The 72,089-nt window shown below is 44.4% G+C and overlaps 1 pseudogene; it reads left to right on the forward strand.

Annotated features, from left to right (window-relative positions):
• Positions 1-1,338: 1,338 nt before the first annotated feature.
• On the forward strand, positions 1,339-53,642 carry LOC147736406 (uncharacterized; annotated as a pseudogene).
• The last annotated feature ends 18,447 nt before the right edge of the window (positions 53,643-72,089 follow it).

Below are 72,089 nucleotides of genomic sequence, written 5' to 3' on the forward strand. Positions count from 1 at the left end.
GAAGGGGCCCCAGATGCTTGTGCGTCCCTTCTGTAATACTGATAGCGCTGGATCACATGTAACGCCAGCGCTATCATGTGAGGGCATTCCCTCATTTGCATGGAGGGTATGGCCCATGAAAATGAGGAATAACTTTGTCTCTGCGCTGGCGCCGTATTATGAAAACATGTGCAGAGGCAAACATGCTCTTTGGAGGCTCACTGAGAGTGCACCCCAGAAAGGTGGTGCACTTTTAGTGTGCCTTCTAATAAATGTAAATGTAAATGTAGACGTATTTGTAAAGCGCACTGATACCCCGGCAAGCAGTGTGTCCTGGCGCTGTACTCATACCGCTAGGGAACCCGTCCTGGCTTTTCCCCATGAAATGTCCACTCCTGGGCATCCCCGGGGTGCAACCAGGCATCCCCAGCGCTGTAGGGGGCCGTTGTGGAGGCTAAGCAAGCTATTGCCCAGAGTTGCAGCGTGGGACTCATGCTCAGAGTAGGCACCGAGGCGAGAAATCAGGTCCGAGGAATTATGAGCCCAAGAACCGCCAATATCAGCCGAGATCAGCCGAGGTGGGATTTGAACCCTGGTCCCGACCAGACCTCTGTACCAGGGACTGCCGCTCTAAGCAGTGAGCCACACTCCTCCATAATAACAGTCCTGTGGAGGGGACAAAGGGGTTCCTATGGTAGCCGGCAGGATTGTTTTGCAAGGGTGCATGCGTTGGCACTTGGTGTTTGGTAAGGGTGCCTGCGTGGGCACTTGGGGCCCGATTCACAGAATGAACATAAGACTCAATCCTAAACTTACTACTATTTTGGTATTCACAGAATGCACTTACTACTTTTGGCATTCACAGTATGAACTTACTACTTTTGGTATTAACAGAAGTTAGGATTTTGTCTTAAGTCTGTCTTAAGTTTGTCTTAAGTGTGTCTTAAGCCAAACTTAAGACAAAATCCTAACTTCTGTGAATACCAAAAGTAGTAAGTTCATTCTGTGAATGCCAAAAGTAGTAAGTAGTACGATTAGGATTGAGTCTTAAGTTCATTCTGTGAATCGGGCCCTTGACAATTCAGTCAAGTTAAACTAAATGCAAATTACATTACACAAGTATAATTTTCTACCCTGCACACTACACATACAGGAATTATAAGTTCTCTAATACATACAAAAGCCTACTTAAATGTTTACACTACATTTTGATGCTAATATGACTCGAATAAATGTATCTTAATAATCGTGAAACACTGCAAATGATAAGAATACCTGTGAGTGTGTTTAAACCATGAGTATTGTGCACCCATACAATTTACAGTGCTATAAGCGCACTATCAAGGCTATGGACATCCCATGTACTCGGCCTACACACCGTACAACTATAGGTATCTGAACCCTAAAAACAAGATGGGTGTCTGGAGGCAGCTGGGTTATCTTGCCTGCTATGCTGTTACTGGGAAGTTCTTCGACATCTACCGGAGTGCAAAGCTTAAGGCCATCTTGCCTCAGTTGACCCCAACCTGACCCTGCTCATGGCTAACACCCGGGATGTTGGGTGCAAGTGAACCCCCGGCAGGACACCTCAGTGCAGTGCTCACTGGGGCCCGCACCCTGTCCTGTCGGAGGCAGAGCATGCGGAGACAGGCTCTGCAAGAGCCTGATAGACTCCGGTCTCCTCGCCCCCCCAAGACCATGCTCTTCCCCCGGTCCATCGCACTGTGCTTGCCCGTCTCTTCCTGCAGATGAACCACTTTCACAGAGGAAGAGGACGCAGAGGCCAAGGGTGGCGGAGCGGGGAACCCCGAGAGGGGGAGAGTTCTGGAGAGTCGCCCTCATAGGGAAAGGGTAGCCCCACGGAGGGAAACCGCATAGAGACCAGAAAGCTGACGGGGATGCAGCCGCATAGCCCGGGCAGCAAGAAACCACTGCCTCCCCCGACAAGGGCAGACTGCGTTTCCAGGTGAGGAGCTCCATAATATAAATAGTGCTACTTAAGAACACGTACTGTGTAACAAGAGAAGTAAAAGGGCCAATAGCTATGAGAGGTGACAAATGACGACTTAGCCGTCATAAGGAGGGACTAACAAGCCTCAAAATTAATCAGAAGGATGAAGACACAAGCCAATAGGCGAAGATTGGGCGGAGCTTCCACAAAGCTTCACTCCGTAGTGTATACTGCATGCCTCGCAAAGCGAGCCTCGCATGCGCGCTGCCACTATAGACTCGACATAAAAATAAATTGAAAAATAAATATAATAAAACATTGTGGTGTTTAGTTAGCACTTTAAATGAGGCACATGACTCCCACGCGTACCGGTTAACTTGGTGTCCCTTCTTAAGGACAGAATTGGCAGAAATTCCAGCTTTGTTAATCAAATCCTCTACTAGCCCACCTGGCTGCAGTGCGGCGCCCTTCCTACATTCTTTAACGTTTCTGACAAGCAACAGTTGAAGGGCATAGAAGTGTGACCGTGAGGTGGCACAGATCCTGACGGACATTTCCCAATCCTTTCCACTCCCTTCCTGTGTGTTGTGTTGTAATGTTGGCAGAAGCACACTTCATGCTGTTAATGGTGCTTTCTGGAAGGCATGGAGACTTTTTTTTTACTTATGTAAGTTGTCTGCTCAACCCTGTTATGCACACACAAGTGCATCTCAAACCCTGTTATATACAAACAAGTGCTGCTGAAGAAGACTACGGGGCATATTATCAAGACAGGAGATAGAATTATTGCCGCTTTATCGGCAGAAACTTGTGTGCCGGCTTATGAAAAGATTTTGCAATTTTTGGAAGACCTTTCCAAACCCAAAGGTCCGCATTCTCGAAGTAATGAAATTAAAATAATCACAACCGGAAGAATGCGAAATGTCACCTGGCCAGGCGCGTTCTGCTCCAGGTCGTGTGTGTCAGCCGGGGCACTCACACAGACATTTAATAACTTGTCAGCTGCACCCGAGTATTTCACAGGTCTTTAAGACCATTTACGTGTTAATGAAGCTGTGTTGTTTTATTCGCCCCTGCATCTCCACTCTGCTTATTGCTGGAAGAATTAGCCCGCCTCCGCGAAATGTTTATTTTTTATCCTACCAACGTCAACTAACTTAGACTTCGATATCCGAGTTCACTCATCTCTCTTGAAATTCAAGGTTAGTTGGTGAAATGGACTGTGTTACCACCTTATTTTTCATGCTGTATTTTTTTATCCCTAGTTTGCTTCCTTATTGCCTGCCTACTGTGTAATGCAATTTCCGTCAGTTTTTTTAGAGGGTGTATGTAAAGCGCTCTGATTCCTACGGGTCAAGCTAGCGCTATATAAAACGGTATACACCTGTTACAATGCAACTTTTACAACTACCTACTGTTACAACGCAACTTTTACAACGCATACCATTACAACGCATTGCGCTGGGGGGCGCTCTAGGATAGGGAATAAGTATAATTTACTATCCAACACCTTCCCTAGTGTCCACGGGGACTGGAGTTAGAATAGTAAATTATACTTACCACTATCCAGCACCTCAAAGCACTATGCGTTGTAATGGTATGCGTTGTAATGGTCGCATTGTAACAGTCGGTAGTCGTAATGGTATGCGTTGTAACATGGTACATCCATATAAAACTTTTAAAATAAAATCAGCCCCCCCCTCCCATGCAAACAAACCAAACCCCCCACCCCTCCGCCACCCTCCCTGAAATGGGGCTCTAGTTGCGCCGCTGCCAGTGGCTATCTATAGCTATGATTAAGTATTGATCCATCCCGGACAACTCCTAGAAGTACCTGCCGAATTACGAGGAGCTTTCCCGCGATCTGTAAGAAGCTCTTCTGTGCGACATTGAAATGTTTGGCTGCATTAATATATGGATTAAAAAATTGTAAAGTGTGTAATCGAGATGAAATTGTGTGTCTTTTCAGAACTCATAATTGGATGTGTGCAGAAAAATGGTTGAGTTTCCAAAATATATTTAAAGCTGGTATCTGAGCGTTAAATCATGAGACATTGGGGAGAATTAAAAATTTGCAAACATTCGTGACAAGAATTTTCAATTCTATTAAGGACACGGAGGCGAGGATTATGATTTCTCGATTTCTTTACTACAAACAGCAGCCAATAGGAATACAGTAAAGAAACGAAAAACTACAACTCCCATGAGCACCTACATAACCATAGAGAGCATATTCCTAAATAAAGAACCATAGAGGGCAAGACTTCCTCTTTCCTTGTCCAGTAAAATAAAACAAGTCAATGAAAAGTCAATTCACGTGAAACCGAAGAACAGCCTGAAGGAAACATCCGAAGGCAACAGAAGAACGACCAGCAGTCGACAATCCAAGACAACCAAGGAACAGGAGACTGGAGCAGGTAGGACTCCACAGGTCCAGCATCCAAAAGACCGACATCAGGTCAGGAGAAGACTTGAGGAGCTCACTTCTGGTCAGAGCCTAAAAGAAAAGCATAGCCGTAATATGCCATCTAAGTACCATAAGACAATATACAAAGGGTAGGGAAATTAGTGCTAGAAAACATGTCACAAAGCCATAGCAATGAGAAATACATGATACAGGCAGTAAAGTACATTTGGGTGGGATAATCCTCGCCTCCGTGTCCTTAATAGAATTGAAAATTCTTGTCACAAATGTTTGCAAATTTTTAATTCTATGGCAGGACAGGAGGCTCAGATTATGCTTGTTCAAAGCTGGTTCACCACCACAGAAGCAATATCTACAATAGGTTTGAAATAATACGTTTTAAACATAGTATCGGAAGACCAATCAGCGGCCTTCATAATGTCTGTCAAACTTACACCAACAGTAAAAGCCTTAGAGGCCATGGCACCCCGAGCAGAATGAGCTCCGAAAATGGAGACATCAATTCCAGCTTCAGACATAAGCCAACGTACCCAACGGGCTAGGGTAGCCGGCGCCACAGGCCTAAAAGGTTTCTGCAAAGCAATCAGCAACTGTCCAGACAAATCTTGTTGAAAAGGAGCAGTACTTACCTCATAATCCTTTATGCATTGCACCACACATAACTGTGGATTTTGAGGAAAAGCTGGATATGACACAGAAGACATATTACTCTTGGTGCGCAGGGAAATTGTAAAAGTGACCCCGTCCGGGGAAAACGAACGCCCTGCGAGGTCTAATGCTCGCACATCTGAAATGCGTTTACAAGAGACCAAACAAAGGAGCATCGTCAATTTCACAGAAAGTTGCTTACGAGACAAGGAAGGGTTGGGAGGCCAAGCCTCCAGAAAACGTAAGACAATGGAAACATCCCAAAGTGCTACATATTTCGGGCAAGGCGGTTTAATCAGCCGAATGCCTCGAAGCAACTTAGAAATCAAGGGATGTTCCCCAATAGGCTTCCCGTCAACCAAATCGTGGCCCGCAGGAACAGCGGAACGAAAGGAATTGACTGTCCTGTAAGCAGAACCAGAGGAAGCAATGGAGGCAAGAAAATTAACCGCTAAAGCGACATCCGCTGAAGTGGGATCCAAGTTCCGTTCAGAACACCCACCACTCCATCGACGCCAAGCTGATGCATAACGCTTGTGCGTGTTGGGGGCCAGAGCTTCACCGATAAATCTTTTAGCGTCTCCAGATAAGCCAGGGACTTCCCAGCATTCCCCGAAATGCGCCACGCAACCAGCCGGAGCTGACCTGACAGAACCAGAGGATGCGGGTGGAGTAGAGGATCTAACAATAAGTTCCACTTCTGTGGAAGGAGAAACGGCGTTGAGCAACTCATCTCCAGAAGATACGGAAACCATGCCTGAGCCCTCCAAAGAGGAGCTATCAGAATGACCTCCGACTGGAAGTGCTTTGTTCGAGCCAGGACTCGCGGAACCATCGCGAATGGGGGAAACGCATAGCAAAGATGAGGGGGCCGAGTCAGGAGAAAGGCATCCGTGGCCAGAGCCTCTGGATCCGGACGCCAGCTGTAAAACCTGGGCAACTGGGCATTGAGGCGAGAGGCGAAAAGATCGATCCAAGGCCGACCCCAGAGGCGAGACAGATGGCGAAACACCCGGGGATGAATCCGCCAATCGCTGAAATCCAGCAGATGGCGAGAGTTCCAATCGGCCACCTGATTCTGGCGACCTGGGAGATACTCTGCAATAAGAGTGATCTTCCTCTGCAGGCAGAAATGCCAGAAGTCCTTCGCAATCTCGGCCAAGAGCTTCGACCTCGTACCCCCTAGTTTGTTCACATACCTCACCGCGGAGATGTTGTCCATGCGGAGCAGAATGCAACAGCTGGTGGCCTGAGGAGCAAGGCTGCGGATCACAAACGATCCCGCCAGGAGCTCCAGACAGTTGATGTGAAGACTCAGTTCGTCTTGAGACCACCGGCCGCCCGTCGTCGCAGACCCGCACCGGGCTCCCCAACCCCAAAGACTTGCATCCGATTCCAGCACCACATCCGGAGTCGAGCCGAACAGGGCTGTCCCGTTCCAAGCCTCCATGTGGTCGAGCCACCACATCATTTCCGACTTCGCGTCCGGTGATAGAGGAACAAGATCGGAATACCAAAGGCCTTTCTGCAAATGCCTGATCTTGAGTCGTTGCAGAGCCCGATAATGCAAGGGACCCGGAAAGATCGCCTGAATGGACGAAGCCAACAGTCCGACCATCCGAGCGACCGACCGTAATGACACACTCTGTTCGGACAACAGTAAGGTCAATTCCCTCTTGATAGACCTGATTTTCTGGGAAAGCAAGAGCAGTTGAAAAGAGACCGAGTCGACCAGGAAACCCAGGAACTCGATCGTTTGAGAGGGATGTAACAGAGATTTTTGAGGATTCACGAGAAATCCTGGAGACTGCAAAAGCTCGATCGTCCACGTTAAGTGGGTTCGCAATTGGACAGGACATTGAGCCATCAACAAGATGTCGTCGAGATACACTATGAGACGCACCCCGCGTGCCCTCAGAGATTCCATGACTGGTCTCAGAAGCTTCGTGAAGCACCACGGAGCGGAAGAAAGACCGAACGGGAGAACCGTGTACTCGAACCACGTTCCCATCCACTGGAATTGAAGGAAATGGCGATGAGGGGGAAAGATGGGAACGGACAAGTAAGCGTCCTTCAGATCCAGGCGAACCATCCAATCGCCTCGTCGAAGGAGATCCCTGAGAAGATGGATGCCTTCCATCTTGAAGTGGCGATAAACCACTCCTTTCTTGAATTCCTTGAGGTTGAGCACTGGGCGAGCACCTCCCCCCTTCTTCTGCACTAGGAAGACATTGCTGACGAACCCCTGAGGATGCAGGGAAGTCCGTCCAATTGCCCCTTTGAGTAGAAGGGATTCGACTTCTGTGGATATCACGTCCTGATCTAGTTGGGAAAAAACAAGGGAAGAAGGGACGCGAGTTTGAAGGGGAGGATGATAAAACTCGATGTGATAGCCTTGCACCGTCTGCAAAATCCATGCATCGCTGGAGATTGCGCGCCAATTGTGAAGGAAAAACTGCACCCTGCCCCCCAGAACCACACTTTCGTAAGAAATCAGGCTCACCTGTAGAGGAGAAATCCTGGTGACCTCCTTGGTTTCCACCATAGCCTCCTTTGTTGCCTTGACCTCGACCTTTTCTGGAGGGGTAGAAGGTAGATTTGTTTCCAGAATAGGAAGACTGTTGATGTCCACCTCCCTGCTGGGACTGCTGGCCACGCTGCTGTCCAGAACCACGGCCAAACGAACGTCCCTTGGAACGTCCGGCCCTGCCAAAATCCGGGCGGAATGCCCTGCCTAGTGAGGATTGCGCCTTTTCCAGGCCGCTGAAGGTGGCCACAAACTTCGTCAATTCTTTTAGAAAAGGTTGACCAAAAAGGAGACCCTGGGCAAGGGGCCCGACTCAGATGTTGCGAGCTCAGCCAATCTGGGGTCCATCTTCAACAAGATGGAGCGCCGACGCTCGGTGGACAGAGCGCAATTCGCATTCCCCAGTTGACAAATAGCCCGTTGGGCCCAGCCAATAAGTTCATCGGGATTGATGCCAGACGCCGACCCCTGAGCCTGGTAGCCTATATCCAAAATTTTGGTAAGGGGGCCAAGCAGATCCAGCAATTTATCCTGGCATAGGCGCCAAGACCGGTCAATGCCTTTTTTGGGATCCTTGGTGAATTTCTTTAGGTAGGTTAAGATAGTGGGGTCCACCTCCAGGGTGTCCGCTAGCTTATCCGCCAACTCCGGGCGGGAACACTCAAAACAGAGACGAGATCGCACCTCCTGGTCAAAAGGTTCACGGATGTGTGCCTGTATATAGTCTGCAACCTCAGGTGCGGGGAGCCAAGACTTCGAATTAGGGTGAATGATATCAGTGGGTTTGAAGGTGAGGACAGGCGGATGAGAAGAAGCGTCCACAAAATGCTCCTTTCTGGACTTTTTAGCAGGGGGGGGCCAGAGGGATCGGAGGAAGAGAAGGAGGAATCATCAGTGGCTGGAGGAGGCAGATGAGACTGTTTGGAAACAGTGGGGGCAGACAAAGACTTGGCCAACCTAACAAAATCAGACTTATGCGGGTTTTTGGGTGACTTAGAGGATTTGTTACCAGAGGTAGAAGGCACCCAACCCTGCTGCTGAGCGTAATCAGTCAAATGACGCTTCAATGGCCCAATAGCACGGACCAGCGCAGTATTGACTGAATGTTGCACCCCCTGGTCAAGGGCGTCAACTAAATCGTATTCAAAAGAGTCCTCAGGCTCTTCATCATAACAATAATCCTCAGCATCCTCATAGCCAGCCATGATTAATGGAAGCCAAGCTCAAACTAGGAAAGAATATTGAGGTAACAATAAGAACAATAACAATAATGCCCACAGTAGAAGAAAAACAAAGGTCAAATGTCAAATCTAGAACAAAAATGACCCAGTCCGGGGGAGTGACCACCCCAAGCAAGCCAGACAGGCAGAGTACCACTCAGCCCAAACAGATGCAGTAAAACGTGGAGGGACAGGCTTGCCACAGACAGCCACTCTAGGCACCGCCTCTAAAGATTATACAGCCCAATTCTATAAATATTGCAGAGAAAGGGCGTCACTGGGGACTCTCCGGTAGGCAAGTGGGCCGAGGCTGAGGAAAAACGCCGCCTCTCAGCATGTCAGGGCTCCTCTAAGAACACGGAGCGTAAACAATGCAAACGCGCATGCGCGTCAGCCGAGCCTATTCTCCAGATGTGGAGCAACGCGCGACCGAAGTGCGCGAGCTCCTGAGTCCCCGTCCCACTCCACTGACAGAGCAACGCAGGCACAAAGCGCCCGAGTAGTGAGGAGAGGCGACCACGCGCTCACCATCCGCGAAAACGCCGCAGCAAAATGCCCGCAAACCGGAGGCAGAATCAAACAGGAAGGCACTACACAGCAGCGCAAATGAAAACAGCAGCGCCAATATGAGCAATGAAAGCGTCGGAAGACGGCAAGTAGCGGCGCAAATATACAATGCAAGAAAACACAGTAAACATGCAAAAGTATATCAAAGGTAGAAAGGGACTTAACTGGCAGCGAAACAGCAAAGAAAGAGGAAGTCTTGCCCTCTATGGTTCTTTATATAGGAATATGCTCTCTATGGTTATGTAGGTGCTCATGGGAGTTGTAGTTTTTCGTTTCTTTACTGTATTCCTATTGGCTGCTGTTTGTAGTAAAGAAATCGAGAAAGCATAATCTTAGCCTCCTGTCCTGCCATAGAATTACTAGGACTATAATCACCTTGGTGCCAAGAGTATTGCACCCACAGCTGTCATGTATCACCCATATAAGAGGCAGTACAGATGCATGAGGCCTTCTTCACATTACAGAAGACAACCCTGCCTGATGCGCTGAGGCGATCGCTGTGGGTATGCTCGTGCGAAGGGTCCACTATAGCAACCGCTCTGACGTCATCACTATTACCACACTAGGGGCCTCATTTATGAAAAGTGACGCATAGCTGCGTGAAAACAGCGATGCGTCACTTTTCACTGCACCCTCCTTGCGAGACCAATGATGCGTCATATTTATAGTATGACTCATCATGGCGCAAGGAGTTACAGATACGTCAGTATTTCTTACGTATCTGTATGGCGCAAAAGTGACGCATTGTTGGAGTGTGTCACAAAAGTGACGCAACTCCAGCCTACGTCAGTCTTACGCCTGCTGTGAGGCAGGCGTAAGAAATTGATGCATTTGTGTCCTAGAAGTGGCGCAGGGAAATCTTATAGATTTCACTGCGTCACTTCTATGACCCCGTCTTGCGTTAGAACCCCCTGCATACATTATACCTGGCGTAGGTATAATGTAGCGCAGGGGTTTACAAAGTGACGCATCTACCTAGATGCGTCATTTTATAAATATGGTGCAACAAGGCACATTTTTTACCCTGCTGGTGCGTCACAAAAAGTTACGCACCGGCGGCGTAAAGGTGACGCACAGCCTCATAAATGAGGCCCCAAAAGTATTAGTAGCTCAGTGTGCTTACAGGAAATGTTAGAGGCACCTGGTCCATCCACTCTCTGCCTCATGCAAACAAGCAGATCCTGTGGTGTCCAGCTTGTCCTCGCTGCCCCAGGGCGTCTCAAATGTCAGTTCTAAACAAAGAAAACAAAGTCCACCAACTGGTGGCATCTCCCAGGAGAACAATTGTTTTGTTTAAGCTGCACAGATACACATATAAACACCAAAAGAAAACAAGCAGTGGCAAAGCCAGTAGTTCTCACCTGTATAATGTGAGGGCCAAGGTAATGGCTTTGTCAATGTCAGTAAAGAATTGTTTAAAAGAAAAGAGAAAAGCAAAATATTGGAGAAAAGGAAAACACATATGTGATGATATCTCAAAAGTTGTGTTTTTCAGTCAGAAACTGCACAGAATGAAAAAAGAATCAGGAAGTGTCAAAATGTAAAAGGAAATATTTATTGTCCCTTCAAATCTGCTTCTCATCCATAAATCCTAAACATATTCCAATCAGTGGTTTTACAAACAAATAAGAGGGGTGAGAAGCAACACGGTGCAGAGGGTGGGGGTTTACGAGTGGAAGCAGGATAAGAGGGAGAGAGTTAATAAACACATGCTCTCTCATGGAGAGCTGAATGAGGAAGAAACAAGTAGCTCTCTTACGTGAGCAGTGGAAGGATACAAGTCAGTCACTCAAAAGGATGGTAAAGAGGGTATGGTCTAAGGGAGGGAAACACAAGAAATGGAAAGCAAGTCATCAAATAAAAAGCAAGCAAATGAGAGTGACAATAAAGTCACCCAGCTGTAAGCAATGGACCGGCTGTAAGACAACTGTAAGCTCCCAATAGATCTTTCCAAGCACACAGCTTGTGGTGTCTGGTAGGCTTGACCTAAAAATTAAAGGTTTTTCGTTTTGTGTGGAAGAGCTTTAAAGTGATAGCTCAGTGGGTTTTACATCCCCTGCAGTGCATGTAAGAATGAGAACTACAGAAGGACCAAATCTGCCTTTAATTTATGAAGTGGGTGAAAGGTGATAAGGGCTCACTACATGAAATACCACATGTATTGTTCCTTTTCCCCCTATATCCTAGAGCTTTCAGGAGACACGAGAAAGTGTGACTCAAAAACACGACATAAATGCTTCATGAAGTGATAGTGCAGCTTTTTCACAATAACACTTAGGGGCATATTTACAAGGACCTTTTGTCATACTTGCACCACACAACGTGGTATGTGCATGACGCAAAGTCCAAGTCCTATTTATGAAGCCACGCAAAGCCAGTTTGTAGGGCTTTGTGTGGCTTCACAAATAAGGAATAATGCTACATAGGGCAAATTGCTGCAACATCTTCCTCCGTGCAAGGGGGCGTTCCATGGGTGTTGTGGTGGATGTTCCCAGATGTCGGGATGTGATGCTACAGAAATAGTAAAACCTTTTTTTAAATGGAGAATTAATGATATCACAAAAAAAGCAGCTCAGTGACATCCAGACCCAAGCCACAGAGTGTGTCTCTGGAATATAACAATGCCCAGACCTTAGTGTCATCGCTTGTGCTGGTCCACAGCTAGCAGCATTGGGCCTCATTTATGAAAAGTGGCGCATCGCTGCGTGAGAACAGCGTTGCGTCACTTTTCATTGAGCCCTCCTTGCGACACCAATGATGCGTCATATTTACAGTATGACGCATCATTGTGCAAGGAGTTACAGATACGTCAGTATTTCTGACGTATCTGTATGGCGCAAAAGTGACGCATTGCTGGAGTGTGTCACAAAAGTGACGCAACTCCAGCAATGTGTTCTTTTAAATGGGGCAAGCCCCATGTGAAAGGGCCTGCGTCAGTCTTACGCCTGCTGTGAGGCAGGCGTAAGAAATTGACGCAATGGTGTCCTAGAAGTGACGCAGTGAAATCTTATAGATTTCACTGCGTCACTTCTATGACCTTTTCTTGCGTCAGAACGCCCCCCTGCATACATTATACCTGGCGCAGGTATAATGTAGCGCAAAGGTTTACAAAGTGACGCATCTACCTAGATGCGTCACTTTGTAAATATGGTGCAACAAGGCACATTTTTTAAGCTGCTGGTGCGTCACAAAAAGTGACGCACCGGCGGTGTAAAAGTGACGCATGGCCTCATAAATGAGGCCCATTATACTTAATACACAGCGCAGATTCAGAATCTGAACAAACACGTGCAGCAGCACAATTCAACACCCGACATAGCGCTTCACACTGGTTCTGCATCAAGGCGCATTCCTGATTGTGAGCCCAACTAAAGAGAGAGATCTCGCAAATGGACTTAGCTGCTTTGTTTCCAAAATGGTGACAGCATGAGACAGGAGAAAAACATACTTTTATTTTTCATGCACTTCTTGGCCAACCTTTCATCACAACCCCAATTCACTTCACGTCTCTAATCTAAAACATACAAAACTGAGAGAAGGGCAGATTGTCCATGAAATGGGCTCCATAAGCGAGACTTTATGCACTGTGCAGCAATGTATTTATTGCAATTTATTCAGCTTATAATAAATACTAGCAGCCCGTCCGACTTTGTCCGGGTATGAATTGCTGCCGGCCAGTAGTATATTGTTTTGTAGGATTTTATTTTGATAGCATTTCTTATCTGTGACAGGCCTGTGAAACGCTCCGATTCACAGTGCACTCCTGATGCACTTAAGAGTGCGCCTTCAGTAGTGTTTGAACTCGAGTGTCCCTACTTTATTTTTCCTTGCAATATTATATAGCGCGAACTCGACAACATGACATGAGCACAATTTACATTACAGAAGAACACATTCATTTGTGGTAGGCACGGGGAGACAAAGCGATTTGCCTGGAATCACAGGATGTTGAGCTGATGCCCAGATTCGAACGTAGCTCCCGAGCTCTAAAGTTCGCAAATCTAGAACTTGTGGCGGGAGGTGTGTTTAAAAGTGTATGTCGGTGCTGGCCATCAATCAACCTGTGCATTTTTCAAATGGGTGGTGAAAATATATGAGTATGTTGCCGGAGATGTGGGCAGCCGTGCCACCAATGTACTTACCGGGGGAGGGTAAACACCCATTATTCTGCAACTTTCTTTCCGCATACCATCACTCCGCATACTTTCCTTACGAAAGTACCATGACTCCGCAATGCCATTATAACGCATGGCATTACATTTTATATGCTTACTAGCAGCCCGTCCCGACCTTGTCCGGGAGCAACAGGCAGCTTTCCCGACCCCCGGCCGCCCCGACATGGGTCGGGGAAGCTGCCTGTTGCTCCCGGACAAAGTCGGGATGGGCTGGGCAGTGGGTTGTTTAAAAGACATAAATGTCAATTATACCATCATTCCACACCAAATTACCTGCCGTTTAAGGGCGGAATGCGCAGAAAAATCACCGTTCCTTGCCATCTTTCAAAACAAACATAGTGCGCTCCGAATTTCCAGGGGGGGCGGGGGGGGTCGTCCCTAGCCACATTTTGCAGTGCTTTAGGCGGCAGTGTTCAGCCAACAGAGTGTGCGTCTCCCGCCCGGCCCGTCCCCCGCCTGCCCCGACCCCCGCTGCCTCTTAAACATGTTAAAACTACCCCTCCCGCCCGACATTGTCCATGAGCCCGTCCCCCGTCTGCCCCGACCCCCACTGCCTTACCTCAGCTACTGCTCCTCATTCCACCGCTCCTCGCAGTTCATCACTGCTCCTCCCCCGCGCCATGTCCGCCGCTCCTGGACGCCGCGCTCCTGACGTCAGACGCAGGTCGCGGCCGGCGCTACTTCGATGGGACTACTTTTTTTTAAATGTTAATTTTTTCAAATCTAACTTATTTTTTAACGTTATATCGCCTATGTCCATCTGCACACCCTGAGGATTAGAACAATGTATTGGGTGTGTGGATTGGCGCTGTGGTTCCCGAGTTTACCTTGCCAAAAGGTGAGAGTTCTCTTTTTATAATAGTAGTATAGATACCACGCATACATTTACAACGAAATTCGTTGTAAATGCATGAATGGTAAAAGCATGTTTTTTTTTAATGTTTGGATAAGGTAAGTATGGGTATAGGGGTATAGGTTTTGTGGTACTGAGGTATATGTTTTGGGGTGTTTGGGTATTTTAAGGGTTCAGATATAGTTTTGGGTTATGGGGTACGGGGTAGTTTTAGGGTCTAGGGATAGGTATGAGCTTTGGGGTACAGGGGTATTTTTAGGGTTCAGAGCTAGGTTTCGGTTTTGGGGTATAGGGGTATTTTTAGGGCTCAGGGGTAGGTTTGGGTTTTGGGGTACAGGGGTATTTTGAGGGTTCAGGGGTAGGTTTGGGTTTTGTGTTACAGGGGTATATTTAGGGTTCTGGGCTAGGTTTGGGTTTTGGGATACAGCGTTATTTTTAGGGTTCAGGGCTAGGTTTGGGTTTTGGGGTACAGGGGTATTTTTAGGGTTCAGGGGTAGGTTTGGTTTTTGGGGTTCAGGGGTATTTTAAGGGTTCAGGGCTAGGTTTGGGTTTTGGGGTACAGGGGTATTTTAGGGTTCAGGGGTAGGTTTGGGTTTTGGGGTATAGTGGTATTTTTAGGGTTCAGAGCTAGGTTTGTGTTTTGGGGTACAGGGGTATTTTTAGGGTTCAGGGGTAGATTTGGGTTTTGAGGTACAGGGGTATTTTTAGGGTTCAGGGGTAGGTTTGGGTTTTGGGGTACAGGGGTATTTTTAGGGTTCAGGGGTAGGTTTGGGTTTTGAGGTACAGGGGTATTTATAGGGTTCAGGGCTAGGTTTGGGTTTTGGGGTACAGGGGTATTTTTAGGGTTTAGGGATAGGTTTGGGTTTTGGGGTACAGGGTATATTCATAGGGTTAAGATGGGTTAGTGTTAAAGGGTGTTGGGGTATTTTAAGGAGTAAGGGTGGGTTATGATTATGAGGTGCAGGGGTATTTAAACGGAGCAGGGTGGGATTAGCACACGATATACTGCGGGGCTGCTTAGATCTGTGCTGTATCGCTCCCCAACCTTGAGGGCTCTCTTGGTGACCTTTATCTGCATCTGCACCACTCCAACCATTTACCCCTCCTCTACTGAAGCTGCAGGGCAAAGCAGCGCCCCGCTGTTCGGTCCAGATGCACAACTCTCCAGGCCCAGGCTTTTGCACTCTCCACACGTTCAATGACTCAAGTCCTGAAGAGTGCTGTGGAGCCCACGGCAAGCCCAAGGGGTGTCCCCGGGAGTCCACACTTCTCCCAGCGGCGGCCTCTTTCCTCCTTACCGGCTCCATGACTTCTCCCCGGGTAGGTCGGTCAGGAACTCAGTGGCTCAGTTTGGTGGGTGCATGGCGGGTCCAGCCACTGCACGAATCATGGTCTCCAGGCCGATTTCGGCAGAAAATTCACTCCTAAAGCTACTGGGTGTTCAGGGGATCAAAGGCATGTCTTATAGATATAGATGGGGCTGGATCATGTAGTGGATATCAGGGTTTAGATTAGTGAGCTCAGCAGAGCTTAGTAGGCTCGCCGGTCCTTTGACGCTGTCACCCACCACACACTCTTCGCAAGAATATGGGACATCAGAGTTCAGGGAGCAGCCCTCGAATAAATAGCCTCTTTCCTCACAGAGAGAACCCAGCAAGTAAGACTGCCTCCTTATTCATTGAAACACAAGGAAGTCATATGCGGAGTCCCACTTTGATCATCACTAAGCCACATCTTATTCGACATATACACAACACCGCTCGCTAAAGTCATACGATCACATGGAATTAACACCATCCCTTTCCGACACGCAGCTTATCCTATCCCTCTCAGACAACACCACTTCAACCAAAACCAACTTCAACAACTCAATGGCCAGCATGGCTTACCGTATGAGACGAAACTACCTGAAGCACAACAGAGGTGCTGAAATGAAGGAACAAGAACTCTCCCTTGGACTTCTCCTGGTGGCCATCGGAACTGAGCCCCCCACTAACATCCAGGACCGTGCAGGAAACCTGGGAATCTTCCTAGATGAACAAGTCCCCATGTCATCACAGGTCCATGCAGTATCATCCTCCTGTTTCTTTGTCCTACGTATGGTATGTAAGATCTCCAAATAACTCTCCCACGCACCGCCACACAAGCTCTCATCACAAGCAGATGGAATTATGGCAATCCACTCTACCTCTTCCACAGATTCAGACCAGCCAGAATTCCACTGCCAGACTCATTCTTGGCCTTCCAAAATGTGCCCGCATCACACCACACCTCATAGAGCTCCACTGGCTCCCAGTACCCAAAGGCTGCCACTTCAAACTCCAGACATGGGTTCAAGGTCCTGCATAACACCAGTCCCACACATCTCAACCACCACCTGAGCTTCCACCAATCTACCAGACCACTCTGATCTGCAGCATTCTCCCTAGCACACATTCCCTGAAGCAGAACTGGAGGATGCTCCTTCTCATACATTGCAGCCAAGTCCTGGAACGACCTCCCGCATCACACCAGGGTCTCTTCCTCACTCTTCAAGTTCCGGAAGAAGTTTAAGACCTGATTCTTCTGGTCTACACCGTGGAATCCCCAGAATCAGGCTGTTCAGCCTGACCCCTGAGTAAGGCTCCCAACCCCTGCACCTGCTCAGCACCTGGATACTCTCACCGGTGATGTGTGTGGTTTACAAATCCTCATAAAATGACGTCATAACATAACCCTGTAGCAGGGTTTCCGTTCTCCCACAGAACTGTGCACAGAGATCTAGAACCTGGGTGAGTTAGGGTGACCCACAACTCACCTTTGTTTCAGAAATCCCCTTACCAAGCTAACTACAGTGTCTCATCGGTAGTAATAACTTACCAATGACTTAGACAATCCAGAACATGAACTTAGAGTACCTCAGGTATCGTGGAACACATGAACACTCTTTCGTTATATTATCATTCCAAACCGAAACTGGGAGGCAAAGAATACACGTGCAAGTTTGAAATGTTTATTTTTCAATGCAGCATTCTCAAACGCAGTATCTTGTATAATATCAACATACATATTATAAAAATCAGAGTCAGCAGCATAGTCACTAATCCATAGTAAGCAAAAGGTGATAGCATGTTATGATGCAAAAATCTATAGAATTCTGTATCACCTATATTTCGCGCACCCTAATTAGCATATTATATTATATCTAAGAAGGCCTCATCTGGGTTCTTAGCAGGGCGGACCCATACCTCTAATTCTCAGTAGGAGGAGATCACATCAACAGCTACCAGCTCTCTGCATGCTCAGCATCAAGTGTGTTGATTCATTCCCTGTAACTGTATCTTAAACTCAAGTAGAGCCCAATGTTGGCAGCAACATTATTTGTGTTATGTCTAACGTGGTGCGAGGATCAGGCCTTCAGCAACCTTGTGTTAGGTTATTCTTAGAGTGTGCAGTTCTCGGTGTACAGACAGTTGTACCAAGTGTACCAAGCACGACTGATACTAGAGCAAATAACATATTATTCTCAAATAAATCACATCTTTCGTCTGGGTTGAAAGCTACAATAACAATTAGGTGTCGTGTGCAAACTCAAGATGGAAGAAAATATTGCGTTTAAACATTTAATAAGCACATGCTAACTTAACACAATATATAGAAACGTAGTAACCATATGACACCCCCCCAATGATCCGAGGACGGTTTAAAAACGCTAAAACACAAGCCATTACCATCTGAAAGGTAAAACATGAAAGCAGAGTTCAATGATATTGAGCCAAGCTAAATGTATACAAATGTATGTAAAATTTAAAAACAAAAATATGTATGAATGCCTATAGTGGCCACACAAAATTTAAAAGAGGAACTTAAGGCCTACTCTCAGTTCATAGGCCCAGAACATATAAAAATCGAATGTTCGTATTGAAGCAAAGGCACCATTCAGAATTACTAAAAAGTCACGTGCCATAATAATGAAAGTCTTCAAAGTCACTCATGGGTTGAATGAATATGCAAAATAGGTAGCTACAGCTTCCAACATGAAATCACTGTCATCATCCGAAAACAGTTCAGCCATCCAATTAAGCAATGGGAAAGAACATACGTGCTCCTCCAACACCGATTCCTCTAGCAACATCCGAGGACAACTCAGTGGGTTCTCGAGAACGCTATGTGCCAGAAAGTCATGCGCCGCTGCGAATATGTCCCACTGACCCATTAGTCCATGCATCGCTGCCACAGCCATAACCCTTTCGCCAGAACAGACCAACTCGTGAGCCACTACGGGGTTCATCAGCTGATCAAAGTCGACGTCAGGTGAAGTCGGTAAGCAGAGACACAAATCAATGGCCCAGTCGAAATCACAGCTCAGGCAATGAAACACGGGCTGGACACATGTGAAATAGGAAAATCTGAACGATAATCCAAAAGCCGTGCTTAAAGTCGCAAGCGGCAAGGAGCCATAGTAATCAAGCATTCGGTTGCGAAACTGCATCAGTAGGGGCTGAGCGTTTCCTTGCGCAGGATGGGCATCCATGTTTTATAAAGTATAATATCACCAGAACGCCTGCAGCCAAAGCCAGCAAAACAGGAAATCCACCAAACAGGCTTGCGAATATAGAATGAAAGAACGCAGGGATAATACCAAATACTTTTTCAAATGTAGTCACAAGACCACTGCTAACCAATTTAAAAAAATGAGCCAGGCCTACTGTGGAGGAGGCATTGAAGATTTGATGAACCAGCTCGCAGAAATGAAACAGCAAATCAGTACTTAAAAGGGCTTGCACCTCTGTGCGTGTGTTTGCTATGTGAAGGGCATAAGTTTCGCGGGCAGAGCTCAGGGCCACCTGCTTTTGAGACAAAAGGGCTCTTATACGGCTTAAACCATTGAACTCAGCTCTCAAGGTTGATATTCTTGGCCAAATTAAAACATCTGAATTCCCATGCGTGGGTGGATATAACACATTTTTGCAGCAAACCACCCTCTCTGAAACGGTAACCACATAAGCGATACCGGCCTGTAACCCACAACAAAGTTCGTTATTCAAAAGTAAATAACTACCGTTGGACAATAAAGTGAACGTGGGAACTATTGCAGGAACTGGTGTCCCTTTCAAAACACAGGCCAAATTAGGTTTGTCCTGATTACAAGAACCATGCAACTGGATGTGTCTGCATATTAGTGAACGGTCAGGCGACTGTGTACATTCTTCACCATTCAAATTCACTTCATTTCCCTCTTTTAGGCATCTGTAAGTGTATGGTAAAGACCATCTCTCATGTAGGAAAGCACTGCCTAACGGTTCATATCGCCCAATGGCTATATATTTCATACAATTTGTAAATTTATACAAAGCAAAAGGTAAGGTGATAACACCATGGATAAGCCATGTAGCAGCAGTCACCTCAGCCACAGAAAAGGGCAAAGATTCTAATTTTTCAATATGTAACATAGAAAATGTTGCATCTCTCATTGATAGCATGCGCTGTTTTTCAGTCAAATTAAATGGGGCAAATAGTGATGAAACGTTCATAAAATTCCAAGGCACTCGACCAGACTTAAGAGTCTGTAGTGTCCAAGCAAACTGCATCACAGAACGCAATTGATTTTGACCATGATATAACACGGACACTTCATCATGTACAATGTCTACAACAGAAGACACAATATTGTTCAACGTGTAAATTCGGGAAGAAAGCGTGTTAATACTGTTATCGACAACTGCAAGCACCTTTTCTAAATTTGCTTGATCAATAGCTCTCAGGCGTCTAGCAGCCTCAATTTGTGAAACTTTCCAAATTTCATTGTAAATCGCATACAGCCATCGTTTAGATCTACCTTTAGCTGGGCCTTTTATAAAATCGTTCAAATCCACATTATCATTTAATAAAGACAGATGTAGTTTAACTGCAGCTAATGTGGAATGTTGTAACCAATTCTGACACATCTTCCCCACAGAATAAATCGTGACAGTATAGTCTCCTTCAAAACGGGGATCGGGTCTGATTTCTGTGAACCCCTTAGCCAAACTCAGAAAACGGCGTTGGCAAGAATCAGCACTCTTCTGCCATACCAGCCAACCCTTGGAATCCAAACCGGAAATGTTAAAGGATGAATTGTGCAAAAGAGCTTGTAACTCATGAATGGACAAATCAGTAAAATTACCCCAACCTGAATATTCCTCTAAATTTGGGATGGTCGGTGTATTTAATTTTTTAGAAGTAGCCAATCCAAAGCATGTTGTTTGGAAAATGAATGAATTTAAAAACAACATGTGATTCGGGATGAGACATGCACGGTGCAGAGCCTCAGTGCCTTGTACCTGCCAATCTCTGGTACCCCAAACCGATTTAAGGTCAATTGTTCCCTTCCAAAACTCGTAGCCATCTACAGCCAACCTGCCTAGAAAGGACTTCGAATACAGCAATTTTGTATCGGTAAGTCTAACTTTGGACATGGACTTTTGTGTCATTTTAAAATAAAATGACTCGGGATTAGATTGATTAAAGTCTGTGAAATAAGTGTATGTTTTCAGAAACGTATTGGAGCTGCTACCTAATGGAGTAGGGCAATGTTCCCATTGTGTATAATTTACAGCAACCCTCCTGGAATTTGTCTTATGTAAAAAATGATTACCATAATGTTGAAAACAAAACAAAGCACCATAATTAGTAGAATCTGAATACAGATCCTCAGCATCGAAGGCAGCATAATACTTCAAATCAGAAAATAATGCTTCTACGGCCTGAATATCCCAATCATTAGAACGTATATTTTGTTTAATCACATCTCCCATGTTTACTCTAAGCACATTTGGAACATTAATCACTTCAGTGGGCCCATGTATCTGAAACCTAACCGCATCCCACACAATCCCATCAAGGACAGGCCAAGCAGTAATGTTGACTGTATTTAAGTTTCGTTTCAGTCTGTGCGCTGAATGTGAAGAGGAAAGAGGGGCCAATGTTCCATTTAGGTACCGAATTCCTGTTCTTTCTTTAACGTAGTGACCATCAATCAGACGGAAAAAATAAAACACAAAACCAATTGACATAAAAAGGTAAAATGAAAATAGGATCAACCAAATGTATGCCCATGGGGGAATCAAAAAATGTTTTTTAAATAACTTGGCATATTTTGCAACAGTTGAGGGTTTCTTTGAAATTTCTGAATCAGAGTCAAAAGAGAATCTGGATTGGTCTGCCAAACGGGTCTGTAAATCAGGCATCGATAAATCAGCAGGATAAGTGTAATTCAGCTCATCAATGTTAGTAACAGGAACAGTATTTAATAAAGGCCTGGATATGGGAGGCATCTCGAGGGACACCTCCTGTTCTGCACCAGATGTTATTGCTAGCACAGAGTGCCTCACCATGGAAGGACAGGATACAGCCGGTGTCATGCTATGAAGAATCGGCCACCCTGTGTGTCTTGACATTGTCAATAGAAATAAATCTGTTTTCCTTACGACCTGGAAGTGGTGGTAAAATGACTGTTCTCGTGCCCTTCACTCCAAGAACTCGAACCGGTGCACGATATGAGGGACCAAACTCTTTCTTGTTATCGATCTTCTCTCGAACCAGTTCTCCAACTTGGGGTAGCCAGCCAACTACCTGGACCTGCAGCGCATCATCCGATGTGGAGGGCAAATGTTCCTTTGCAAGATTGTCTCTGGTCTTTTGTAGATTCTGTAAAACATTGCAATGTTCATCTACGTCAAAGGCCGTGGTCTGGGCCTTGCAGTCCAGCCCATCGAGGTCAGGGACATACATCTTGATACCAAAGAGCATTTCGTATGGGGTCCGCCCACCCAGAGACCTTCTAGGGAGATTATTAAGCGCACGCTGCACGCCTATGAGGTGGGCTAACCAGTTTCTGCCAGTGCCTATAACTCGAGCTGTCAAAGATTGCTTTAAGTCGCGGTTCATTCGTTCAACTACACTATTACCCTCAGGTCTGTAGGGACTCGAAAATTTGACTTGGACCCCCATCGAAACCATAGCATCCTTATACGCCTTAGAGGCAAAAGCCGGACCCTGATCCGAATGGAAGGTACCACAGGCAAAAATTCCCACAAAGACTCGCAAATCCTTAATGACAGTACGTGAATCAGCGCTCCGATGTGGCCATACCCACACAAAGCGTGTGCATGAATCTACTGCTACTAAGATGTACTTGTATGCAGTATCAGAAGAAAATGGACCGCAGTGATCCAAATAAATGCATCCAAGCGGTTTATTCGAGATGTACAACTGTGTCTGAGGTGGACGCGCAGCAGTTGAAGGTTTAATCTGCTGGCAAATGTCACATTGCAGAACATAATCGCACGTCTGTTTGTACAGTCCCCGCCACCAGAATCTTTGTTGTAGCTGAGTTACAGTGGCTGAGATGCCCGCATGCGCAGACGCCACACCTTCATGAGCCGCTGCAATCAAAGCAGCCCTGCGATCCGAGTTGGGAACTAGACGTTCGCCAACATCAGGGATTTTCACATAAGGAACCTTATCGGGACTTAAGTGATATGTGTATTTAGAAGAGAACCCCGCAGGATATTTACTTCCCTTCCCTGTTGCAGCAACTGCTGCCAAGATGTCATCATCTATTTTGCTTTTGGACCTCGTGACCGCTGCAACTAAGTATTTTGATACCGCTGACTTCGCTGCTTCATCAGCAAGCGAATTGCCAACAGCGTGGACCCCCACGCGCTGATGACCGAGAGTATGAATCACAAACACGAGTGGCAACTTCTCTTTAAGTTCCGCCACTCGGACCCAGATCATTTTATGTTTTATTGTGCTACCTTTGGAATCACGAAATTCATTCTGAATCCAAAAGAACAAGTGTTCATTGTAAGAATGGACACAGTAGTAAGAGTCACTTACGATCAAAGTCGTCACACTAGGATCTGCGTACTCCAATGCAAGCATCAGAGCACGAAGCTCTGCTAATTGTGCGGTGCAGTCCCCAAGCGTCTGCGTGTGCACGACGCTGGACTTGAACTTATCGTTCACCATGGCACCAACCACAATGGCGCAAGTGGAAACGTAGGCATGTTTAGAGCCATGCGCAACCTGCGCCGAACCATCAGTGTAAATGATGCAATTGCTAATGGAGCAGGATGAACAAATTCATACTGTAAATACTCCTGCGACCATAAAGTGGCGTCAAAAACAAACGTGACATCCTGGGACGTCAAGGACGCAGCCCATTGAATCCACCGAGGGTGCAAAGCTTTGGAATTAGGTACACTGGCTTTCGTAACCGCCTCTAAGGCAGGACACGGGGTAACAACCAACATGCGCTTTCCTTGCGACAGGGCACGTTCCTTAAGAATTGCCATCTGCACAGCCGTTAAAACTTTCTCCACAGTAGAAAAACGTAATTCAGCCGAAGTGTACAAGTGTGACTTGTAAGCAATAGGTACTGTATCTCCTTCATTAAAAGTCAGGTACGTGAAACCCACCGCCCCAGGGATAATTCTTATCACCAGGTTGGTTTGGTTATCACGAGTCTGTAAGTATTCAGAAGCGAGCAAATCAGCCTGCAAAGACTGCAGAATGGCTGAATGCTCAGGCAGCCAGCATGATTTGGAAAAAGATGGTTGTATCAAAGCATACAAAGGCTTGATACGCTGGGCATATTCCGGAATGTAAGTTCTTCCGAAATTCAAAAAGCCCAGAAGAGATTGTAATTTTTTCAGTGTTGTTGGAGAACGCAACTGTGCGCATTTCTCCAGGAAATGGGGTGCTAAACCCTTCCCTTCGTTGTTAAGCTCGTAACCCAGAAACAACACTGTGTACTCTGCAATGTGCGACTTTGCAAAGTTAAACTTGTAACCTATGTCAGCAAAGTTACAAATTATGCTATTTACTCGACACAGATGCTCCCAAAGATCGTCGTCTGTGAGATAAATGTCCTCTACATACGAACAAGCAACTGGGTCGAATCTCTCCAGCAGAGAGACAATGCGTGCGGAGAATACTCCAGGACTGTTCTTGTAGCCTGTGGTAAATAAATATTTACCGTCGGAATTTCTATGCAGTAAAGTTCAATAAAATAACTCAATCGAAAATAAAGAGACAAAGTCTGTGGCAGCTGAGTTATAAGGGGTTTTATTCCATAAAATGGAATGGTTCGAACCAGGATATCATGTTCCTTTCACCATAAAGGATCAGGAAGGGATAGAGCATACTTTATTGACAGAGTACAACTTTTATAGTTAATGCACATAATGGTGAGGAATACAGAAGGCGTAACAGCTGAGAGAAACGAGATAAGAACACATGTGCGTAGCAATACGTAATCAGAAGGCGTGCACTAGGGCGTACACAGAGGTGTGTGCTAGAAACGTCACATGAAAGGGTCACAAGTGGGTGGATACATGGTGGAATCTTGCAGTGTCAGCAGAAATCTGTAGCAAGGATGCGCGCGCAGCAGCATGACGTGTAACTGACGTGAGGCTGGAGGGTGCAGGGGACTTGACATTTAGCACTAGAGGAAAGAGACCGAAGTCTGGCATGTCAGATCAACTCGTTCCTAAATCATATCTGATATCTTGTGTTTGGGGAACTATATTATCTAGAAGGAAAGGTCTCTCGGGCAGAGGCTACTCTATACTGACTATTAATGCGTGCATATGTGACTACGTGTCTGTGGTAATGCGAGGGGCCATGGGCCTACCATGGCAACAGGAGCAATGAATTACTTGCATGGAGACAGAGAGGCCAGGCCCTTTGCTCTGCAGCCGGGGAAATGTTTATCTATTCTGCTAGACTGGAATGTGTTTTCGAGGAGCTGAACTCGGCTATACTGATAACTTGAAGGCAAAATACTGTCTTTGGCAGGCAAGCAGGCCGAGCCGGGCACCGCTCGCCGCGCAAGGAGTAGGACAGAGGTCAGGGAGGCATCCCACGTTGCAGCTTTTCAGGAGGCAGAGAACAGAAAGGGCTCGATGGCAGAAATCAGGGCCTAGCTCTGCAGGGCTAGGAAAAACGTGGAAGTGCACCATGAAAAGACGTTGGCAAGGCATACTTAGGAACTGAATTATCGATCCATTCATGGTGGATCTGAAAGAGGACATGTTAACGTTGGACGCAAATGTATTTGCGTCTTCATAGTAGGTCGAGGAGGGAAGTTACATGCACTTTAAGCTCGTACATGGAGACGGTGGGGTTCACGTTAGGGGACACAATTGACTATAAAAATTTATATTACCTCATTCCCTCCTTGTCCCCTACGGACCCTTCATGATACATCAATCCTCATTAGTCCATCTATTTGTTCATATAACATCATTTGCTCTTCCTTTTTCAGGCGGGATCTAGAACGTGGACTTGGATGAGGAAAACAGGATGTGGCGCACAAGCCGCAAATCGCCGGCCCACATTGTATACATAGGCAACAACTGAATACTATGAGAAGGGCTATTCCGAGGAAGGATAGGACTTTCCAACCCCAGGCTGACAACACGCTCCAGAACCAACCAGACCAAGTCCAGGTACCTGGATTCTGATGTATCTGACTTGCAATCTTATGGAGACGTGTTATGGCTTTATATACTGACGGTGCATTATTTGGAATGAAAACACAGCAGCTCGATCCGAGGACTTTACAGGCCCCGCCCCTAGGATGACGTCAAGGACGAGACGATTTTGAAGAACAACAAGTCTCATAGCAGACTGTTCCTCGGTCAAGTTACCTAGGGCGGAAGTAGTTTCATTCACTACTGCTTCGAGGGTTCTGGTTAAGTGACGTATAGATTTACTATTAAAGACAGCACCTAAATAGGGAAAGAAACCTTTATTGAAATCTGTGTATCGTTCCCATGCCGTTTCAGTATAGTCGACAAGCGGGAGATCTCTTTTGGGTCTATGAACTAGATGGGAGTTTCTATGATAATCAGGTGGAGCTAGAAAAACAGGTGGCAGAAGGAATGCAATGTAACATGTCCCATCCCAATCTAGTGGCAAACGTATATAGGCTGTATGACCACAAATGAAATAGGAATGGCGGGTAGCTTTGAATGTAGACTCGCCTTTATCACTGAATTCGATCACAGTAGTACATTTACTATGACCTAGAGGTACTGAACCATTCTTCCTGACACATAATTCGCCTTTGACGGGTAATACTGACATAGAGGGTAAGTCTGGTCCTGTATCAGACTGAACATTTAGAATCATGAGGTTGAGTGTATAATTACCTAATCCATATACTTCATTTTCTAGATCGGTCCCTGTCCTTTGTGGAAGACCCTCCTTGTTAGGGTAACATGCTTTATGCAGAACTGTGTTCAGATTTCCCCATACCCAACTGCCTTTGTAAACTATGGACTCAGAGTCTAAAGAATTTATTAAACTAAACCAGGCACCACAGGAACCATTATGTGTGAACGGATACGGGAAGAGGGGCAAGACTCCCTTGTATTTCTGATAGGGAGGAAGTCGGCCACATATCCAACAATTGGTAGCATTGCTGGTCTGATGAGAATGATGTAACATACTGATAAAAGTATTGTTGCGCAGCGCAAGTCGGTAAGCTAACTCATGCGGGGGTAGTTCACTGAAGGTATGCTCGACAGTGCTGTTTGGAAAGAAATGTGCATGTATGGAAAGAGGGAAATACATGTGTAGCAGAATACTTGCAGCAATAATCGTAAGACTCAGAAAAAACATAATCAATAATGTCACAATACAGTGACTACGAAGAGATTTACAATATTCTCGTTTCTTGAGCTGTTTCTGTCTATCTCTCTCTCTATTGGGGTCTAACGGGTACATGTCAGAAACTGTCTAACCGATTCACCTAGGGGAGGACTTAAACAATTAAACTGTCTGACTTGCTAGACCTCAGCTTTAAACGATATTCCTGTTGAGGAGTTTTCTCTACCAGGGGAAGTTTAGAGTCACTGGAATCTGGGCAGTCCTTAGAGGGGGAGGAAGAGTCAGTCTCTGGCGGCGATCCGTAAAGTTTTTTAACATGACTCATATGGACCCATCCCTTGCGGCCCTCCAACTTCACTGCCGTCCTCGTGGTCAATAAGACGAGCTTCGGCTCCTGCCAGCGGGGCTCCAGCGGGCTTCTCCTGTCGAAATGTCGTACAAAAACGAAGTCCCCCGGTGTAATCTCGTGTGGCTTCACCTCGGTATTGTCGGGAAAGGCTGCAGCTACCTGTGAACGACAAGATTGTAGTGCAGACATCAAGGAGGCAAGGTAATCTGTCAACATGTTACTATCAACATCTGTAATTTTACGAGGCAGAGGCGTCCCCCACATATTCGGTGGCCTACCAAAGACCACCTCGTACGGGGATAGCCCTGTTCTAGAGTGTGCAACCATTCTCATGTAAAACAATGCAACTGGCAAGGCGACTATCCAGTCTACCCCTTTCTTGGAACAGATTTTAGCAAGACGTGTTTTCAATGTCTGATTGTGGCGTTCCACGAGACCTGCTGCCTCGGGATGTCGGACGCAGTGGAATTTCCACTGATATCCTAGCAGGAGTGAAACCTGCTTCATTAATTCGGACGAGAATGGTTGGCCGTTATCTGAGTACACGACACGAGGCAAACCGTACCGGACACGAGGCAAACCGTACCATGGGAAGAATTCACGAACCAGCTGCTTGGCAGTGGTCGGAGCAGTGTAATCTGGGACTGGATATGCTTCTGTCCAACGGGAAAGTGCACAAACAACTACGAGGACATATTTGAATCCTCGACATCGTTCCATCTGGATATAATCCATCTGGAGGACTTCAAAAGGGTAATCGGGAGGATTGAATCCACCTGGCTCTACGGGAATGCTTTTACCTGGATTGAACTGACAACAGATCATGCAAGTATGCACTTTCTGTTTTGCTGCTGCTCGTAAATGTTTGTTGTACCAGAGATTCTGTAAACTGTCTAACATGGCTTTTTCTCCCAGATGTGCTGGACTGTGTGCAGTGTTAATCATAACTTGGACCAGAGAGTCGGGGAGAAACCATGTGGCTTTTCCCTTCGTCATCCATCCCTGATCTGTCTGGATCCCTCCTAGTTCAGTCCATTTCTTTATTTCGTCTGGAGTAGCATGTGTCTGTATGTCAAGTACATCTAGTGCGGGATCCTTAACTGTCATGCAATGTGTCGGTGTCGGAACTATTGTCTTTGTCATGTCAGCTGCATGTGTATGAGTCAGAGCTGTGTGTTTCGCGGTTTGATCTGCCAGGTCGTTACCCTGGGAAATGGTATCTGTAACCTTAGTATGTGCCTTGCACTTCATGATAGCTATGGCTGATGGCAAATGTATTGCTTCCAATAATTCCTGAATGAGGGGACCATGTTGGATTTTGGCTCCGTGAGAGGTCAAGAAACCTCTTTCCTGCCAGAGTACACCGAAGTCGTGTACGACTCCAAATGCATAACGTGAATCTGTGTATATGTTAACATTCCTGTTTTTGGCTATTATACAGGCTCGGGTTAGAGCAATAAGCTCTGCAGCTTGAGCAGACAGCGTATCAATGCGGTGTGTTTCTTTGACTTTAGTTTCAGTGGTCACTGCATATGCGGCCACTAATTCTCCTGTGCTTGTTCTCATACATGAACCATCCACGTAAAGTGTCAGGTCTGGGTTAGTCAGTGCAACATCTGTCAAGTCTCGTCGGGGCTTTGTTACTGCATTAATGATCTCTATACAGTCATGTGGAGCTGGATCTGTAATGTTCGAGGGTAACAATGTGGCAGGATTGAGTATATTACAGCGTCTGATTTCTATGTGTGGCTGGAACAATGTCAATTCATAACCTGTCAGTCGTGCTATAGTCAAGTGTTGAGTCTGTGTTCTGTTTAAAAGAACTTCCACAGAGTGTGGAACTTGTATTGTCAGGGGATGTCCTAACACTATGGAATCACTTTGTCGGATTGCTAAGGCTGTTGCTGCAACTGATTTTAAGCACGCAGGCAGAGCCTGGGCTACTGGGTCTAATGAACTCGAAAAATAAGCACAAGGCTTATGTGAACCTGCTTGATCTTGTGTGAGGACAGATAGAGCTGTACCATCACGTTCTGTAACAAAGAGTGTAAAAGGTTTGCTGTAACAAGGTGTTGCTAAAACTGGTGCTTGACATAATGCTTTCTTTAATTCATCAAAAGCCTGTGTGTGTTCCTGAGTCCAAGGGAGGACAGTCGAAGTCGCTGCCTCCTGTGTTGTCAACTGTATAAGTGGCTTGGCTAGAAATGCGTACTGGGGAATCCATTGCCTGCAGTAAGAGGTGAGGCCAATGAAGGCCCGCACTTCCTTTTGTGTCGTAGGTTGCGGTAAGTATGCAATTAACTCGATGCGGTCAGGTGTTAGCTGTCTCCCCCTCTTGGACAGCAAGTGCCCAAGGTACACCACTTGCTGAACACAGAATTGTAACTTTGAAGGGGAAACCTTGTGTCCCTTGTCAGCCAGAAAATGCAAGACTGTCAGTGATGCGTGTTCACATTCAGGTTCGCTACGAGCAGTGATCAACAGATCATCGACGTACTGCAGCAGGGCAGTGCTAACTGGCATTTGAATACTGTCAAGTTGTCTTTTCAATGCTTGGCTGTAGATGCTGGGGCTTTCTGTGAATCCTTGAGGTGCGCGTGCAAATTTGAAGCTTCGGCCATTTAAACAGAATCCGAAAAGATATTGGCTTTCCGGATCAATGGGGACACTGAAGAAGGCGTTCTTGAGGTCAATTACAGTAAAGAACGTCGCCTCTGAATCAATAGCAGTCAATAAGGATGAGATGTCGGGGACCACAGGGTACTGTGGCACAATGCATTTATTTAATTCTCGCAGATCAATCACCAACCGATAAACTGGTGGTGCATTTGGGTCAGTACGTTTAAGAATCGGAATGATAGGGGAATTACATAGATTGGAGTCGGTTTCGACAACCACTCCCTGTGCAATGAGCTCTTCAATGATTTCCAGTAAAGCCACTACAGCATCGGGTGGTAACTTGTATTGTCGGATTCGGGGCAGTACAACTCCTGGCTGGAGTGTAAAACGGTATGGTGTAATGTGCATACAACCTACATCAGTTGGGCCTTTCGCCCACAAATGTTCTGGTACATTTTTCAATCTGTCATCAAAATCTCGTAACACATAGTGACCTTTAAAGTCACGTAAAAATAGTCTAACTCCTTCCGGAGAACAACATATTACAGCTCCTAGAGCCTTCAGTGTCTTGATACCTAACAAGTTTTCTGGACATGACTTCGTGAGTAGTAAGTCTGTAGTGCGTGACAATGGACCAACGGCTAGGGGAACAGGTTTCGATACTTCATTAACAATAGGCTGTCCTGAAAAACCAAGGGAAACATTCTGTGAGCCTGAGAGGGGTGCCCCTGGAACCTCATTGTGACTTATTGTTGTTCGACTTGCCCCTGTATCAATCAGAAACTTTCTATCCTTTCCTAATACTTGACTATGTACATAAGGACCCTCTTGATCTACAGGGATTTCAATAAGAGGCAAGCCAACCTCCCTCTCTAGGCTGTTTCATGTGTATCGCTGATAATCGGGATAATCAGATTGTGCATACTGGTACATCTGTTGTGAAACTTGTTGTGTCGCGGCAATAGGCTGTGGCTGTGGTACCGCTACTGTCTGTACTGTCTGTTGTTGAGCATGCATTGGCTGGGTGTTCTGTGGAACATGTTGCTGGACCTGATGTTGGATCTGGTCCTGTCTAGGCTGACGGGGTCTCACTTTAGTTTTACCTGTGGCTATGTTGTGTTTCAGGACTGTACATTCATTTACATAGTGACCTGGCTGTTTACAGTAGTTGCATGTCCCTTTAACAGGAGCCGCCGAATTATTAGACTGTGTCATACCCCTTTTCTGACCGTCAGCTGGGACTGACTGAGCGACTAACATTTTCATTTTCGTATCTTTCATACGCCTCTGTTCATGATCTTGTTCTTCTCTAATTCTATTCTGGTGGTACTGTAACATTTGTAACATTTGGGATGGTGTGTTTGCTTGCCATGTACTCTCGACTTTATATACACGGTTCTTAACCTGTGGCAGGGAATTCTCGACTAATTTGGTTACAAAAAGGTGCGGGTATGACTCGCTACTTGGTTTCAGGCCACTATTAATAATAAAACATTTCTCGAATCTAGAGTAAAAATCACTAGTGTCTTCATCGTGTTTCTGTTTACAGGCTCAGATTGCGTCCCAGTCTTCCTTTTTCGTTGTCAATAATCTTGGCAAAACCTGTACAATTAATCCTGGTAATGCTTTAGCTTTTTCCCCAAGGCCTAACCCTGGAGTACGACCATTTTCCTCGTGTTCTATTTCGGTCCAATTAATCTTTTTATCTCCCACCTCCCATTCTTTCTCTTTGAGTTTCTCGTAAATGCCAGCTGGCAACAGTACTTTTAACATTTTCATAATATCTGAGTACGTGTAGTCACCCATGAGCAGCATATCTTTAATTTCTCGGTGAAAACCTGCAGGGTCTTTATCGTGACAGGGTACTAGTTTCTTCATTTCTAGCAATTCTATTTTAGTGAGGGGTGTATATACATATACACGTTCTAGTGTGTCATCATCTTTTCTTACTGGATGTACTTCTCGTAAGGGATTCTGTCTGTCGAAGTAAAACATTTTTCTTTCTGGGGGTGGTGGAGCTGACATAAAATGTGGTTTCAGAAAAGTACTATACTTGTGTCTATGTTCTAGAATTTCTTTAATTAAATCAGTACCTAGGCCTCTCCATCTATTAGAGAGCAGTTCTATTAATATGTCCGGTAAGGGACCTGGATCAGAATGTTGGCTCTTAAACAACGTAATGAGATGCTGAATCATGTATACACTAGCTAATTTTTGTTCATCAGGGGAAAGGCTCAAAAACGTCTGAGCTACTGCATCATCATTATACGTACTAGAATTGTCAGCCCATTGTACGGCGGACCGGGCTAGTTCTTGTTCATCCATGGAATTGAGTACATGGTACCCCATTCGATCTTGAAGTATTTTATCGGTAGCCTGAAACAAATGTTCAGGAGTCCTCGGATTTGACATGGCTGCTTGGAAAAGTCTCTTGCTTTCTGGACGTACCGGACGTATTGTATTATTAAAGGGTCTCCCCTTACCTACGTATGCTATCATTTCTCTAGCTGGTAATTGCAATGTTTCTGTTGTAGTTTCTGGTTGGTCGTCCTCCTCCGAGGATTCATTCTTGTCTGTATCTATTTCTCTTTCAGGCTTTCTTCTTTCGTGTATTTGTACTTCTACTTTTCGGATCCTTCTGTACATGTTATCTATACAACTCTGTTTATCATGCTTTCCGTCTGCTATATTCTGACCCCATTTATTAAGTGCGTTCATCTCTTCCTTGTCTACACCAGGCCTATCTTGATCTCTTATCAAGCAGTTTATGAAGAAGCGTAATATCATACCTTGAGTGTCAACTTTCTGGTATGCCATGGCCTCGCCAATACTTTCAGGACCTTCCCCCGTTTGGACAAAATGATATATTCTGTCTAGATGATCAATCATTCCTGGTAGTAACATTAAATAGTTTGCAACTCGTCGTAGACGTACTGATGCTAGCATCATTCTGTCATCTTTACCGGGTACTGGATCATATCTACAGTCTGTGAGAGGCTCTTTAAGTATGTCGTAACTCGCTGTTTGAGGTGTACGTTGTTTTGCTAAATCCCTATAAGTCAGTCGATGTGTTTGTGGCGGTGTTCGAAAACCTCCTGTCGCACCTCCTGAGGTGCCAGGTCCAAAAGGATTTAGTGGATGAATGCCAGGAATAACGGGAGGGGAAGTGATAATAGGTGCGGGAAGTGCTGGGGGGACAGGCGCAGGATGTGGAACGGGAGGAGGAGTTTGTTGTTGCGGAAATAGTAAATTATCTTGGGGCGGGTTGCCGTCAGCAGGTGGTACATGGACACGTGCATTTGTATATGCGGGAGCTACGTCGTCTAAATAGGAAGAAAGGAATATGTCCTTTGCGGTCTTGTGGCGTAATTTAGTCGGAACTAATGGAGGGGGCAGATCTTTTGGTACTTCCGGGGTGGCCTTGGGTAAACCCTCGGCCAAAAGAGGATACATACCGTTCGCAAGAGTGTTTCGCTGTCGGTCTACTTGTTCTGCTTTGACTCGTATACCTTCCTCAACTAATTCATTTTCTCGGGCTTTTTCTGAATCTTCTCTATGTTTTTCTGCTTTTCTGAATTATTTTTCTGTTCGTTTATGCGATTCTTTACGCCACAATTCTATGGCGTCTTTCTGAGATTGTCTGGCTTTCTTTTTCCATAGTGCTTCTTCTACTCTCATGATGCAATCTGCATCCCATGTCCCTGTAACGGGCCATCTGTATTTCTCTTCTAGGTTCTTAGTATAATCGGCCCATAAATCTAGGTACAGTATGGCATCTAAGCCATGCTTATGGTACATAAAATTTCCGGGAGTGTCCCTGGGTGGGACAGGAATTGCTTCCTCTAGTATCCCTTTCCTAGTTCCTATCTGTTTTAATTTGCTGAATAATGGCATCTTGGTACTTGACACTTGGTACTTTCTCGAACTCGAACACGGCTGATATACAAAAACACAGTAAAACAGTCACTCATACCACGACATTAATCACATAAAAACATTTTGAACACATATTGACTACCCTTGAACTCTATAACGAGAACAAAATCGAACCCTTGAATGTCTTGATATACTGCTAAACAGTACAGATACACTGCTAAAACAGTGCAGACCGGGACTGTGTACCCAAACCCGTCTTTACCGGATACATAGTAATGCACCCGTCTAGATGCGTCCCCAGCAACGGTACTCACCGGGAAGCACGGAACTGAAGGCCTCGGAAACTCGACTGGACTGAACCGGACTGGACTCGACTCGACTTGTGACGTAGATACTTCGGAACTGGTGGGCCTCTAGATACCTCGGACCTTGTTCTCTTTGGCTGGGCTCTGGTCGGGATCCTCCGCACTCCTCACGGCCTCGTCTGGGTGCTGATCGCAGTCTCCGTCACCTCCGTAGGCCTGAGGGAGATACAGGAAATCCTGCGGGTACGCGTAATTGTCCGTCTTGGCTGGGGCAGGGGGCAAAGCCTGCAACGCACCTACCGGCGCGTGGGGTGGGGGAGGGGTCCCTGTTCGGGCGCCAAATTAATGTGGTAAATAAATATTTACCGGCGGAATTTCTATGCAGTAAAGTTCAATAAAATAACTCAATCGAAAATAAAGAGACAAAGTCCGTGGCAGCTGAGTTTAAGGGGTTTTATTCCATAAAATGGAATGGTTCGAACTAGGATATCATGTTCCTTTCACCATAAAGGATCAGGAAGGGATAGAGCATACTTTATTGACAGAGTACAACTTTTATAGTTAATGCACATAATGGTGAGGAATACAGAAGGCGTAACAGCTGAGAGAAACGAGATAAGAACACATGTGCGTAGCAATACGTAATCAGAAGGCGTGCACTAGGGCGTACACAGAGGTGTGTGCTAGAAACGTCACATGAAAGGGTCACAAGTGGGTGGATACATGGTGGAATCTTGCAGTGTCAGCAGAAATCTGTAGCAAGGATGCGCGCGCAGCAGCATGACGTGTAACTGACGTGAGGCTGGAGGGTGCAGGGGACTTGACATTTAGCACTAGAGGAAAGAGACAGAAGTCTGGCATGTCAGATCAACTCGTTCCTAAATCATATCGGATATCTTGTGTTTGGGGAACTATATTATCTAGAAGGAAAGGTCTCTCGGGCAGAGGCTACTCTATACTGACTATTAATGCGTGCATATGTGACTACGTGTCTGCGTGTAATGCGAGGGGCCATGGGCCTACCATGGTAACAGGAGCAATGAATTACTTGCATGGAGACAGAGAGGCCGGGCCCTTTGCTCTGCAGCCGGGGAAATGTTTATCTATTCTGCTAGACTGGAATGTGTTTTCGAGGAGCTGAACTCGGCTATACTGATAACTTGAAGGCAAAATACTGTCTTTGGCAGGCAAGCAGGCCGAGCCGGGCACCGCTCGCCGCGCAGGGAGTAGGACAGAGGTCAGGGAGGCATCCCACGTTGCAGCTTTTCAGGAGGCAGAGAACAGAAAGGGCTCGATGGCAGAAATCAGGGCCTAGCTCTGCAGGGCTAGGAAAAACGTGGAAGTGCACCATGAAAAGACGTTGGCAAGGCATACTTAGGAACTGAATTATCGATCCATTCATGGTGGATCTGAAAGAGGACATGTTAACGTTGGACGCAAATGTATTTGCGTCTTCATAGTAGGTCGAGGAGGGAAGTTACATGCACTTTAAGCTCGTACATGGAGACGGTGGGGTTCACGTTAGGGGACACAATTGACTATAAAAATTTATATTACCTCAAGCCCATTGGGAGTCGTCGAAACATTTTTTGCACACCGCCGCATGTAAAACTGGTCCATTGGGAACTTAGACCGTCTAGCCTATGGGCATAAAAACCATTGGAAATGTCAAGCGTGGTTTTAAACCGTTTACGCTCAAGAGAATTCACTAACGCAGAGCCATGAGTATTCTGTACTGCGCAGTTACGGCAATGCGAGTTTAAATGCCTATAATCCAAAACCAAACGATATGAGCCGTCCGGCTTGTTCACAGTAAAAAGGGGGTTATTCATCGGTGACACACACGTTTCAATTACACCTTGATATTCCAATTGTTCAAGGATAGCCGCGACTGAAGCTTTGGCTTCACGCCGTATGGGATATTGAGGTTGAGGCTGTGGCTGAGACCGTAAAGGAATCTCGTGGCACGGTGACAATTTATCCCAGCCACACTGATTGCGGTACACAGCCGGCGCAAGCGCCAGAGCCCACTCTTCTGCAAAATGCAGCGCTTCCACTCTCGGCACAGTGTGCGCGAAACTGGGTAGGATTACCTCCTCCCCTCGCGGAGCTGCGAGAACAAAAGGTGGGGGCCAGTCAGCCTCCGAAAGCAAAATGTCATACGTAGACGAGAGATTTTCCCAAAATACCCCTTTTACAGTTCGCTGCATGTCACCTTCAATTAGCAGGACAATTTCAAAAAGACGTTCAGGGGAGCAACATGCGTATCAGCAGTTTCAATCACAACATAAGAATCAGTTGCTGTCACCTTCAACAGTGGACGGAGGGCCTCTCTCACTATGGTAATCTCTGCTGCGCTGTCCAGCAAGGTCAGAGCCCACGTAAGATTCCGAAGCCGCGTTCTCACTATCTGGGGCATAACGATGCGCGGTCAGGGCGGCGACTTTCTTGGTAGTAAACTGTGATCTCTTGGGCGTAGAGCCTTCCTGCTGATCTCCACCGGCACGCGGGCGGGGCTGACCACGTCCCTGCCGCCCCCTCCACCACCGGTTGACATAGCCGATGAGTCCTGAAAGGAACGAGGAGAGCGTTGGTCAGAAGCCTGAAACCTCTCAGGTGATTTAATCATCGCGCGGTCGCACAAATCATAAACTCGATCCGACTGCGCAGGCAACGGAGACGCAGGAGCAGAAACCTGTGTTTGTTGTTGTTGTTGCTTACCCTGATTCTGCTTTTTAGGCCAATTTTGTTTCTTGGACTTTTGTTGACCACTAGTTTCCGATGTCTGACCCTGGGGCTGCTTCTTCTCCTTATCAGGAAAAGCTTTAACCCCCATTGCATTGCGGCCTACCATTTTGTAAGCAGCTACAATTATCCTTGCTAACCGTCGGGGTCGTTCGGCCTCTGGAACCAACGCCAATGCGTTAGCAACCTGAAAGTTCACTGCATCCCCCTTGACATTCGCAAGGATCAGATCGCAAACCACATCAAAGGAGCCACACAGGCGCATACCCAATTCAACAGCCGACTCCGGTCCGTGTTCGTCTTGAACACGTTTAAGGACCCCACCTAGATTGGTCACAGACGGGGAGCCATAGCACCTCGACTAGACCGCTGCAAAAGTCTTGCCCCAGGTCTCACAGTCAACAAGTTCAGGAGCCAAATCTTTCGGCAAACTTAGTGTAAGAATCCGGTGTTTATCACCCGGACTTGTGTTGGGAAACACAGCTTCCAGCTGGCCGAATTTCTCAGCAAGCCAGAACGGAAAATCATCCTTGTCCTGGGGCTTTTTACCCATCACGGAATTAACCATGACCGGATTGATTTTCAGACCAGCATGTTCTGCACGAAGCTGTGCGCCCCTAGGGGCCGCGTCCTGAACATTACGGCTAGTGTAATGAACAAGCGCTCTAATCACTCCCACCGCGACCTCATGAAGCCACCGCAGATCAGCCACGTTACAAGTGGCGCGTTGAGGGTGAGGAGTGAATCCAGCCAAAGCGGGCCAAGGTGTGCCCGGAATGGACAAAGGACCTAACCTCGGAGCGGTTAAAGCGTGCGGTAGGGCGCCACCAAACCAAACTCCATGCTGCCAAGCATCAATAGGAACCTCCAGTGCTCTGTACGGAGCGTACGCAACCGGTACATCCGAAGCAGTGTATGAGTGGAACACACCAGAATTAGCGTTCACTGGCGGAAACGTCACCCACGAATAAAACAGTTTGTATGGGTAAACATGTTCCGCACTCACCACCAGAACCACAGCCAAGCCTTCCACAGGAACATCATACATCCACAAATGGTCACGCACCGCAATGCGACTATGCTGCGGGATGTCCACGGCTTGTGCCATGTCAGCACCGGAAAGCGAAAACACAAAGATCACTTTGTAGCACAACTGGGTAGTAACTCAAAGAAACCGTTTACAGATAGATTCAAGCTTGAAAAAGACCTATTACAAAAATAGGTAGGTTTCTCCGACACTGCCGTTTTCCGGAAACGGGAATGAAGGCGTTAAGGTTTGAATGATATACTACTCGAGTGTCATGATATAAGGCCAATCAACGTATGGGCGCCATGTAGCAGGGTTTCCGTTCTCCCACAGAACTGTGCACAGAGATCTAGAACCTGGGTGAGTTAGGGTGACCCACAACTCACCTTTGTTTCAGAAATCCCCTTACCAAGCTAGCTACAGTGTCTCATCGGTAGTAATAACTTACCAATGACTTAGACAATCCAGAACATGAACTTAGAGTACCTCAGGTATCGTGGAACACATGAACACTCTTTCGTTATATTATCATTCCAAACCGAAACTGGGAGGCAAAGAATACACGTGCAAGTTTGAAATGTTTATTTTTCAATGCAGCATTCTCAAACGCAGTATCTTGTATAATATCAACATACATATTATAAAAATCAGAGTCAGCAGCATAGTCACTAATCCATAGTAGGCAAAAGGTGATAGCATGTTATGATGCAAAAATCTATAGAATTCTGTATCACCTACATTTCGCGCACCCTAATTAGCATATTATATTATATCTAAGAAGGTCTCATCTGGGTTCTTAGCAGGGCGGACCCATACCTCTAATTCTCAGTAGGAGGAGATCACATCAACAGCTACCAGCTCTCTGCATGCTCAGCATCAAGTGTGTTGATTCATTCCCTGTAACTGTATCTTAAACTCACGTAGAGCCCAATGTTGGCAGCAACATTATTTGTGTTATGTCTAACGTGGTGCGAGGATCAGGCCTTCAGCAACCTTGTGTTAGGTTATTCTTAGAGTGTGCAGTTCTCGGTGTACAGACAGTTGTACCAAGTGTACCAAGCACGACTGATACTAGAGCAAATAACATATTATTCTCAAATAAATCACATCTTTCGTCTGGGTTGAAAGCTACAATAACAATTAGGTGTCGTGTGCAAACTCAAGATGGAAGAAAATATTGCATTTAAACATTTAATAAGCACATGCTAACTTAACACAATATATAGAAATGTAGTAACCATATGACACTATGTGCATAATGATCATTAAAAATATATAATTATTGATCGAAACAGCAGTGAATGCTATTAATTACATTTACATTAGTAGTAATAACAACTTTAGGATATTGATGCCTCCTGTGCATTCTTCAATGTACATATTCCTAGGTATTGTTTTAAAACAACAAAAGGCATAGCTCTCTAACTATACAGTTACATTAACAATAGACACAAGCATATACATTGCTCTTCCTTCACCTTTGCTGGCCTAAATCTGCTGATATTTTGAGATTCAGAAACTGTGATGCTACAAAATGGACTTTACATTCTTGCGCACTATATTATCGAGGTGTCACCTTGTGGCTACCTCTCCCAGCATGAGAAAGTTGAAAAGTGAGCTCACATAGATATTTGCTGTCACAGAAATTAAATTGTAAAAATACAGTTGCAACACGAGAAAACTTGTAGTGCTGCAGAACTAAGAGGCTAGCCAGCACACTCAGCGCCATGAAACCTCTGGGTGACCGTGCGCTTAACAAATCCCGAATAAGATAAGATAAGATGGGGTTTACATTTTAATTTCCTGCCAAAGTGAGCTCCAGTTTTGCATACAGGTAGGAAAGCGGTGTTTGCCAGGGTCAATGCAAACACTCTTTGTCAAGTCTGTTAAGTGTATACATTCTTAGCGTTCTGCTTCCTCTGGGCAGTCATAACAGGAACTTAGACGAAGAAGAAAAGCTGGCTTTTGCAAAGTACTTAGCAAAGCAGGAGCCTTAGAGGCTTATTTACAAGCCCCTTTACACACCGGCAGCACAACCTGCTGTGTGATATTTACATTTTCAAAACAACAAGTGGTCCTGAGCATACAAGAATAAGGAATACTGATATATATAGATCACAATGGAATTCTATATAGTTCAAGATTCCTTGACCAGCCGGCCAAGGAATGTTTATTATTCAATAAGTTTGTAATCACAGAAATACAACAAATAACCCAAGGAGTAAGGGTTATACTGGGGCACAGTCCTGTGCCATGCGGAGAGAAGAAAGCAAAGGGGTAAAGGTAAAGGTAAGTGAGGGAAGTTATCAGGCAAACAAGGTGAGCTAGCAGGTCACTGGTATTAGATATACATTTAGCAGTGTATCCTGGAGTCATTCACACACCAAATAGTATCATAAAAGTACATGTATGAATTACTCTAAGGTCGACGTTTCGATCCCCAGCTCAAGTATCACGGGATCATCATCAGGACAAGAAAAATGATTTTGCCTGAACACAATTATTTATAACACCTGTTTTTGAGAGGAAATGGAAAAGGAAGAGAAATAAGGATATACATAATCATTGTTTGTATAGTCAGCGCTCACATTGTAACAACAGACTTTGCATTCGGAAACGCAGTGGTGCCGTGAGGCGTGAGCATTTCATGCGCAACTTCTGAAATCCATGCAATTTCTGTGATTGGTCATCCATATTCTGGTGGAGGGTTGGTGATGGGTACTCATTGGGTTGGTGAGTCAAGGTGATTGGGAGACTATAGGTAAGCCGTGAACAAGTGAGGCTTGTCTTTAGTGAAGAATTCCAGTATTCGAGGCAAGTAGTAGGGGCCTATGGTGTTTATAAGTTGGCGGGACCTACCAAGTTGGTAGCTTGAGGTAGGGTTAGCTTCAATTATGGAAGTTCTTGTTTGGGGGCGCACGTCTGACTCCGTCTGTTGACAACAGATAGTGTTAATGCCAGAGTTTAGATTGCAGGGGCGAGGGGGACTAATTGTTAAGTGAGCCTGGGTACCTTAGTGACTGAATCGTTCTTCCAAATGCGGTTGGGGTGGACTTCTGTAGAGGCGCCAGTTTGGATTTAAGGGTAAAATCCAATCTAAAATAAAACATTACATAATGTTACTGAGTGCTCGCTGTTGCGTTTTATGTCATTGCCACAGTGGGGAGCTGGAGTAATTACCTTGTAGGTTGTCTGACACCGGAATCACGGGTCATGAATTTATTCAGTTAGGGGCGTCTGTACCTCTGCATTTATCTGCTGTGAGGCGAGTAAGAGAAAGCATGCATTCAATTAGTTATATTTCACTGAAATCTGCACAGAAGGTTGAGTCAGGTAAAATTACCCAAGTGTGGCAAGGAGTAAGAATTTGTTGCTTTTAAAAAAAGGATTTGTACTGAAAGTTTCATAGAAAGTTTAGTAAAATTACCACGGTGTGGCGAGGAGTAAGCATAATATGTTGCTTATGACAGGGATGCACTCTATTATATCTGCTTGGAGCCCAATACGCTGGCCAACCTATGTGAGGAAAGGGCGAGAGAATCAGCTCAGTAGTTACATTAGCGGTCCCTGGGAACACCTGAGAAACACGCTATTTTACCTGAAATCTTCAGGGCAGGGGTCTCCGTCCTCCGGCGTCTAGGGATAGCGCCGAGTGATGAGGTACGCGGCCAGGCAAATAACTGGTCCGCTGCGGGGAGAATATGACAGGGGTTTAGGCTTCCTGGTAAATTGTTGGCGTCCTGCACGAGTTAGAAGCAAGAACAAGGCGAGCTTACCGGTGGGAGAGTGCAATTCTTTGGAGACGCCAGGCACTGGGGCTGTTCACAATGGAAAGCTTCCGTGTGCTTACAAGTCGGCACTGATTATTGGATGGTGAAGAGGTCAGGTGACAAGGGAGAGTGCGCTGTAATTGGCTAGACGCGAGTCACGTGGTGGGGGAAGCCACAAGCCATGGAGGCTTCAATGTCCGCGGGGGCGGACATTTTGGGCTGGGTCAAGTGTGCCCATTGAGCTATATTTAATTCCGTTCTGGGAAGGACATGGCTTTTGTAGTTCGGACTGGACTGTTCCCATGGGGCACAGGGTCAGAGCTGATTTGCATATCGCCATTGTCTAACCCGGGGTGGTGTGGAGTGCAAAAAAACGATGGATTAGGACCCAGATCTTTTGACTGGGTTGAATGTGTGACATTGATCCACATTCGGTCCATCACCTGTTGTTTTTGCATATTTAATTAGGAAGCATAAGTTTTAAACAATGTTTAGAAGCTAAACGGCTAGATGACAGTGGGTGAATAATTTAAATTAAATGCTAAAATGGTGCCGAAAAGGTGCTCAAAAAGTGAATAGCATTTTTGTGAACAATAGTTTCAGAAAACCTTGGGGTTACATCTCATGTTAACAAATCATAAATAAAATTGTATTTTGCATAGTTTACACAGTAAATTGTCTTTTCAGAGTAGCGAGGGTTCAGGGCCAAAGTCCAGAGATTGAAGGTGGATAACCAGCTTACAGTAGGGTTGTCCAGTCCTCACTTCTGTTTAACCCTGTGTGAATGGTATCAAATTGAATGATTGTCTTAAGTTCCTCTCGGTTGAGGAGTTGAGCCAAGTTGCCCCCTCTTTGTGGGAGTTTCACTGTTTTCAACACTGTCCACTTGATATCATCCACAGTGTGTTTCAGTTCTGTGTAGTGTTCAACGAGCGGGGCGTTAGGTGTCCCGCAACGTATCCGGCTTCTGTGCTGGCCAATGCGAGTTTTTACTTTCTGAGTGGTTTGGCCGACGTACATTTTCGGACAAGGGCATACGATGGCATAAATGACATTATTGCTGTTGCAATTAGTGAAGCTTTTCATAGTCACTGTCACATTGTTATGGCTGAAATTGCGTGCCTCAATAGTAAATTCACACATCGTGCAGCAACCACACTTAACGTGCCCAAGGATAGGAGGGAGGCCCCAGTTGGTTTCAATTGTGGTGGATGGGGTAGGAGCGGGTAGTGCTGCTCTTATGAGATGGTCTCTTAAATTTTTGCTTTTCTTAAAAGCAAATACTGGCCTCTCTAAATGAATTGGGCCTGCATTTAAGGTGGGCCAGTGCTTGAGAATAGATTGCCGGATTTTGTTGGAAACAGGGGAGAAGGTGGTTACACATGCTATCCGTTCGGTTTTATCCCTTGTTTTTGGTGTTAGGAGGGCTTCACGGGGGCAGTACCAGGCCCTTTTAGTGGCTGTTTTTATCAAACTCTTCGGATAACCGCGTGCCCTCAATTTACTCGAAAGCACGTCTGCTTCCCTGAAATAATCCTCTTTAACTGAGCAATTTCTTCTGATTCGTAGAAACTGGGAGTAGGGTAGGGAATCTTTTAATGCCCTTGGATGGTTGCTTTGATAACTCAACAGTGTGTTGCGTTCCGTTGTTTAACGGAAAAGGCGTGTCAGTAATTCATTTTCATGATGAAAAATGGTTAGGTCTAGAAAGGCTATCTGGTTTTTATCGTGGGTCAGAGTGAAATTCAGACCGGCACAGTTGTTGTTAAGCCAGTGATTAAAGGAGTGCAGTGAGGGGATGTCCTGGTTCCATATAAGGAAGATATCGTCTATATACCGACGCCATAAGCAAATCCCTGTGTAGAAGGGATTGCTTTCTGTCAAGATGTTACTAGTCTCCAAGGCATCCATGAATAGAATTGCCAGGTTGGGGGCAAAAATAGCCCCCATGGAAGTACCCTTTACTTGTTGGTAGTAGGTGTTGTCAAACATAAAACAGCACAAACAGCGGCTCTACTGGTCATCCAAAAAACCTTGGATTCCCGACCTCGTCCCCACAGGGTCCCCTCAGTCTTCATCCTACAGCTCCTGGAAGTTTGCCTCACTAGAAACTATTTTATGTTTGACAACACCTACTACCAACAAATAAAGGGTACTTCCATGGGGGCTATTTTTGCCCCCAACCTGGCAATTCTATTCATGGATGCCTTGGAGACTAGTAACATCTTGACAGAAAGCAATCCCTTCTACACAGGGATTTGCTTATGGCGTAGGTATATAGACGATATCTTCCTTATATGGAACCAGGACATCCCCTCACTGCACTCCTTTAATCACTGGCTTAACAACAACTGTGCCGGTCTGATTTTCACTCTGACCCATGATAAAAACCAGATAGCCTTTCTAGACCTAAATATTTTTCATCATGAAAATGAATTACTGACACGCCTTTTCCGTAAACCAACGGAACGCAACACACTGTTGAGTTATCAAAGCAACCATCCAAGGGCATTAAAAGATTCCCTACCCTACTCCCAGTTTCTACGAATCAGAAGAAATTGCTCAGTTAAAGAGGATTATTTCAGGGAAGCAGACGTGCTTTCGAGTAAATTGAGGGCACGCGGTTATCCGAAGAGATTGATAAAAACAGCCACTAAAAGGGCCTGGTACTGCCCCCGTGAAGCCCTCCTAACACCAAAAACAAGGGATAAAACCGAACGGATAGCATGTGTAACCACCTTCTCCCCTGTTTCCAACAAAATCCGGCAATCTTTTCTCAAGCACTGGCCCACCTTAAATGCAGGCCCAATTCATTTAGAGAGGCCAGTATTTGCTTTTAAGAAAAGCAAAAATTTAAGAGACCATCTCATAAGAGCAGCACTACCCGCTCCTACCCCATCCACCACAATTGAAACCAACTGGGGCCTCCCTCCTATCCTTGGGCACGTTAAGTGTGGTTGCTGCACGATGTGTGAATTTACTATTGAGGCACGCAATTTCAGCCATAACAATGTGACAGTGACTATGAAAAGCTTCACTAATTGCAACAGCAATAATGTCATTTATGCCATCGTATGCCCTTGTCCGAAAATGTACGTCGGCCAAACCACTCAGAAAGTAAAAACTCGCATTGGCCAGCACAGAAGCCGGATACGTTGCGGGACACCTAACGCCCCGCTCGTTGAACACTACACAGAACTGAAACACACTGTGGATGATATCAAGTGGACAGTGTTGAACACAGTGAAACTCCCACAAAGAGGGGGCAACTTGGCTCAACTCCTCAACCGAGAGGAACTTAAGACAATCATTCAATTTGATACCATTCACACAGGGTTAAACAGAAGTGAGCACTGGACAACCCTACTGTAAGCTGGTTATCCACCTTCAATCTCTGGACTTTGGCCCTGAACCCTCGCTACTCTGAAAAGACAATTTACTGTGTAAACTATGCAAAATACAATTTTATTTATGATTTGTTAACATGAGATGTAACCCCAAGGTTTTCTGAAACTATTGTTCACAAAAATGCTATTCACTTTTTGAGCACCTTTTCGGCACCATTTTAGCATTTAATTTAAATTATTCACCCACTGTCACCTAGCCGTTTAGCTTCTAAACATTGTTTAAAACTTATGCTTCCTAATTAAATATAGCTCAATGGGCACACTTGACCCAGCCCAAAATGTCCGCCCCCGCGGACATTGAAGCCTCCATGGCTTGTGGCTTCCCCCACCACGTGACTCGCGTCTAGCCAATTACAGCGCACTCTCCCTTGTCACCTGACCTCTTCACCATCCAATAATCAGTGCCGACTTGTAAGCACACGGAAGCTTTCCATTGTGAACAGCCCCAGTGCCTGGCGTCTCCAAAGAATTGCACTCTCCCACCGGTAAGCTCGCCTTGTTCTTGCTTCTAACTCGTGCAGGACGCCAACAATTTACCAGGAAGCCTAAACCCCTGTCATATTCTCCCCGCAGCGGACCAGTTATTTGCCTGGCCGCGTACCTCATCACTCGGCGCTATCCCTAGACGCCGGAGGACGGAGACCCCTGCCCTGAAGATTTCAGGTAAAATAGCGTGTTTCTCAGGTGTTCCCAGGGACCGCTAATGTAACTACTGAGCTGATTCTCTCACCCTTTCCTCACATAGGTTGGCCAGCGTATTGGGCTCCAAGCAGATATAATAGAGTGCATCCCTGTCATAAGCAACATATTATGCTTACTCCTCGCCACACCGTGGTAATTTTACTAAACTTTCTATGAAGCTTTCAGTACAAATCCTTTTTTTAAAAGCAACAAATTCTTACTCCTCGCCACACTTGGGTAATTTTACCTGACTCAACCTTCTGTGCAGATTTCAGTGAAATACAACTAATTGAATGCATGCTTTCTCTTACTCGCCTCACAGCAGATAAATGCAGAGGTACAGACGCCCCTAACTGAATAAATTCATGACCCGTGATTCCGGTGTCAGACAACCTACAAGGTAATTCCTCCAGCTCCCCACTGTGGCAATGACATAAAACGCAACAGCGAGCACTCAGTAACATTATGTAATGTTTTATTTTAGATTGGATTTTACCCTTAAATCCAAACTGGCGCCTCTACAGAAGTCCACCCCAACCACATTTGGAAGAACGATTCAGTCACTAAGGTACCCAGGCTCACTTAACAATTAGTCCCCCTCGCCCCTGCAATCTAAACTCTGGCATTAACACTATCTGTTGTCAACAGACGGAGTCAGACGTGCGCCCCCAAACAAGAACTTCCATAATTGAAGCTAACCCTACCTCAAGCTACCAACTTGGTAGGTCCCGCCAACTTATAAACACCATAGGCCCCTACCACTTGCCTCCAATACTGGAATTCTTCACTAAACACAAGCCTCACTTGTTCACGGCTTACCTATAGTCTCCCAATCACCTTGACTCACCTACCCAATGAGTACCCATCACCAACCCTCCACCAGAATATGGATGACCAATCACAGAAATTGCATGGATTTCAGAAGTTGCGCATGAAATGCTCACGCCTCACGGCACCACTGCGTTTCCGAATGCAAAGTCTGTTGTTACAATGTGAGCGCTGACTATACAAACAATGACTATGTATATCCTTATTTCTCTTCCTTTTCCATTTCCTCTCAAAAACAGGTGTTATAAATAATTGTGTTCAGGCAAAATCATTTTTCTTGTCCTGATGATGATCCCGTGATACTTGAGCTGGGGATCGAAACGTCGACCTTAGATTAATTCATACATGTACTTTTATGATACTATTTGGTGTGTGAATGACTCCAGGATACACTGCTAAATGTATATCTAATACCAGTGACCTGCTAGCTCACCTTGTTTGCCTGATAACTTCCCTCACTTACCTTTACCTTTACCCCTTTGCTTTCTTCTCTCCGCATGGCACAGGACTGTGCCCCATTATAACCCTTACTCCTTGGGTTATTTGTTGTATTTCTGTGATTACAAACTTATTGAATAATAAACATTCCTTGGCCGGCTGGTCAAGGAATCTTGAACTATATAGAATTCCATTGTGATCTATATATATCAGTATTCCTTATTCTTGTATGCTCAGGACCACTTGTTGTTTTGAAAATACTTGCCGCCCATGGTCCCGAGTGATTAAATGGGTTCCCCTTGTCCTCCTTGATGTGTGATATTTACAAGCACACGTAAAGCCAACCTGCGTGGCTTCACGTGTGTTTGTAAATATTGTCCCTTTTCACGACAACACTGCGTGTTAGGGGCGTGACATGAGTGTTACTGTGGGTGTTCCCATGCAGCTCCCAGGTCCACTGATGCCTTTACAGATTTGTGAGCAATTGTAAACCTGGAAATGCATCAGACCCCAGGGGGGGTTAAGCGAGTCACAACGAGGATAAATGTTTTCATTTGCATCCCTGTGCTTCAAAACAAGCGCAGCACAGCGCAGGAAAAATGACTTGCGGCACCGCGCTGTGTTAGTTTCTAGAAAATAGGGACCTTAGGGGCTTATTTACAAGCCCCTTCCACAGCTGCTGAGTCACTTTTTGTGACACACCAGCAGCGCATTTTCCTGCCCCATATTTATAAGGATAGGAAGAGCCACCCTGCATGGCTTTTCCTGTCCTTATAAATACGGCCAAATTGCATGCAGCACTTTGCGTGAAAGGGGTTGTTCCATGGGTGTTGCTGTGGGTGTTCTTATGCAACACCCATGAAATCAGACACATTTCCAGATTTACGAGAAACTGTAAACCTGGAAATGCTTCATTTCAGAGGAGGCGTACAGAGGTGTAAGAAGGAGAAATGTATACATTTTTCCTCAATTGTTTCCTCTGTCTATGTGTGCTGAATTCTGCAGGACACATTGAACAAGAAAATCACCTCTTGTTATTGTTTATGTGCAGGAAGCTATCCCTATCATAAAAAACAAAAAAATTGTAACTTCTATGTGTGCTAACGCAGCACACATAAAAGCTGACAGACGGCATTTCAGATTGCTTATGTGCAGGAATGGACACCTTAAAAGCCTTCTGGTCTAGTTTGCTCTTTATAATACTGCCCCCCGAACCAAAAGTGCCCTATTTAAAAGATTACCACGCACTTCTGTCCTTTACCCTTTTGGCTGCCTAGCACTCTTTCACTATGGTACTAGGGTGCCTGCATTGCATGCAGGATTGTTTTTGAGCAGGAAGGTGCACCTTAGTGCATAAAAACAATTCTGGCTGGCATATTCCGCTTTGTAGAATGCAGAACAGTTACAAATAGGAAGGAACGATGGGGGAGGTGGGCAATGGCAGAATGTATGATAGATGGGAAATGGACAACCCTTGGAGTTGTATATGGTTCAACAGAAGATGATCCAGAGATTTTACAGTTTTTGGACACAGAACTTGCTGTTTGGGCTCCGCGTATTATACTGGCCGGGGATTTTAACATTAATGGAGCGGATGGTGTAGGATTAGGCTCTTATGGGAGATATCATGGTAGGAAAAAAAGAGTATATCAGGCATTATCCAACCTATTAGTGAATAATGTATTGACAGATGTGTGGGGGAAAATCAGGCCAGATAAAAAAGGATTTACATACTATTCAGCCCCACACCGAATCTGTGTAAGGTTGGATTATTTCTTTGTCTCAAATGCATTGCTTTCCAATCTAAAGATAGATAGACTTCCACAAATTCTTAGCGACCACAACCCTCTCATTTTAACATTAAGTACAACACTAGGAACAAGAACCGAAAGAGTGTGGACTTTTGAAAGGGGTCTTCTTCAGGATGATGATTACATACAGCACATATCAAAGTGGATGATAGAGTTTTTTTGAAAATAATAGAGGAAGTGCACCTGTAGGAATGGTGTGGGATGCCTTTAAGTCAGGTGCTCGCAGAGAGACCCTTAGTTTTAGTACATTTAAACGCAAACAAGAGCGACTTAGGAAAGTAGAACTAGATAGAGCAGTCCTAGAAGCGGAAGAAGAGCTGCATCAAGCCGTATTAATAGGTGTAGCAGTAGAACAAGCACTCATTAAGGTGATGAAAGCAAAAAACGATGCAGAAGAAGAAATTGCAAATAAAGCGGCTAAGTACTTCACGATTAAAAGGGAGAGATGTCACGAATTTAGTGAAAAAGTAGGACGCACCTTAGCCATACGTACCAGACAAATAGCGGCGTCAGGAACGATAAGAGAGATCAGGGGCGCAACTGGTGGATTACACACAGACTCAGAGGAAATTTGAGATGTATTTAGGAAATTCTATGAGGTACTATATGATGATCAACAGTCTACTGACTCTAGGGAAATAACCGAGTATTTGCAGGAAATCCCAAAAGAAAATCTTACAGAGGTGGAGGCAGAGGGATTAGAAGAATTTATTGATTCAGCTGAGATTAAAATTGCTATATCAAACCTCCCTTCTGGGAAAGCTGCCGGCCCCGATCAACTCCCTATGGAATTTTATAAAATATTTTGGGATATATTAGGAGCTGACTTAGTTAAAACAATACAGACAGCCCAAACAGGGGAATCCATCCCAGGGTCTTGGGGGGGCCGATATCGTATTAATCTTAAAAAAGGGGAAACCTGCCAATGAGCCCGGCTCCTATAGGCCGATCACTTTAATGAACGCCAACACTAAAATCTATTCTAAGGTGTTGGCAACAAGATTGGCTACATTAAGAGGAAATTTGGTAAGCAATAACCAACATGGGTTCATACCGGGCAGGGGCACAACGCACCACATACGTAAGGCTATTACTTTGTTTGACGCCACTGAAGTCGCAGGAGACCCAATGTCAGTTATGCTACTAGATGCTGAAAAGGCTTTCGATCGGGTCTCCTGGGGCTATTTGTGGCATGTTTTAAGGAGAGTAGGGATTAAAGAGGGATATATTAAAGCAATTCAGGTTTTATATATTGACCCAGCTGCCTCTATTAAGGTAAATGCAGGCTCTACCCAACAATTTAGGATTAAGCGGGGCACGCGGCAGGGTTGCCCGTGCTCTCCACTACTATTTGCAATGTATATGGATCCATTAATTCGCAGGATAGAGATGTGTGATAGAATTATATCTCTAACTACCCATTTGGGGCAATGCAAGATTCTCGCTTATGCCGATGATGTGGCAGTAATTACACCAGATCCCACGGAGGCTATTGAGCAGATAGAGAGTGAGGCTCAGAGATTTGGACGCATTTCTGGATATGCGCTAAATACGTCTAAAACGCAAATAATTAAAAATCATTATGTTTACTGTAATGACGCCCGAGTGGTTCAAGCAGGGGTGTATTTAGGGGTGAATATCACTGCTGATCTAGATACTCTAGTGGAAAAGAACATTGCCCCAATAATCACTAAAGTAAAAAAAGAACTAGACAGACTGGATAATCTACATCTTTCAATTGTGGGACGAACCAATATTGTAAAAATGATGGTTCTCCCAAAATTTTTGTATATCTTTAGAGCCATTCCGCTATTTTTTGAAAATAAGTGGTTCAAAATCTGTGAGCATATGATTAATCGTTTTATATGGGCCAAGGGCAAAACAAGAAGAGCGCTCAGGTATATGGCACTACCACGAGAAAAGGGAGGATGGCCGTTACCAGATTTAAAGGCATATTATTGGGCATCAGCATTACAATACATGGTGGTCTTGCTGGGAGGTGCAGAGGCAGAAGGGCAGGATGAATTTGGCACGTTAGCTATCTATGGATTAGTTATGGGACTGGAAGCAGAAAATTTGTTTTTGAAATACACAGATGCAAGCTTCTTCAAAAGGACAAGATTTAAAACTATTCTAGAAGCATATAACATCTGGAAAGCTTTCACCAAGAGGTTTGGTATAGGGAAATATAACACTTATACAAGAATCAAGGGCAACCCTAATCTTCCTAGCGAGATTTTTTCCGATGCAGTTTTCAATGAGTGGGGGAGGCAAGGAATTCGGAAATTGGGTGATATATTAAGCCCACAATGCATGATGCAATTTACAGAGTTACAAGCAAGTTATGGCTTACAGACAAGGCACTTTTTTAAATATCTTCAAGTCAGAAGTTTTATTAATAAAAAAAAGGGTGGCGCAGCAGGATTTGCAAAAAATTCAATAATGGAGGTTATACAAGCAGGTATGGACTGTACGATTAAGAGGTTTTACTCAGAGCTGTTAAACTCGAAGAAAGATGATTTGGAGAAATGGGCGGATAAATGGGCAACGAGCTTAGAGATAGGTCAAGATCAGTTCTACCTATCCTTAGATATGGGACAGAAGATGTTGTGCTCAGCCGCATTACAATCCCAACATTATAAAGTCTTATATCATCTGTACTATACACCAGCCAAACTTGCACAATGGGGAGCATTATCAGGTACTAGATGTTTTAGATGCGATAATACAGAAGCGGATTTAGAGCATATTTTGGCTACATGCCCGCATTTAAACTCAACAAAGAAAGATATAGAGAATTTTCTAAATAATGCATTAGGAATTGAAATTGCACTATCCGCATCAATAATATTACTAGGAGTCGAAGAGGAGAGACAGTTATGGTGTGGAAGTTTTATATTTCTGGCAATGGCAGTTTTAAGATTATGCATAGCTTTGGCGTGGCTAGACCCTCTTCCACCGACCTGTCATCAGTGGTTAGCCAAATTATTGTCAGTATATAAGTTAGAATCTGCTATATATGCTAGGAAGGGGAAGAAGGGAAAAACTTTGGGTACACAAATATGGGGACCGATTAAACGATGGAAAGAAGGGAATATTAGTCAGTAGATATGTTATTGGCTTCTTCATACATTGCCCTTTTACCTGATAACTATTTATTTTTTCTCAGCTGGAATTAATTTAAGAATGTAATTACATGTAGACATTTTTTCTTTCTTCATGTAATAATTATTGCTATATAAGATAGATGTAATATGTATAAAGCTTTATTGTTTATGTGCCCTGTACATGCTAAAAAAGGGAAAAAAACGAATAAAATATTATAAAAAAAAAAAAAGGAAGGAACGATCAGAAATAGAGATATTTCTCTAATTTCGCCTCCCATGGGAAGTTGTAAGATTTTGGTGCAATTCCAGTTTTACAAGTTCTTCTAAATCCAGGAATGCACCATAAACCGTGGGAGTTGCATGGGAATACCCACACAAAGCCCATGCAACACCTTCCCAGGGCAGAGTAACGCAACACAGCGATTTAAATTGCATTGCGTTACTCCAGATTTTTAGAGACACTCAGAGTCACGCAAAGTGACTTTATGTGGCTTCAAAAATCTGACTTCTGGATAGCATCGCTCTTGCACCATGTTGTGTAGTGCAAGACCGACGCAAGCCAGGTCATAAATATGGCCCTAAGTGTTTCTTGATGGAGGATGCTAGTCAAATTTGGGAGCAGTTTTGTCTCAGTAGATTCAGGACAAGCAAGAGATCATTGCATTTGCATCTCAAGCTTTAAAATAGGCGGAATGGAATCAAATCACAATTTAAAGAGAGACATTGGCCTGTGGCTGGGCAGTTGAGAAGTTCAGAACCTATTTATGGGGTTCACATTTTGATTTATACATTGGTAACAACCCCCTGTTTATTTACTCAGTACCAATTGGTCTGGGAAGGCATCTAGCCGACTTGTCTGATTTAGTTTGGGTCTTCAGGAATAAAATTTCACAATGAAATATATTCCTGGTGGTAAGAATCTACACGCAGATTGTTTATCTAGGATGCTTATTTCGGATTTGGTGAGGAAGACAATGATGATGTGGATATTTTAGAAGACAAAAGTGGTATGTCCTCTCAGCAGTGGCTTGATGCTTTAAATAGTGATGTCACTTTGCGATCAGTAATGACGTCCATCAAAGTCGGATAACCTCAATAGATGAATTTAGAACCCTCTTTGTGGCCATTTGCACAGGTTTCAGTGGCATGTCAGTGATCAGGGAGTTTTGTTAAGACTATACAATACAATACAATAGTGTGTAAAGAGTGCAGCTACCTCCCAGGAAGATGTGATTTATGTCCCCCAGTTACCATAAGAGATCATCAGATTAAATTGGCTCATGAAGGACATTTGGGGGTGAGCGCGACATGCAAGAACATTAAATAATACTATTGTGGCCATCGTTGGAGCCTCAACTGTCTTCTTGGACTGATTGCTGTAATATGTGTCTTCCATCAGATACACATTGGAAAGCGTTGAGACACCCTTGCATGTGATTCCTCTGCCAAGTGATGCATGGGAGAACGTTGCATTACATTTTGCAGGCCCATTTGAAGTTTTGCCTTCAGAAAAGAGACGCATGTTGGTGCTGGGTGAATATTTCTCAAAATGGGTGTATTGTGATTTTGTTTCAGCTCCTAACACAAGTGCAGTCGTCAAATTCTTCAAAGATTTTTAGTTTTGAAAGTGCTCCCAAGGAGATGTTTACGGACAATGGAACACATTTTACTTCATTGCAAATGAAACAATAAATTGACTCTTTCAATATTAAACATTTGATAGTTGCATTATGGTCTCCTTATTGAAATCCAAATGGTTCAGTGGAGAGAATCAATAAAGTAAGGACAATCTAAGTTTATGTCTCCTTCCCAAATTGATTAAGTATCAAAAGGTTCAGTCCTTACTTGGGAAACAGCGTTTAAGACGCTGTTTTCACAACACATGGTCTTACAATGCGGTCATTACAACGACCACGATGTTACCACGCGTGCCATTACATCGCAAGTCCTAACAACGACTTGCGGTAGGGGCCGTGCTACACCAGGGATTGTGTTGGATTTTAAATCCAACACCTTCCCTGCTGTTGCACAAACTGGAGTAGGAAAAGTAATTAATACTGTTCCTAAGTCCAGCGCGCCCCCTACAGCAAGTTGTTATTATAACTTGCAATGTATTGGCACTCGTGGTAACCACACGGTTGTTTTAACGACCGCGTTGTAAAGCCATGCATGCTGCATGTATTAGTAGTAACGTCATACATTCGTCTTTCTGTACTCAACACACTCCTGCCATGCCTGTAAAGTTTAAGGATTTCTATTTGCATTGAATTTGGCTTTACTTTTTACTATATTCTTCTTTCTAAACGGGGGAAGATGATGTAATATTGAGTACTGTGGGGCATATTTCAGGGAAAATATTGGAACGCGGAGCTGCGCCATATTTGGCCGCGGCGCACTCTGGCATTTCCACCGCTCAGGGATGCGGCGTATACACAAGAATATGGCACACCCCTCTGTTTTTCCCAGCGCTGGCACTAAATTTAGTTGCCTAGCTCAAACACAGTGGGGCCCTTGCACCATGGTGAAAGGGTACCTGCATTGCAGAGATAATGTTAATGTGAAGGAAAATCTACCTTCCTGCACATAAGCAATCACTCATGGTGGTTTGTTTCTTCTATGTGTGCTGCAGATTGCAGGACACATAGAAGTAGCAAATCGTCATTATTTAATGATTGTTTATGTGCAGGAATGGGCACCTTCCTGCACATAAACAATCAGAAATAGCATTTTTCAACTTCTATGTGTGCTGCATTAGCACACATAGAACTTGCAAAACCTCAATGTTTTACTGATTGTTTATATGCAGGAAAACCTTTCATGTACATAAACAATCACTGGGGGGTTTTCCTCTTTCTATGTGTGCTAAGAGTAAAAAAAGAACGAGAAATTAATACATTTCTCCTTGTTGCGCCTCCCTACATTCAGACACATTTTCAGATTTATGTTTTCTCGTAAATCCGGAAATGTATCTAGTTCCATGGGCGTTGCGTGGGAGCACCCACAGCAACACCCATGGAACTTCCCTTTCACACAAAGTGCTGAGTGTAAAGGAGCCGTATTTACAAGGACAGAAATAGTAATGCAGGATGGCTTTTCCCGTCCTTGTAAATATGGGGCACAAAAATGTGCCGCCTGTGCAAAAAGTGACGCACCGATTGGGCAAGGGGCTTGTAAATCTGCCCATTGGTGCGAGTATTTGAAAATTATTTGGTTACTATTGATGACAATAATTACAGGGCAGCCAGGAAATCGGCTACTCTTTATGATTGTCTTGGCACAGAGGGACAGAACATTTTCAATATCTTACCTGAAATTCCATCTCCTGAAGCGGAGTTGAGGAATGCTGCAAATGGAATGTGTTTGCAGAAAATGAAAAAAGATTGGCTTTACATTTTTTCAGACGAAGTTAGTATTGTCTTGGGATGGTTAAATTTTTATTCACAGAAACAAGTAGTAGGCAAAGTATTGGTCAATATGTGGCTGCTCTTAGAATTTTGGCTAGCAGTTGTAAATCTAAGAATGCCACAGATCAATATCTTAGAGCCAGATTCACAGAACTTAAGACAACATCCTAAACTTACTACTTTTGGTATTCACAGAAGTTAGGATTTTGTCTTAAGACAGACTTAAGACAGGCTTAAGACAGACTTAAGTTAGGATTCTGGGGCACCTTTTATATTGCACTAATCCCCACTCTTGATGAAGCTGTAAAAATCGCTAAGGGCATTGAGCATTCTTTAGAGTCTGTAAAAGTAGTGTCTGGTGCATCTGGTGGGGCAGAAAATATGAGCGTGAATGCAGTTAAAAAGATACAGGATGGTCACAAATCTAACAGTATTATCAAGTTTGCTGCGTGTTATAGTTGCGGTTCTCATAGTCATATTGGCAATAATCCCATTTGCTAAGCTCATGGGAAAAAATTTAATACATGCAAGAAAGTGGGTCATTTCATGAAAGTATGCAGGAGTGGTGCAACTGTGAAAGCAAATTGTGCACCTAAAGTAGGACAGCATTATACGCCGGTGGTGGAAGGAATTAATACCATGACAATATTAATTGCGTGCACAATCCAGCAGGATGTGAATGATCAGCTAAGTGTATGTGAATCTGTAAGAGTGATGAGGATGGGATAGTTGCCAGTAAGAATGGTCCATTTTGCAATGTCGAAGTAGGGAATGTCGAATTAAGAGTCACGGTGGACTCTTGTTTGCCTGTTACCATGATATCTGAACAATCTTTCAAGCCATATTGATGCATCAGCTTGCTCAAAAGACCCAGCAGAAGGGCTATTATGGGAATACTGAAATTGATACAGTTATGTGTTTTTGAGGATGTGCTACAATTTTCAGACAGGGAGATATTTACCAAAAGTGGCAGTGACATTATGGGTTGGATGAATCAAAAAAGACTGGGTATCGTATTGAGACCAGGTACTATGGGTTCTGCCATGTCAATTAAGTCAGGGTAGAATGTATAGATCAAATTATATCCACATATCCCACTGCTTTTTTCTGATGGCACATGCACGGTTTGGGGGCATGAACATGAAATGATTTTAAAGCAGGATCCTGTACCCAAAAAGCACAAAGTAAGGGATGGTCCCTTATTGGTAAGGCATAATTCAAGGAAACATCTTGACAAGCTGTGTATGGATAAGATCATTGAACCAGTCAATGCAGCTGAGTGGGTCCCTGCCGTAGTTATAGCTAACAAAAATGGGCAGATACGTCTGTGAGTGGATTTGAGTACGCCCAACAAAAATATCATGGTGAATTGTCATTAACCCCTTGCCTGCTGATGACGGAACCGCTCCGTCATCAGCTGCGGTGGCGCCGTGCTGATGACGGAGCGGTTCCTTCATGGCCCGCCCAGCGCTCCTGCACGGCGCGAATTCCGCGCCTGCACTGGGCGTTCCATTGAGCGGGGCGGGCCATGACGGAACCGCTCCGTCATAAGCACAGCGCAACCGACGCTGGTGATGGAGCGGTTCCGTCACCAGCATGCGGCCGGCGCGCGGCCGCCCCGCCCCCTTAGCACTGCGGCGGAATAGCCGCCCCAGTGAAGGGGTTAATGGGCAAAATATAGGAATTACTGTCTACTTTAAAGGGCACAAAAGCTTTTAGTAACATTGACTGTAAAGCAGGCTACCATCAGGTACCCCTGAAAGCAGAGTCTCAAGCCCTAACATCGTTTATCACATGGGGCAGATTTACAAGCCACTTGCAACACTTTTGAACCGCCGTTGTATCACTTTTGTGATGCAGCGGCAGCGTAAAAAATGTAGCCAATTTACAATATGACGCATCCAGGGTGAGGCATCAGATTGTAAAGCCCTGCGTCACAATTTAACTCCATCAGGTATAATGTATGCAATGTGGGCGTTCCCAAGCAGGAAAGCCTTGTTAAATGTGACGCAGTGAAATCTACAAGATTTCACTGGGTCATGTCTATGAAACTAAAGCGTCACTCTTATGCCTGCTTGAAGCAGGCAGCAGTGTAGTGGCAATAGTCCTCAAAATGCATTGCTGGAGTTGTATTGTGCTTGCAACACAACTCCAGCAATGCCTGACTTTTGAATTTCTGACGCAGCTGTCCATCCTTGCACCATGGTGTGCTGTATTGTAAATATGGCGCATGCATGTTGGCGCAAGGGTTTCTCAAGGTGGCAGAGAGAAAGTGACGCATTTATACAGATGCGTCACTCTTTGGAAAATCTGACCCTCGGTTTGGGGTTTACAAATACTTACCCTTGCCATTTGGTTTATCATCAGCGGCAGGCGTATTCCAAAAACTAATATTTACTCTGTTCAAGGATGTAACTGGTGTATTAGCCTTCCAGGGCCCTATCCTTATGTTTGCAAACATTTTCTTGGAACATAATTGTACGTTAAAAGAAGTACTTCCCATTTTAAGTAAGCATTATATGACTGTGTCAAAGGACAAATGCAAATTTGTTACCAACAGTGTAGAGTACCTTGCTCACTGTATAACAGCAGAGGTAGTTAAACCTAAGGAGGATCTGATTAAGGCATTAACAGCCAGATTCATGTACGGGCCGTTTTGCGTGGCCCTAATAGCGAATCATAGCGACTCGCTATTGAGGACACGCAAAACGGCATTCATGTAGGAATTGCTAAATCAATAGCGATTCCTACATGTTCTCTATTTGCGAGTAGCAATTTGCTACTCGCAAAAAAAGGAATTTCTCCCCATTCAATCCTATGGGCCAAAAGGCCCATAGGAATGAATGGGGAGTATCCCTTATTTGCGAGTAGCAATTTGCTACTCGCAAATCAGATAGCGATTTTAAGGGTGCCAGGGGTGTCCAAAGGACACCCTGTAGCACCCCTAAAATGCACATTTGAACAGGTGTTGCGCACACACATGTCCAAAGGACATGTGTGTGTGCAACATGCAACTTAGAAAAATGCTTTTAAAAGCATTTTTCTATGTTTTTGCTATTTACCGAGAGGTCTGACCTCTCGGTAAATAGCGGCCCAATTTTGCTAAATCGCAAATTTTGCAAGTGTCATGAATAGCATTTAAGGAATCTCTAATAGAGATTCCTTAAATGCTAATCCTCGCATATTTGCTAATTCCTCATTAGCGATTTCAGCATTTGGGATTGTGAATCCCAAATGCCAAAATTGCACTCGCAAAAGGCAAGATTCTGAGAATCTTGCCCTTTGCGAGTGCAATTTTGATTCATGAATCAGGCGGATAGGAATGTACCTTCCCCGAGTATTAAGGATGAGTTAAAATCCATTTTAGGGTTAATCGATTATTATTCCAGGTTCATAAGCGGGTATGACGCTCTCATGGAGCCACTTTAAAAAAAAATTATAAAAAAGAGAAGTTTCATTGGGGATGTGAGCAAAAAGTATTTCTTGGGATTAAGGATATATTGACTAAAGTTCCTGCAATGAAATCTTATGTCTGCGGTCATCAATGTATAATAACTGTTTATAATAAGTGTTTTAGGCCTAGGTGTTGTTTTATTCCAGTGCATCGTTAATATTGAAGTCACTATTGCCTTTGTGTCAAGGGTATTGTCCGATATAGAGAAAAGGTATAGTACCATTGAGAGTGAGGCACTTGCCTGTGAATGGGCAATTGAAAAATGTAGTACTGATGTGTCGGGTACACAATTTACATTATGCATGGATCACAAACCCTTAAAATATCTGCTAAGAGACAAGGACACATCATCAACATCGTCAAGGCTTATAAAAATCTTGTCTAAGCTTCAGGAGTATACATTTTAACTGAAATATATACCTTGGTGTACTAACGTAAGAAAAGATTGTTTATCTAGACTTCCTGTTCAAGAGAAGGATGGGCTACCTAGTGAAGAGCTATTAGGTAATATTGTAAGGGCATAGTTTCAGAGAAAGAGTGGAACAAGGGATGTGAGGCAGATGACATATTACAAAAATTTAAGAAATGTGTACAAAAAGGATGGCCACAAGTTAAAAGGAGACTTATAAAGCTGTAATCAGTTATCTGACCAGCTCACACTGGAGACAGGCATTTTGCCATGTGCTGGTGAATTTGTTGTTACTAAAAGTTTGAGGTTGAAGGTAATTGATTGAGCTCATAGGGGACACTGAGGGTATACAGCTACGAAGAAAACTCTGAGGTGCGGTTTTTCATGGCCCTACGTGGACAAAGATACAGATAATTTTGTGGAGTCACGTCAGGAATATATGATGTTCAATAAATATTGGAAGTTGAAAGATACTCTTTTCCTTCCCACTCTATTCCCTCAAGCTCCATGGTCCAAATTAGCACTTGATTTTGTGGGATCGATTTTGGCTTTACCTGATGGTCTAAGGGGCATATTAGCAAGAACCTCATTAAAATTAACGCAGTTTTAGTGGCAGGAAACTGCTGCTGAAACAGAGATAATGGGATTGCTAATATGTGTTATAGAATTCCAATAGAAGCCCAGATTAGATGTGCAGGACATCTAGGGGTCACTGATCAAGTCATCCAGGACCCGCTCTTTAAATACACACAAGGGTGCAGTGACACTAGGGGTCCACAGTGTCACTAGGGGTGCCTAATTAAGTCAACCAGGTACCGCACTGTATACACACCAGCGTGCAGTACCACAGGTCATCACTAGAGGTCCTAATCAAATCAGCAGGGTGCCGCGCAGTATAGTACAGCGGGAGTGCAGACCACAGATCGCCACTAAGGGTCCCAGTATAGTAAAACACCACTCTGTTTAAGGATAACTCCCTTGCGCCACAAGTACATCACTTTTTTGACATTCCGGATGCACAATATGCCCAACATATTTACAAGGCCACATAAAGTCACTTTAAGTGGGTTTTCCTGGCCTTGTAAATATGTGCCTCATTTATTCAGAACACTGCGTAAAAGGGGCGTTCATTGGGTGTTTCAGAGGGTGTTCCCATAGTGCAAAGTCTCCCTTCCTGCACATAAACTATCATTCCCCTCAAGGCAGGCACCCTGGCACTCTCTTCCTGCACATAAACAATCCTAAATGGTGAATTGTAACTTTACGACGCACTGAGAAGTCGCAACACGTCATTTTTAAAATGATTGTTTATGTGCAGAAAGGGGCACTATCCTGCATATAAACAATCATGTATGGCGTTTTGCCGTTTTTATGTGTGCTATACAATGCAACACACATAAAAACAGCAAAAACAAGTAGAAATAAAGCATTTCTCCTCCTTGCAGCCTGTTGTGACCAGGGGCCTATTTACAAGTGGCAGAGTGCGGCATTGGCCTCCTTGGCTTAATGCTGCTTTCTGCCACTTCTTTTTATAATTTTTTTTAAACATTCTTTATTTAGTTTTAAGCACCCAGCAAATACAGCATGAAAGGACATACAAAAGCATACCGGCAAATATCCCTCCCCAACTCAGCCCCCTCCTCCCCCCGCCGAGATTATCCAACCCACCCCACACTAGTTGGTCCTTGAGGCAAAAGATAAAAGGAAAAGAAAAAGAGCACAAGAAACACTCCTACTTGCATGAAGGATCCTGAAAAAAACAGATAAAAAACACTGGGGCATATTACCAAGAAATAGCGATAATTATCGCTATTGCTTGGTTAGAGACAAGAATTTATCGCTGCGCTGCGGCGATTTTTACCGCAAATAAACCTTGGTATTACCAAGGTTTATCGCAAATGCGATAAAAATCGCCGCAAATGAATGAATATCGCTGAAAAGTCAGCGATATTCATGCATTACCGAGCTATTGCTCTTAGCCATGTTATCCACCTCCCATTGGATAACATGGCTAAGAACTGCTCAGGGCAGGTGTTAGCTTTTGGAGATATTCGCGCTTAGCGCGAATATCTCCAAAAGTTGGTAATAGGAGATAGTGATGTTAGCGACTGTTTTCAGTTGCTAACATCTTGGCATGCCCACTTTGCATATCATTAGTGATAAATATCACTGACATGCAAAGTGGGGCCCAAGATGGTCGCTATCTCCTACTAGCTGTAGCTAACTGGTGTTAGCGACAGCTAGGTAATAGGGAGATAATTTTATCTCCGCTTTCTTGGCTTTTAAAGCCAAAAAAAGCGGAGATAAACCTCCTTGATAATATGCCCCACTGTCTTTACGTGTAGCTACAAGATCTTGCGGATGTTACAAACATAAAACATTAGGACCATTTGGGCCATAAACATTAAATCACTTATGCGTATTCTTTAGCGCCTATTCCCGATATCCTGGCTGTCCTCGGACCATCTAATCTGGGGGGCCCAGATTCCCATCCCCTTGGCTCTTGGTCTCTGCCCCCTTTTAGCACATAGTGTAGTCTCAAGCCTAAACACTGCCAAGAACCTCGCCAGCCATTGCTGACCTGTAGATGGAGTAGGATCGAGCCAATGAGTAGCTCAGCACAGTCTGAATACTATCATAGCTACAAAGAGAAAAGTCTGGACCTTGGCTGGTAAATGAGAGCTGCTCACTCCTAGTACAATCAGCTGTGGTGTCATCTCTATTTGCTGCCCAGATGGGATTCAAGAATCATACCAACTTCCCTTTTAATTATACTTAGATCAGGGCAGGAAGCAAACATATGTACGATGTCTGCTGCAGGATAGCTACAGTGTGGGCATAATGTTCCCGCCCCTCCTCCCCATTTCGAAATCTTCTCTGGTGCTATATACAGATTAAACCAAGTCTTAAAGCATTGCAATTGGAGATTAGCTGCTATACATGAGGTTTGGGTCATAATAAGTGAATCCTCTACTTCCCCTAGTTCAACCTGTAACCGCTCCACTTCTGATCACAATGTTTGGATAGATCATCAGTCATCGTCTCGTTTAGTTTTTTATAAATCCCACCCAGTGTCTCTACCCCCTTAAGTAACATCTCCACCAGTGTCACCCTGGTGAAGCCACTGCTGCCTCCCAGCTTCCTCTCTAAGAAATCTCTAATCTGGAGATACTTAAAAAAACTGCCTGTTATTGATCCCAAAAGTTTCTTTAATCTTGTCAAAAGAACATACTCCAGCTGCTTCCATAATATCGCCAACCCTCCTGACACCTTTGTCGCGCCACATTTTCGTATACCCATCCTTAAAAACACCAGGAAGTTATTAATTACCATACAGAGGGGTATAAGTATGTCTGCGACCCAGACCAAGCTTTTTTTGAACTGAAGTCCAGATTTTAACAGCACACATCAACGTCTTGAACTTCACCCTTTTGTAATAATTAAATCAGTATATTGAACGAGACAACCCCTAGCCCCTGACCCCAATAATAAGTCATAAATTGATGCGGGAGCCGCCTCTTATACCTGATCAGATTCAACCCTGATTAGACTTCCCATTTTAAATAGTATAGCAGACCAGTGATATAGCTGTAAATTAGGGACCGCCCATCCGCCTCTGTCCCTAGGTAATGTCAGGAATTTTAGCGCTCTCCAAGGGCGACAATTAGCCCACAGAAATTTAGTGAACAACTGATTCATATTTTTAAACCAAGTATTGTTAACAGCCAACGGCATAGCCCTGAAGAAATATAACATTTTTGGCAAAAACATCATCTTAATGACATTGCACCTCCCTACCAGGCTTAGCTTGAGATTATCTATGCGGTTAAAATCTGTTTCAAATTTTAAAAGCAATGGATCTAAATTGGTTTCAACAATTTTAGACACATCTATCATTATTTCTACCCCAAGATATGTTGCCTTCTGAACGACCCGGGAGTCATTGATCTGAAGTCCCTTACCAACAACAAACAGAGTTTTATTAGAGTTATGTCAATTTCCTGATATATGCCCAAAAACGTTAGCCTCTTTTTTGATTTCAACTAGTGCATAAAGTGGATTAGGGGCCATTATAGCTAGATCACCGGCATATGCCAAGATCTTGGTGCTCCCCCCTTACTGTGTATAGATAAAAGCTGGTTGTTATCTATTAATTTCCTAACAAAGGGGTCAATATACAAAGCAAATAAAGGGGGAAGCAAGGGCACCCCTGACGTGTCCCCCTGCTAATTAACACAGGACCTGATAATTCCCCCATAATAGCAACTCTAGCCACCGGGTTATTATACATTATTGAAATAGCCTCGATGAAGCCTCTGCCGAATCCTCTTCTCTCCGGTGTTGCCCACAGAAACGGCCAGGAGACCCTATCGAAGGCTTACTCCGCATCGTCAGCCCGATAGGGTCTCCCGTAATCCCTGCCGCATCAAAGAGAGCTATGACCCTCTGTATATGACGTATTGTGCTCCTACCGGGAACAAACCCATGTTTCTTAATCACGGCGGCTAGGCGATTTGCCAAAATCTTGGCATAAACCTTTATATCGCTATAAATTAACGTTGTAGGCCGATAAGACCCCAGCTCTTCAGACGATTTCCCATTTTTAGGAAAGACCACAATGTTAGCTGATCCCCATGATTCAGGTGCCCTCTGCCCAGACTGTGCTTTACGAAAGACATCAACCATAAGTTCTACTAAGCAGGAAGCCAGTTTTTATAGAATTCCCCTGGAATAGAATCGTAGCAGCCGCTTTCCCGTTAGCCAGGGAGCTGATAACATCCTTAACTTCTTCAGTCATAATAGGTATTTCCAATGCTTCTCTTTCTTCCCTAGTTAGTTTCCCCCCAAGAAGCTCTGCTAGAAAATCCAGAATTTCTTTCTCCTTTCCAGTGATTTCTTCTGTATAAAGCTGTTGATAAAATTGCTGAAAGGCCGCCCAAATATCTGAGACTAACCCATCTTGAGCATCATCAATTTCAAGAATTTCTCTCTGTGTCACCCTTTCTCTAGTACGAACCGCTAGTAGGTGTCCCACTCACACGCTACATTAGTACATTTTAGATCTCCAGCGGCGATAATGGGCTTGATAATATGCCCTTATGAATTCCCATAGCAGCCCAGGTTAACACCAGAACCTGGGCTGCTATGGGATTTCACAAGGGCATATTATCAAGCCCATTATCGCCGTTTTAGTGGCAGTTTCCTGCCGCTAAAGCGGCAATAATTTTATCGCCGTTCTTGATAATATGCCCCATATATATTTAACAGCTTTAGGAGTTTTTTTGTGTACCCGCTGGAATAACAAAATATCTACCCTCTGTTAATTTCATCTTGTAGCAAGTGCTTACCTGTTGGGTCGCTATAAAGTGCAATGGAATGGATGTGTGAGACTTTTATAATGATTGATTTACTTTATATCTTCTAGCCAGTTAATAGTTTAGTATCAGTATCTTAACCTTCCATTTCAAGGGTTTTGATGCATTAACAAGATATTTTAGAGCTTCTTTTTGCTAAAATGGGTCTAATTTCTGATATATTCATGTGTTTTCCTCGTCTTCATTGCTTGATTTTGCTCCCGAGAAAGTGTAACTCATTGTCAAACTATGACGTGTTTGCGCCTGTTTTGTTTCGTTTATCAGAGTTGTTAGACTAGCACTTCCTGCTCAACATGACAGACTCCGAACGCACTTCCGGCTGCCCATAATGCACTGCAAATATGGCAACCGCTTCTTTAAAAAAAAAAAAAAACACTTCGATTTCATTAGACTTTAGCTTAGTGATTTATTCTACATTAAATACACACGTCCGTCTACATTCTTCGGTTTAACGTCTGTAATTTCAGTCGGCATAATATAAAAAGAATACGCAAATAGACTAGTTTAAAATAGAGCCCACACCTGTTAATGAAAAATGATACTGTATTGCTTATCGTGTTTTCAGTTGGACTTCGTGTGCCGCTGATAAATGATATTGCAAATTTTTGGAGGACCTTTCTAAGTGAGTACGGAAGGTACACTTACTTTGTAAAGAAGAAGTTTAGGTATTGTGTAGGGTGCAGTTGTAGCTCAGAAAATGTTGGGGTACCATGGAAATGACAGCTACTTATAGTATAATAATAAGAATACCATTGGGGTTATTCCTAGCAGTGACCGTTATATATAGAAGAGCCCTTCAGTTATCTGTTAGAGGTTCTTCTGTGCGAAATGCATGTGTTTGGTTGCATTAATATATGGTTCCAAAATTTGTTAAGTGTGTAATCAATATGATATTGTGTACCTTTGCAGAACTCATTATAGAATGTGTGCAGAAAAATGGTTAGGCTCCCAAATTCCAAAATATATTTAATATAATTAAAGCTGATATCTGAGCGATAAAACATGAGGAATTGGGGAGACTTATTACGAATATAGGGGCATATTATCAAGGGATTTATCTCACCTTTTTTTGGCTTTAAAAGCCAAGAAAGCGGAGTTAAAATTATCTCCCTATTAGCAACAGGGTGCTAACACGCAAATTCGCATGTTAGCACCCTTTTTCTCTACGCTTCCCCTTGCATCTCCAATGAGATGCAAAGGGGGCGTTCCAGAGAAAAATAATAGGTGAAATGTTGTTAAGCGTCATTTCTCCTATTATCAAGGATTTCGCTAATCCTGTTAGTGATAAAAAAAAAAGCAGCGCTAACCGCGGTTAGCACTGCTTTTTTTACTCCTGGTATTTTCCTGACTTAGCCATGATATCCTATGGAAGGTGGATATCATAGGCTAAGTTTGTGAGCCCCTATCATCAAGCTAACGCCAAACTCCGAGAGATTATCTTTGGTTTTCCAGCGATAATCTCTCAATTGGCAGTTAGCGCGAGGATTTTTATCACTTCTGAGATAAACCTTGCTAATAGCAAGTTATCTCTGCGATAATTTCCGGCGATGCTTAGCGTTAAACAATTTGTTGCTAAGCATCGTTAGCGATAAATATCGCTAAACTTTGGTATAATTACCTTGGTGCCAGAAGCATTGCAGTGACGGCTGTCATGTATCACCCATATAAAAGGAAGTCCAGATCCATGAAGCCTTTTTCACACTGCAGACAACCCTGCCTGATGCGCTGGGGCGATCGCTGTTGGTAAGCTTGCGTGGAGTGTCCACTACAGCAACCGCTCTGACGTGGTCACTATTAACAGACTAGGAGGCATATGTACAAGCCCCTACCACCACCACAATGTCACTTTTACCGACGTTGTGGTGGCGATAGAGGCTGTGCCTTATGTACAAGGCAGCGTTCAGCCACTTAACTTGGCTGAACGCTGCCTTATACATAAGGTGCCTTTTCACGCTATGGTTAGCGTGAAAGGGTTGGGCAGTGGGGTGTTGCGGTTGGCCTTCCACCACAACACCCATTAATTTTGACGCTGCCCCCTAAGTACAAGGGTAGCGTACTTAGAAGGCAGCGCCAAAATTAAGAACAGGAAAATCCTGGGCTAAAGTTGGCGAAACGAGGAGAAATGCATTATTTCTCCCCGTTTGTGCATTTTCCATGTGTGCTGCCTTGTGCAGGACACATGGGAAAAGTAAAATGCCATGGTTTGTTTATGTACAGGAAGGGACTGTACATAAACAATCTTTAAAAAAAAGCCATTTTGTCACTTTGATGTGTGCTGAATGAAGCAACACCCATGAATGTGACAGAATGGCATTTAAGGATTGTTTATGTGCAAGAAGGGTCACCTTCCTACACATAAACAGTTCTCCCCTGCATGCAGGTACCCTGGCACTATGGTGCAAGGGTGCCTGCGTTGGCGCTAAGTTGCTAAACTTAGTGCCCTCGCCGGGGATAATGCAAGACTTTAATCCCCGAGAAACAAGACTCAATAAGGGACATCCCACAGAAACCTACCTCATGCCTACAGATAAACTGCAGCTCAGCAAGGAAACATGCCGCAGACATAGCTGACCTCATCTTAAACCAGGACATCACCGTAACCATCCTAACAGAATCATGGCTATCGGAATCATGTTCCCCTTGCCTTGATCTATTAGTTCCACTGAACTACAACATCGTGAGACTTGACAGAATAAACAAAACGGGAGGAGGCACCGCCTGTATACATAGATCAGACATCTCTATCACGAAAGTACACTCAGACCCCGTTGAATCATGTGAATGCCTTGGGCTATCTTTAAGATCCACAGACAACCAACTTTGCAAACAACACGCATTTTACAATCCCCCAAGCAAAACACCATGGGGCAGATTTACAAGGCCCTTGCACCACTTTTGCATCACTTTTCTTATGTCAAAAGTGATTCAAAAATGGTGCAAGGGGCTTGTAAATAGGCCTCCATATTCATAGACCAGCTGATAGAAATCATCACAGCAAACTCTGCTACTCACTCCAAGGATATTTTCTTAGGGGACTTCAATCTTCACTGAGAAGACCACAATGGTAGTCAGGTCAATTTGCTCAGAGTCTTCCTTGGAGATGAATCCTTGGTTCAAGTATGCAATCTACCTACCCACATGAAAGGCTCTACACTAGATGGAATTCCTTACATTCCATCGAGAACCCTTCGTTCCAGCGTTCTGCATCTTGCCACGACAACTAAAGTCAATAAGGCTCGCTGGGGAGGCCGGGCGTTTTCACACTTAGCGGCTAAGATGTGGAACTCGCTCCCGCCGAATATGCGGGAAATTAGCAACCGGATGGTCTTTAGGAAAACATTAAAAACTTACCTGTTCGGCAAAATGTGCTAAACCTTGCTATTTGCTCACCACATTATTCAGTTCAAGCGCTGCGAGGCCTTAGGGTATGTACGCGCTATATAAATATAATTTTTCATTTCATTTCATTTCATTTCAAAAGAAAAAGCAGTGGATAGAATTGCAATCTTCCCTTGTGACTGGTCAGACCATTGCAATATTACCTTACGAGTACTTAACATAAAAAGGAAAACCTCATCACAATCAATCAAACCCAGGCAATGGGTCCGTGACACCAAAGGTCTCAACATTGAGAATCCTGCAGCTTGTAGAACTGCAACATCCTAACAACATGGCTGACGTCTGCGAACTCACGGAACACTACAACACGACAATGACGAAAATAATTGATGACATAGCCCCTTTAAAACTTAAAAGAATAATGATCAAAGACAATGGAGGCATATTATCAAGGGGTTTATCTCCGCTTTTTTTTGCTTTAAAAGCTAAGAAAGCGGAGATAAAATTATCTCCCTATTACCTAGCTGTCGCTAACACCAGTTAGCGACAGCTAGCAGGAGATAGCGACCATCTTGGGCCCCGCTTTGCATGTCAGTGATATTTATCACTAATGACATGCAAAGTGGGCGTGCCAAGATGTTAGCGACTGGAAACAGTCGCTAACATCGCTATCTCCTATTACTAACTTTTGGAGATATTCTCGCAAAGCGTGAATATCTCCAAAAGCTAACACCTGCCCCAGAGCAGTTCTTAGCCATGTTATCCAATGGTAGGTGGATAACATGGCTAAGAGCATTAGCTCGGTAATGCATGAATATCGCTGACTTTTCAGCGATATTCATGCATTTCGTCCGATTTGTATCGCTTAGGAGATAAACCTTGATAATAGCAAGGTTCCTAAGCGCTAAAAATCGCCTCAGCTCGGCGATAAAAATATTGCCGCTAAGCCAACATAGTGATAATTATCGCTAGTTGTTGGTAATATGCCCCCAAGTCTCTTGGAGTCACTAGATAATTCATAAGTCATAAGTCATAAGTCAGATACTTTTATATAGCGCAAAATTCACCAGAAGGTCTCAGGGCGCTTTGCAGTGAGAAACACCTTGACGAAGCTTTGGACTGAGGTAGCATCGGATATTTGGGGAAGAGCCAGGTTTTTAGGTTTTTCCGAAACACCAGGTGGTTAGAAATAGACAAAAGATGGGGGGAGTTTATTCCAAAGTAGAGGAGCTACATAGGAAAAAGATCGACATCCATTTTGCGATGTCCGAGCTCGTGGCTGAACTAGAAAGGATTTTGCACTGGATCTTAATGATCTGGAAGGGCGATACCAGACCAATTTTTTCGCAAGATAAGTAGGTCCAGTGCTGTGAAGGAGTTTATTGGATAGACTTAATATTTTAAACTGGCTTCTCTCACGGATTGGCAACCAGTGCAGTTGTTTGAGGCTGGGAATAGAGGCAGACCTAGGAGGTAGTCCTAACACCAGTCTAGCAGGAACGTTCTGTATCGTTTGTAATTTAGAGAGTAACCATTCATTAATGGTGACAAACAGGGCGTTTCCATAGTCCAAACGACTTATGATTAAGCCTTGGACCAAAATCCTTCTGGTTTCAAGAGGTAGCCATTTAAAGATTTTGCACATTTTTGCAGTATCCCGTAGCACACACCGGATACTTGGTTAATGTGGGTTTTCATAGAAAGAGAACAGTCAATCATGATTCCCAGGTCACAAACCACCTCCTTAGGAATGGGGCAAGGTCCAAGTTGTAGGGGCCACCAATCCTGTGACCAGACTTCATTGGCCTTGCCAAACAGAATAATTTCCGTTTTGCTTTAATTAAGTTGGAGTTTGTTTTCACGCATCCATTTGCTGATGTCAATCATACACTTATTTAATCTAACGCTGGTTTCAAGAAAATCAGAGTTACAGGTGATGAGCACCTGAGTGTCGTCAGCGTACGACTCGGTTGTGAAACTATGAGATTTTATTATGTTGGTCAACGGAGTTAGGTATAGGTTAAATAACATAGGGCTGAGAATTGACCCCTGCGGGACACCTACAGAGAGGGGCAGACTGCCAGATACAAGAGTGTCAACCTTAATATAGGTAAGGCGATCCGCAAAATAATTCTCAAACCAAGATAGGGCCTTGCCTCTGACACCTATCTCCCACAGCCGATGTTTCAGGATGCTGTGGGAAATGGTATCAAAGGCAGCCGATAGGTCTAATAGGATGAGAATTGCGGAATCGCCTTTATCTAGACTAAGTCTGATGTTGTCCACGATCTCAATAACATACTGTCTCGATCCATGGCGACGCGGCACCCCATCTGTTTTCTCCACAGACGTTCTGCTGATCTGCTGACAATTTTTTCTTTTTTTAGAGCATCAGAACCTGAACATGTAATCTCAAAATAGCACGATGGCTAAAAACTGCCCGCTTCCATCTGAGGTATCTCTTAGCAACCTTAAACCTTTCATCGCTACATCACCTCAAAACGGCAGTCCAAGCATTGGTCATTTCGTGGATTGAGTAGGGATGCACAACTTTATCAGGACTACCCAAGATTTCAACAGCTCCATAAAAAGCCTGTCTCAATGTGGCCACGAGACTCATAACAGGCTCCAGAAAGTTTGACCACATTACCCCACACCTGAAAGCTTTTAACAGGCTTCCGTACGAAGCAAGAATACAGCTAAAGATGGCATGTAGCACACACAAAGCGATACACTATAAAACGCCACTGTACCTAGCCCAGAAAATCACATTGTCAGGAGGCAGCAGATGCTCTCGGAGCAATGGAGACCTCTTACTGAAACCTGCCCTCTTCTGCAAGAAGAGAACATATGACAGAGCATTCTCTGGAGTGGCAACAAGAATCTGGAACTCACTCCCCCGAGCATCAGAATGATCTTGTCCACAACAGCTTTCAAAAAAGAAGCTAAGACCTTTCTTATGAGCAAGTTCCTACCATAAATAACAAAAGACCAGACACTGTTATGATACCTTTTAGATCACAGACTATGTTAACACAGATAGTGGTGCAAGAGCAAGGCAAATGTGAAATGTGATTTATGAAGACACAAAAGGCCTCTGTGCATGGCCTGTGCTTCTTCATAAATCTCGAGGAAGGAGTTCCCATGGGTGCTGCAATGATGTTCCATAGATCATCCATGGATTGCAACACATTACCAGATTAACAAGAGCAAATAAACATGGGAATGTCCAAATATATACACATCCACAGGAAAGGCATAACGAGGAGAAATATCTGTATTTCTCTTAGTTTTTTCTTCTTTCTATGTGTGCTGTATATTTCAACACACATTGAAAAAGGAAAAAGCCTCTCAGGATTGCTTTTGTGCACAGAGGTGCCCTTTCCTGTACAAAAACAATCCTGCCTACAGCCCAGGCACCCTGGTGCGAGGGTGCCTACATAGGTGCTAGGCTTCCAAAATAACACCAGTGCAGGGGAAAAGGAGAGGAATGCACCATAATGGGTAAATACGGCAAATTCATGCCCTTTCCCTGTGACGCCAGGCAGTGCAGCAGGGTGACTTACTGCCCTGCGCCACAAAAGCCATAAATATGCAGCATGATATATAACTGCCGGCACCGTTGCACTGTGGTGCAAGGGTGTCTGTGTTGTAGCCACGATTGTTTTTGTGCACAAAAAAGCATCGGCGTTCCTGAGTTGGTGACCTGTGGTTGGGGGGTTGGGGTGGAGTAATTCCCTCCACTACATCACAACAACACTATTACCCGGCAGGCACAGAGACATTTCGATATTTACAGATTAGACACACTCTCCTGGCTGCCATCCCAAGAGGAGAAACTTCGCCACTGGAAGACAGATTCATGACAGATTACATGGACCGGAGGGCAATCTCCCTGATCTATCAAAAGCAGTGGCAGGTTGACCTGGGGAGTTAGAAAATGAAGATTGGCTGAAGGGATTGACTTTCTCTACTTGCTGCAACACAGGATATTACACAGATCATATTTCTCATGTACAACTGTAACTATAATGGGATGAGGGCTGGACTCTAACTGTCTCAGGCAATGTGGCGAGGAGGGCACATTTTGTCACATAATATGGCATTGCCCAGCGATAAAACGTTTCTCGGAAGTAGTTATACACTGCTTGAATGATG

Source organism: Lissotriton vulgaris, chromosome 1_2 (genome assembly GCF_964263255.1).
Source record: "Lissotriton vulgaris chromosome 1_2, aLisVul1.2, whole genome shotgun sequence".
Taxonomy (NCBI): Eukaryota; Metazoa; Chordata; class Amphibia; order Caudata; family Salamandridae; genus Lissotriton; species Lissotriton vulgaris.